The sequence below is a fragment of the Felis catus genome, chromosome D1 (assembly GCF_018350175.1).
Source record: "Felis catus isolate Fca126 chromosome D1, F.catus_Fca126_mat1.0, whole genome shotgun sequence".
NCBI lineage: Eukaryota > Metazoa > Chordata > Mammalia > Carnivora > Felidae > Felis > Felis catus.
In genome coordinates this window covers 38811475-38882819 of record NC_058377.1, presented here as the reverse complement: position 1 = coordinate 38882819, position 71345 = coordinate 38811475, and the positions used below count along the sequence as shown (strand labels likewise).

Genomic DNA, 71345 nt, shown 5'->3' with positions numbered 1-71345 from the left:
AAATTGTTTGAGCTCATATCGTTGTTTTCCTTTCCTTAATTTACCTTTGAGGTTAATTCACCCAGGGCTTCACTCATTTATTTACAAACTTGCTCCATTATTCTTGGTTCAGTTAGATGTTTCTCTTTTTTCTGTCTCATGCTTTGCCCTCAATTCCTTTTTTTTTTTTTTTTAATCTTAACTTTACTGAGGTATAATTGACATTAAGAGTTGTGAAATACTGAAAGTGAACATTGTGGTGATTTGATGTACGTACACACATTGTAAGAGGATTCGCCCGTCGAGATGATTAATACAACAATCAGCTCACATATTTACTTTTTTTAAATGTATTTTTTGGTGAGAACGTTTAAGTTCTATTCTCATAAAATTTCAATTCTACAGCACAGTTTTATGAACTAGAGTCACCATGGTTTACATTGGATCCTCAGAACTTAGTTGTCTTATACCTGAAATTTTGTAGCTTTTTACCAGCCTCCCCCTATTTTTCTCACCCCCAGCCCCCAGGGAACTGTTATTACATTCTGTTTCTGTAAGTTTCACTCTTTTTTTTTTTTATTTTTAATTTGTTGATTCCACACATAAGTGATACCATGCAGTATTTGTCTTTCTCTATCTGGTTTATTTCACTTAGCATAATGCCTTGAGGTCTACGTTGTCCCCAAAGCCAGATTTGCATCTTGCTCAGGACTGAATGGTATACCCTTGTGTGTGTGTGTGTGTGTGTGTGTGTGTGTGTGTGTGTATCACATCACATCTTCTTTTTTTTAATAGGGAGGTTGAGAGTTATTTTTTATTAAAGATTAATGACCATATAGTATTATACTGGTTTCAGATGTACATTACAATGACTCAACAATCCTTTTTCAAAATAAGTTTACTGTCAAATCGGCTTACATACAACACCCAGTCCTCATCCCAACAAGTGCCCTCCTCAATGCCCATCACCACTTGCCCCTCTCCCCCACACCCCATCAACCCTCAGTTTGTTCTCTGTATTTAAGAGTCTCTTATGGTTTGCCTCCTTCCCTCTCTGTAACTTCTTTTCCCCCTACCCTTCCCCCATACGTTATGTTTCTCAAGATCCACATATGAGTGAAAACATATAATATCTGTGTTTCTCTGACGGACTTATTTCATTTAGCATAATACCCTCCAGTTCCATTCACATTGCTGCAAATGGCACGATTTTATTCTTTCTCATTGCCAAGTAGTATTCCATTGTGTATATAAACCACAATTTCTTTATCCATTTGTCAGTTGATGGACATTTAGGCTCTTTCCATAATTTGGCTATTGTTGAAAGTGCTGCTATAAACATTGGGGTACAAGTGCCCCTCTGCATCAGCACTCCTGTATCCCTTGGGTAAATTCCTAGCAGTGTTATTGCTGGGTCATAGGATAGTTCTATTTTTAATTTTTTGAGGAACCTCCACACTGTTTTCCAGAGTGGCTGCACCAGTTCGCTTTCCCACCAAGAGTGCAAGAGGGTTCCTGTTTCTCCACATCCTCGTCAGCATCTAGAGTCTCCTGATTTGCTTGTTTTAGCCAATGACTCAACAATTCTATGCATTACTTAGTGCTCATCATGGTAATTGTGCTCTTTAATCCCCATCACCTATTTCACCCATCTCCCTACTCACCTCCCTTCTGGAGACCACCAGTTTGTTCTCTGTATTTAGGAGTCTGGTTTTTTGTATATCTCTTTTTCCTTTGCTTGTTTATGTGTTTTGGTTCTTAAATTCCACATGTGAGTGACATCATATGGTATCTGTCTTTGACTTATTTCATTTTACCACAGTTCACTCACTAGGTCCATACACATGGTTGGAAATGGCAGGATCTCATTCTTTCTTACGGCTGAGTAATATTCCATTGTATAGATACCACTTCTTCCTTATCCATTCATTAATGGATATGCACTGGGGTGCGTCCATATCTTGCTATTGTGAATAATGCTGCAGGAAGCATGGGGTACAGACGTATCTTCGATACTGTTTTCAGTTTCCTTCAGGTATATACCAGGAAGTGGATTGCTAGATATCATATGGTAGCTCTATTGAATTTTTTGAGGATCCTCCATACTATTTTCCATAGTGGCTACATCAGTTTACATTCCTACCAACAGTGCAGTTTTTGCACTGAAATTCCAATTTGAAGTTAACGTCGCTACACCGATTTTGTTTACTTTGATGCTACGTTAGTGTTTCTTTTGTCATTCCTTTATTTTCAAATATTTTGTGCTCTTTCCTTTAGATTTAGCCTTCAAACTTTCTCGAAGAGGCTCTCTGCTCCAGTGAGGTGAGGCGCCACGCATGCACTGAGGCAGGTACATCAGGAGAAGCCTCAGAGACGCGCGGCTCCAACTGAGGAAGCCTCAGAACCGCAGGCTGAGCCAGGACTTGGTGCAGAGGGCGTGCGCCACTGGGAAACACTCTATTTCCTTCCAGCGCGAGATGCTGCCCAGAGTGGCATCCCCCACCCCGTGAACAGGCAAGCCTGGAAGAGATATCACTTCATTTGTTTAAAATTTCAAGTCCCAACTACTGCCTCACTCACATGACACAGCTTTTTTTTTTTTTTTTTTTTTTTTTTTAAATAAAGAAAGACTAGAGAAGGTATTATATTACCCCCCTGCTTCCTCGGGTATCTAAAACATACCTGAGACCCCAGGAGTCAGTTACTTATTACATTGCAGCCATGAAGCAGCCTAAGAACCCAAGTTATACAATCATGACCTTTCACCCAACCACGGAAGAATTTAAAGATTTCCCTAGATATATTGCGTACATGGAATCCAAAGGGGCACACCACGCAGGCCTGGCCAAGGTGATTCCCCCCAAGGAATGGAAAGCCAGGCAGACCTATGATGATATCAGTGACATCTTAATTGCAACTCCCCTCCAGCAGGTGGTCTCCGGGCGGGCAGGTGTGTTTACTCAATACCATAAAAAGAAGAAAGCCATGACAGTGGCGGAGTATCGCCAATTGGCAAACAGCGGAAAGTATCGGACTCCGCCACACTCGGATTTTGAGGATTTGGAGCGAAAGTATTGGAAAACCCGCCTGTACGATTCTCCGATTTATGGCGCTGACATCAGCGGCTCCTTGTTTGCGGAAAACACTCAACAGTGGAACCTTGGCCACCTGGGAACCGTCCAGGACCTGCTGGAGCAGGAGTGCGGCGTGGTCATCGAGGGCGTCAACACGCCCTACCTGTACTTTGGCATGTGGAAGACCACCTTCGCCTGGCACACGGAGGACATGGACCTTTACAGCATCAACTACCTGCACTTCGGGGAGCCCAAAACCTGGTACGCGGTGCCCCCGGAGCACGGCCGGCGCCTGGAGCGCCTGGCTACCGAGCTGTTCCCGGGCAGCGCCCGTGCCTGTGACGCCTTCCTGCGGCACAAGGTGGCTCTCATCTCGCCCACGGTCCTCAAGGACAACGGGATCCCCTTCAATCGGATCACTCAGGAGGCTGGCGAGTTCATGGTGACGTTTCCCTATGGCTACCACTCTGGCTTCAACCACGGCTTCAACTGCGCAGAAGCCATCAACTTCGCCACCCCGCGATGGATCGATTATGGCAAAGTGGCGTCTCAGTGCAGCTGCGGGGAGGCCAGGGTCACCTTCTCCATGGACGCCTTCGTGCGCATCCTGCAGCCTGAGCGCTATGAGCTGTGGAAGCGCGGGCAGGACCGGGCTGTTGTGGACCACACGGAGCCCACCTCGCCAGACAAGGGGGAGCTCAGCGCCTGGAGGGAGGCCCAAGCTCCCCGGAGAGCCCTGCTGGGCCTGAGGCACCTCCCACCCTGCCGGGCCACGCGCACCCCTCGGCCTGTGGCCGCTAGTGGTGGGACTGGCCGTCGCACCCCAATGCGCCTGGCCTCCCCACGCTCCTTGCCGGCCCAGAGTTCTTCCTCTGATGCCCAGTCTGGGCTTGTCCCCGCCTGCACTTCCCAGGAGGCTGGCCCCACCCGACCACCGACCCCGATTCCCTCTGCCCGAGATGTTCATCCTTCAATGGGCAGATGTGGTCCTGGTTGTCGTCCTTGGGAACAAGGGGCCCGGGGGCCCAGCATCCAGGCCCGGGCCAAGAGGCGTCTCTCGGTGGGAACAACGCACACAGCCCAGTACCCTGAGGCTCTGCCCCTCCCTATGAATGGACTCTTCATGGTCAATCCTGAACCACTGAGCCCCAGACACCAGTTTTATGCTGAAGCTTCTGGGTGCTGTTGTGCCCCTGATCTTCAACCCTTAGGGCCTCCATTGGATCCTGAGAATGCAATGCACCCTGGCCCTTGCCTGCTATCCCTGGACAACATCACAATCAACTTCTCTGACAATGTCCCACTGACTTGCCCCAATGTCACTGGGACTCAGAGAAGATTCCCCAAGGACTCTGATGGGGATCGCAAGGCCCCTGTGAACCTCCCTGAGGTTGTAATGATGGACCACACTTATGCCTCTATGAATCTGACCCCAGCTCCAGTTGCCAGACCTTCCTGCACCCCTGACTGTGATCCTCTGGGTTCAAGTCTGAGGCAGTTGCCCTCTTTGAGCCCTGGGATGTGTTCACCACCCATGGAAGATCTCCAGCCTTTGAGCTCATGACTATTGAAGATTTTGCCCAGTACGGCTGTATCTGACCCTCAACCCCAGGAACCACAGAAGCTCTCAGGCCCACAACAATTCTGTGCTGGGCCTGTCCCAGGGGTGCTTTATTTTCTAGAAAAGACGCATCCCCACAGATGCCAGATACTGTCTCCTGCTATGACAACCAGGACGCCCAGGGGCTCCCAACAGCTGTTGTAGTACGTTGTAGTACTTCTCAGGGAATCTCAGCTCACTCCTGAGCATGGAAAGGTCTTTGGTCTGTGCGTTGGCCTAGATGTCATGGTGCTGCTTGTTTGTGATATCGCCCTAAGGATATTTCGCCCACAGTAATTTGGGGCTACATTGGGTGATGCTGAGAATCGGAGCCCTTTCATCCCCATATTGTATCTGGGCCTCTGAATCATGATGCTGGCTTCCACTGGACATGCTTCATGCCACTGCTCATGTTGAAACTAGACCTAATTGAGTCTGTCAGCCAATTCTGCCTCAGGGATCTTTGTAACTTTATTTTCTTAAAGTTGCATCTGCAAAGCAAGGAAAGTCTAAAATCCTTAACATATATTTTCAGTATCGAGATTATTTATGAGATACCTTCTTAAAAACAAGACAACACGTCCTAAATGGAGTGTCTTATGCTAAACGCCATGTCACTAAACAGAGACTTCATTTGTGTTTAAATGGAGAAATGGAGGCTTCATCCAGTTAATCAGGAATCGTCTGATCAGTATCAGTTAGGTTATCTGCTGATAGACTCCTTCCATCCTCTAAAGGAATGTAACCCCCATAATCAACTCAATTTTTTTTTGCCTAGTATAATTTCCTTCTTCCTCTTCCTTTCTGCCTATAAAAGTCTTTCATTTTGGAGCTCCTTTCTATTGGCTAGATCGGACGCTGCCTGATTCGAATTGATTTCTTGCTCAAATAAACTTTTACAATTTTTACTCTGCCTCCAGTTTTCTTTGAACAGTCTGAAACAAGAGTGTCTAGAAGAGTTAATAGTGAAAGAACAAGCAAAACAATACCAAGTAAAATACAAACAGAAAATAGGGGTCATGGATCTTTGTATCAGACAGATTAGACTCAAGGGCAAAAGGTACACAGAAAGGCTTTTTATGAGGCCTATGGCTAAATTTCACCCAGAAAATACAGCAGTCATGAATATCCATGCAACTTTGACAAAGTATAAATTACTTTCTAGACGAAAGGTTAATTTAAAAACATAGCTTAGGGGCGCCTGGGTGGCTCAGTCGGTTGGGCGTCCGACTTCGGCTCAGGTCACGATCTCGCGGTCCGTGAGTTCGAGCCCCGCGTCGGGCTCTGGGCTGATGGCTCAGAGCCTGGAGCCTGCTTCTGATTCTGTGTCTCCCTCTCTCTCTGCCCCTCCCCCGTTCATGCTCTGTCTCTCTCTGTCTCAAAAATAAATAAAACATTAAAAAAATAAATAAATAAATAAAAACATAGCTTAAAAAAAAGTTGAGAGAATCGCATTAAAATACGAGAATTTAAGTTACCATAGTTATAATTTATAATAATAATAATAATTTATAATAATAGACACTTGGTCTTCATCCCTGCCTCTGGTATAGAGCTCCTAAAACCCTTGGAATCTCCTAAGAAATACGAGTGATAAGGTGTCTTTTGTTGTGTTAATGATACAATTTTTGGAAAGTCCCAAGTCATCTTAATGTGACTGACCAGAGGAATCAACCTTGTGAATGGATGGTTGGAACTTTCACTCCCACCCCCTTGACCTCCAAGGGAGGGGAAGAGAGACTGGAGGTTGAGTCAGTCGCCAATGGCCAATGATTTAACCATTCAGGCTTATGTAATGAAGCCTCCCTAAAAGCCTGAGCAGAGTGGGTTTGGAGAGCTCCTAAGTCCGTGAACACCTTGGGGTGCTGGGAAAGCCGTGTGCCTGGAGAGGGCCAGGAAACTCTGCACACGTTCCCTCTACCTTGCCCTGTGCATCTTTTCCATCCAGCTCTTTCTGAGTCCTATCCTTTCATAAAAAATGGAGATCTAGTAAGCAAAATGTTTTCTGATTTCTGTTAGCCATTCTAGTGAGTCAGTCAAACTGAAGAAAGGGGTTGAGGCAGCCTCTGATTTATAGCCAGTTGGTCAGAAGTATAGGCAAGTACGGGGTGGGGTGCAAGGGTTGGGGGTGGGGGAGCGTGGCAGTCTTGACCCTTTAACCTGTAGGGTCTGACACTATCTCCAGGTAGATAGTTTCAGAAATGAGCTGAATTCTCAGACATGGTAGTGTTCTGAGCATTGGTGGTGGTGCTGGTGTGGGGAAACTGGAACACATATTGTAATTGGATGTTCAGGACCCCTTACTTAGTGCAAGACAGAAAAAATGGACAAACTTAATGATGTTGAAAACTTAACATTAACAATAAAGGCAGACTTATGAACCTGGTCATAGACAATACTTGCTTTTGTGAAGTGCCAATGGATCAATCGCAAAAACTGACATATATTAGTGTGAAAAAAATCAATAAATTCCCTAAACAAAGAAAAAATCAAACAGTAATTATCATGCGATAAAACTAGAAATTAACTTAAAAAATTTTTTTAATGTTTATTTATTTTTGAAAGAGAGACAGAGCACGAGTGGGGTAGTCAGATATAATATATAAATATATATATAAATATATATAATATATAAATATTATATATAAATATATATAATAAATATTATATATACATATAAATATAAATAAATATATATAAATAAATATATATAAATAAATAAATATAAATAAATATAAATAAATATTATATATATAATAACTATATATAATATATATAAATATATATTATATATATAATAGTCACATGTTATTTATGAACACTTACACAAAAGTTTTGAATTAAAAATTAGCTAAGACAGTGTAACTATATTATAAAAATAACCCAATGACTAAATGGGATTTATTGCAGGAGGGTAATGACAGTTTAAACTAAGAAAATCTGGTAATATAACTTACCTAATTAATAGATCCAAGAAGAAAAGTTGAATGACAATTTTCATAAATGTTGATATGCATTTGACAAAATTCAACACTCAGTCTTGTTTTATTTATTTATTTATTTGTTTGTTTGTTTGTTTATTTTATTTGAGAGACAGTACACATGTGTGTGAGCAGGGAGAATGGGACAAAGGGAGAGAGAGAAACTTAAGCAGGCTCCATGCTCAGCATGGGTCTTGATCCCACAACCCTGGGATCATGACCTGAGCTGAAATCAAGAATCAGATGTTCAACCGACTGAGCCACCCAGGTGCCCCTCAGTCTTGTTCTAAGCACACCCCCATGTAAGAATCAGTGAATAACAATTCCTTAAAATGAAAACATTGTCTCTAGCTAGTTAGCTATTTTAGCCCCAAAGCCAACATTTTACTTAAGGTAGAAATATTTGAGACATTTCCACCAGTAATTAAAATAGAGTTAGAGGTATTAACCAATGCAAAATATTAGAACTGTAAGTGATGGAAGATAAGTGATAAAATTACTTTTTTTTTTTAAGTAGGTATGATTAAATACCTGGAAAACCCAAGGAGGAAGCTAGTTAAAGTTTTCTTTTTTTTTTCCCTCTTACTCTACCCTAGCAGGGCTCTGTGCAGCCCAGATTTTAATTCTTGCAAGACGAAGTCAATCAAAATTTTGTTGTTCATCTACAATGAGTAGCAAAAAGGTGAGAACTTAGAGAGCCCAACATTTGGGGATTTTCAATTAGGTGAAAAAAAATTGTTGGGTATATATTATGCAAACTGAAAGGATAGTCAGCATTGGTTAAGAATTCTTAAAGTCAAGATTTTAGAAAAGGTGAGATCTCAGGGTGACTAACTTGGGGTGAGGATAAAGATCATTTAATAAAAGGGAGGAGGTGAAGGAACCGAGTGATCAGTTTGCTGAAGGATGTTAAGGAAACTCTTGTGACCAGGGCACCTGGGTGGCTCAGTGTGTTAAGCTTCTGACCCTTTTTTATGTTTATTTTTATTTTTTTACTGTTTTATTTATTTTTGAGAGACAGAGAGAGACTGAACTGAGCAGGAGAGGAGCATAGAGAGAGGGAGACACAGAATCTGAAGCAGGCTCCAGGCTCTGAGCTGTCAGCACAGAGCCAGACACGGGACTTGAACTCATGAACTGCGAGATCATTGCCTGAGCCAAGGGCGGACACTAAACCAACTGAGCCACCCAGGCGCCCCAAACATCTAACTCTTGATTTCGGCTCCTGTCATGCATGATCTCACAGTTCTGTGAGATCGAGCCTCGAGTCAGGCTCTGCGCTGTCAGCTTGGGATTTTTTCTCTCTCTCTTTCAAAATAAATAAATACACTTAAGAAGAAAAGAAAAGAAAACTCTTGCGACCTTTGATGCTTTTCTTGTTTACTTCAGTGGTCGCCCACACACAGCCAGTACAATTGCTCCTGAACAACACGGGTTTGAACTTGGAGAGTCCACTAATACGTGGATTCGTTCCGAAAAATACAGTACAGTACTGGAAATGAGTTTGCTCTTCCTTTTAACTCTCTCAATAATATTTTCTTTACCCTAGTTTACTTTATTGTAAGAATTCGGTACATAAAACAAACAACACAAAATACGGGCTAATTGGCTGTTTATGTTATCAGTCAGGCTTCTGGTCAACAGTAGGCTATTAGTAGTTGAGTTCTGAGGGAGTCAAAAGTTATACACAGATTTCAGCTGTGTGGGGCATTATCACCCCTAACACCCGAATTGTTCAAAGGTCGGCCATATTTTAAACTTGCAGCTGTTCCCAGAACTTCCATTTTATCATTCCTCTCATTTTTGGCAGATGACCTTAATCCCTACTTCCTGATGAAGGTTCCGAAATGATCCCAGACCTCTCTCCTCTGAACTCCTGTAACACTCGGTAACACTTTATTGAGCACAAACAATATGCCAGGAGCCGTAGGCACCAAGCATCAAGGTGAGCGGTTCATTTAATGTACAAAATCACCGTATTGTCATTCTCATCACATAGATGAAGAAATAAAATTATGGAAAAGTTGGATACAATGCTTGAGGTCACCATTTAGTAAATATTAGGGTCAGTATTCAAATCGAGCTTGTCAGTTAGTGCTAATTCTGCATTTGTCTTAACTTCCCCATGGGAATAAACATCTTTTCAGGAAGGTCTAAGACTTGACTCATTTTTGTGTTCTCCATTAATCCTATCTCGATAACTTCAGCATTGTAGTCACTCAATTCATGTTGATTTGGGTCAATGATTTGGTGAAATCATCTAGCTAGTTTTCCCTCTTTCCTGACTAAAAGTTTCTCTACATCCTTGTTTCTACCTTTTTTGTGGCTTTCGATTTTAATTCTATCTTGAATTACAGTGAGGAGCCATGGGATTGGATTAGCATATAGCTGATTTAATTAAAACGCTATTATTGGAGGGCACCTGGCTGGCTGAGTCAGCAGAGCACGTGACTCTTGATCTCAGGGTCTTGAGTTCAAGCCCCTCTTTGGGTGTAGAGCTTACTTAAAAAATAAAAATAAAATAAGTAAAATGTTATTGGCTTATCAGCCCATTCCTTTTCATTTTGAGGATGGCTCCATTAAGAAAGCACTTTATGCGGCTGGGATTGTCTCATTTGAAATCAGGATTTCAGATCAGTGTAAGATAGGTTATATATTATTCTGTTCTTTTTTTCTTGTTAAATGTGTGAAGTTGGTAGAAAGGAAGAACTTTCTCTGTTACAGGTTTAAAGCTTCTGGTTTTCAGTTGTGGGACCAGCTTTATTTTTACATTGGAAATCTGATACAGTTTCCATTTCTCCTTGATTAAAAATGAATATATATAGGGGCGCCTGGGTGGCTCAGTCAGTTAAGCATCTGACTCTTGATATCGGCTCAGGTCATGATCTCGCGGTCATGGGATCAAGCCCAACTATGGGCTCAGTGCAGAACGTGCAGGCTGCTTGGGATTCTCTCTCTCCTCCTCTCTCTGCTCCTACCCCATGCATGCTCTTTCTCAAAAAAAAAAAATATATATATATATACACACACACACACACACACACACACACACATTTAGTTATTGTCTCATGGGTGGTAACTAGTTTTGCTATGTTGTCACGTTCAAAGTTTTAAAGACAGATTTTTATCAGGTAAAGTCTTCATTTTATGGGAAACTAAAGGAATAGACCAGAGTTGGACATGAATGATTTTGGAGGATAATGAAGGAGTAGATAAGAACAGTGCTGAGAGGATTCAATTTTTGATGGCACACGTAGAACCATCAATCCATGCTGCTTCATTGTGAGGTTGCATTCAAGGGGAAAAACATATTTCTGGATCTTAGAAAATGCTCATGTGAAATCAGGATCGCATATTATTGAACAGTTGCCTGTTTACTTCCCCATCCTCGTTCTTAGAAACAAACAAATAAATGTAAAAGAGATTAAGGCAAGAACTATTTACATTTGAAATAGAGTTTCAAATTCTTAAATCTTTACTTTTTATTTTAGCGATTAAAAACATTTTGGGGGCATCTGGGTGGCTCAGTCGGTTAAGAGTCCGACTTCAGCTCAGGTCATGATCTCACCTTTCATGAGTTCGAGCCTTGGGTCGGGCTCTGTGCTGAGAGCTGGGAGCCTGGAGCCTGCTTCAGATTCTGTGTCTCTCTTTCTCTGCCCTTCCTCTGTTCGCGCTCTGTCTCTCCCACCATCTCAGAATAAATAAACATTAAAAAACAATTTAAAAAACATTTTAAAAAATTTTATCAAATCTTCAGACTATTGAAGCATGTGGGTTTTTGCATCTTTCCACGTTCAGGTTTCAAACACATATTTTGACCCCAAATAGGTTTTATTTTAGTGGGATGATAACAAACTGAGGTTACTAGCAGTGGAAAAGAACATTTTAGAGTCCGATTGATCTGCTGACAATGGAATTATATTGGAGCTGATTGGATAAAAATGATCTTCTCAATTGCGTCTACCTTCAACAATTGGTTTTGATTGAAATGCCGGTCAAAAAATACCCCATTTCCTTTGTGCAAGAACCTACTGAAAGTAGGGTTTCCATTCCTGAATGAATTGGCAAGCTGGGAGGTATTCTTACAATTTTAGTTGCTTAAAGAGTTCAAGTTAGAACTGGTGGTGATGTGTGACATATATGACAGGTTTTATCATTGTAGTAATTAATACCAATGTTTATATGATTGTGGTTTCGTGTGGACCCTTCAGCTGTATATATCCAGACAGACCTTGGGATTTGGGACTTCGATGCTTATTAATTTAAAACCATAGTGTCTCAGGACATGGCATATAGAATCTAAGTTTTTTTCTTAATTTTTTTTTAATGTTTTTATTTATCTTTGAGACAGAGAGAGACAGAGCATGAGGAGGGGTGGGGCAGAGAGAGAGGGAGACACCGAATCCTAAGCAGGCTCCAGGCTCCGAGCTGGCAGCACAGAGCCCGACGGGGGTCGAACTCACAGACCGTGAGATCATGACCCGAGCGGAAGTCGGACGATTAACCAACTGAGCCACCCAGGCGCCCCTCTAAGTTTTTTACAATAATGACATTTCATCCTGTAGTGAAAAAAAATTTAACATTACGGAAATAATGTTGCCTCCATGGAATCCAAAGACAGGCACAGAACAGGCCTGGCTAAAGAAATGGAAAACCAGGGTGTCGGATACCGCTGCAATAGCCACTCCTTTCCAGCAGGGGGCGAGGGGGAGGGGAGCGTGTCTACTAAATTTGCCAAATGAACATGCCCGGCTGCGGCGGGGGGGGGGGGGGGGGGGGGGGGGGGGGGGGGGGGGGGGGAGTACCGCCAGCTGGCGGGAAAAGTTCAAGTGTCGGATCCAAGCATAAAATTCTGAGCGAAAATATTTGAAGACACCCTTATACATATGACCAAATTGTGGCATTAGAAATCAATGCTTCTTTACACGATCAAAACGCTGACACCTGGGGACCATCCAGGACCTGCTGGAGCAGGAGTGCGGCGTGGTCATCGAGGGCGTCAACACGCCCTACCTGTACTTTGGCATGTGGAAGACCACCTTCGCCTGGCACACGGAGGACATGGACCTTTACAGCATCAACTACCTGCACTTCGGGGAGCCCAAAACCTGGTACGCGGTGCCCCCGGAGCACGGCCGGCGCCTGGAGCGCCTGGCCACCGAGCTGTTCCCGGGCAGTGCCCGTGCCTGTGACGCCTTCCTGCGGCACAAGGTGGCTCTCATCTCGCCCACGGTCCTCAAGGACAACGGGATCCCCTTCAATCGGATCACTCAGGAGGCTGGCGAGTTCATGGTGACGTTTCCCTATGGCTACCACTCTGGCTTCAACCACGGCTTCAACTGCGCGGAAGCCATCAACTTCGCCACCCCGCGATGGATCGATTATGGCAAAGTGGCGTCTCAGTGCAGCTGCAGGGAGGCCAGGGTCACCTTCTCCATGGACGCCTTCGTGCGCATCCTGCAGCCTGAGCGCTATGAGCTGTGGAAGCGCGGGCAGGACCGGGCTGTTGTGGACCACACGGAGCCAACCTCGCCAGACAAGGGGGAGCTCGGCGCCTGGGGTGGGGGGGAGGTCTGCCCGGAATCTCCACCCAGTTGGCAGACATGAGTTGTCATCATCGTCCTCAGGAACAGGAGGCTCAGGAGTCGACTGCCCATGCCTGGGCCAAGACGCGCTGCATACTCTGGACCCGAGGCTAGTCCTGCCCCAGGACAATGCTGGGTATCAGACCCCTGCAACCTGCCATCGTGCTATGGCTTCCGCAGCTCAGAGTCCTTGAACGGACCTTGCTTCCTCCGGTCCCTCCCAGTCCTTCCTGGTTGCCTCAGATATGCCACCACTTGACACTGTTAACAATCGTTGGAGCTCTGGGCCAAGGTGGAGTTTGCAAAACGCTGTTATGTTTCTGGTAGAGCCCTCCCCAAATGCTGCTGAACTCTGGATCTCCGGCAGTAAATAGCATCAGTTCCTTGGTTTCATTTGCGACTCGAACTTGTGGTGGTTAAGAAGATTAGGTTTGGCATCAACCAGATTGAAATCCTAGCTCTGTCAGTCACTAGAGGTTACGGGAACCTGAGCAGGTCAATGCACCCTTTCAGAGCTTCAGAGCCCTCCTCTGGAAAATGGGACACTGCACACTAGGCAGATTGTTGTGAGGACCTTATTAGCTAAGGTGTGAAACCATCTTTTTTTTTTTCTTTTATGTAGGCTCTAAGTTGGGGCCTGAACTCATCACCCTGACATCAAGAGTCAAATGCTCTACTGACTGAGCCAGCCAGGCACCCTGCATTAAACCATCTCTCTCTCTCTCTCTCTCTTTTTTTTAAGTGTATTTATTTATTTTGAGAGACAGAGTGTGAGTGGGGGAGGGGTAGAGAAAGAGGGAGGATCTCAAGCCAGCTTTGCCCAGACGGGGCTTGAACTCAAGAAACCATGAGATCATGGCCTGAGCAGAAATCAGGAGGCAGTCGCTTAACCAATTGAGTCACCCAAGTGCCCCGCATTAAACCATCTTTTTTTTTTTTTCCAACATTTATTTATTTTGGGGACAGAGAGAGACAGAGCATGAACGGGAGAGGGGCAGAGAGAGAGGGAGACACAGAATCGGAAACAGGCTCCAGGCTCTGAGCCATCAGCCCAGAGCCCGACGCGGGGCTGGAACTCACAGACCACGAGATCGTGACCTGGCTGAAGTCGGACGCTTAACCGACTGCGCCACCCAGGCGCCCCTCATTAAACCATCTTTTAACAGTGCCTACCATGAACTACCCTATACTCAACCAACAGTAATTAACATTTTTATCTTGATTGCCTCTTTAGGGCCCACCTGGGAATATGGGCTCTGCCTAATCTTTGGAAAAGTCTGGGTCAGAAGAGGAAAGATTTTACATGAGCACTCTCAAAATAAAAATAGAAGAGAGAGTCCAAAGGAGACTTATAATTACTTTTTGGGAAGGGAGCTGAAACTCAGACTAAAGACATTAAGAGGGGAGTCTGTAAGGTGCTAAGAGTGTGTGAGTGTGTGTGTGTGGGGGGGAGTGTGTGTGTGCGTGTTGTTTCCTTCTGTTCTCCTGCAGCTGTAAGGAGTGAAGACTTGGTTTTCCTGGAGCAGCAAGGAAATAGGGAGGTAGATTTTCTCTTTCTCCAGCGAGGCTTGGGGATAGAAGAAGGAGATAGGTGTGGCCATTAAGAGGCCGGGAAGATGGGCCCTAGTCCCCAGATCCACAGTAGATAAGAAAGGTGACTTGGGGAAGCCTGCCTGGGCCTAGAGAGGTCTGGGGAACTCAGCTACAGCGAAGGCTCGTTGCTACTGCTCATCAAATGCTGGCCAGGACATTCCGAGAGGGACTTGTTTCTCTATCCGGGACAACCGGAACCGTGGAGGGAGGTTCTGGTGCCTGGAAATGCCCGTTGTAGGGAGCTGTGTGGGCTCCGCCTGCCTCCTCGCGGACCTTCTGATGGAAGATGTGCCTCAGGACAGGGGGTCATGTGACATCATGAGATTTGCTGCTGGCCAAGGAAGAACAGTCCGTCCTGTGGCTGGAGAAACCTGTAGTCATTGGGAGTTGTGTGGGACCTCTTGCAACACGTGAGACACAACTTGAAAAGATGAAAGTCACTGCAGCGAGGGCGCCAAGAAGTTAGAGCTGCTGGACGGGGGTCCTCAGCCGGGCCGCTGTCAAATAGAGGCGCTGCGGTTAAGCCCTAGTTCTGGAGAGCGCCGAGCTTTCTCTCTGGCTTCTCCCCGCTGCTGGCCTCTCCTGCCCCTGTGCATCTCTGCACCTCGTGGCCTCTCCAGCCCTCCCGTCAGTAAACCCAGCCGATGGGGCCTGCTGCACAGTAGCGGCTGTAACCACCATCGAGCCAGATTTCCCGGGGCCCGGGCCACTCCCCACAGTGTCGCTCGGCTGTGAGGCAATCTCCCGGGGCCTGACTCCAGAACGTTGGAGGCTTTCCTTTCTCACCTTCACAGAGCCAGTGACTGACTCCCCAGGGTGACTCCCGGGAGAGTCGGACTCTGCTTGTCCGCTACAAATGGCCTTCTGTCCTCAGTATGGGAAATTCTAGGAAGGCCGTCAGTCTGGATGGTGATCGTGATTCCCTGTTGATTCTCCTTCCTGCCCACCCCCCTCTAGCTTCTTACTTTGAACGGTCAGGCAAAGAAACAATCATGCTGTTGACGTGGTTTTATGTTTTCCCTCTACCCACAGACTCGGTTCCTCGATTCGTCCGCCCTGCATGCTGATGCGCAAAGTTGATTCCGGGGCATGCTATAGTTAGCAAAGCAAACCTTTCTGTGATCACTGTTTTTGCCTTTCCGGCGCTGTTTTCGCCCTTACTCAGAGACGAGAAGTGGACTTATGGGAGAATGGCATTTGAACCTGCGCTTTGCCACTTTCTAGTCGCAGCAAAAAATCGTCGATTTTCTCCGAGCCAAAATTACGGTGCAAGAGTTCTGGGCAGTGCTGTGGGGTGTCATTTTGACAGGCACGTAGGAGGTGCTCAGTTCGTCTGGATGTGCCTCTCTGCACCCTAGCTGCCTCGAGGACAAGCACGAGGCCAGGGACACGCTCTGGGATCCTCTCTTTCTACGCTGCTCCGTTCTACGACGGCCCTCATCACCACCCTCACGGGCTTACCCGTGCCTTTTCCTTTGTAATTAATGGACTTTATTTGTTGGAGTAGTTCACGGCAAAATTAAGCAGGAAGTACGGGGACTCCCACATCCCCCTCCCCGGCCTCCGCCACCAGCATCCACACCTATGTGGTACAGTTGGTAGAGTTGATGACTCCACACTGACCCATCATTATCACCCAACGTCCCTAGTGGCACGAGGGTTCATTCTTGCAGGTGTTCCTTCTGCGGGCCTGCCAAATGTATAAGGACACGTACCTACCCCTATAGTTCTGCGCAGAACGGGTTCGCCCTGACCCCTCCCAAACCCCGGGCAACCTCTGATCTTTGCACCGCCCTCATAGTTTCGCCGTTTCCAGAATATCGTACAGTTGGCCTCGTACAGCAGGTTGTGTTTTCAGATGGGCTGCTTTCACTTAGTGATATGCGTTGAAGTTTCCTCCATGCCTCGTGGCTTTAGAGCTCATTTCTTGTTATTGCTGAATAATATCCCATTGGATGAATATACCGTTGCCTATTTATCCTCTCTCCTACGGAAGGACATCTTGGCTGCTTCCAAGTTTCGGCAGTTATGAATACAACTACTATAAACCTTCAGGGGCAGGTTTGTGCGTAGATGGAAATTTTCAGCGCATTGGGGTAAATGCCAAGGAGTGTGGTTTTGCTGTATCACATGGCAAAAGGATATTTAGTTTTGTAAGAAAATGCCCAACTGTGCCTCACCCATTATTTTTACTGGTAGAAAACTTATTTTTTTTTTCCTCCCGATCTATCACATATTTGTACAAAAGGTCACATAGGCTTGTTTGCAAATTCCACTCCTGGTCGTGTTTGGCCTTGTTGTAATGTTACCAAGGCAAGGTCAAGATTTCATACAGAGTCAGGAACCAGAAGACCCAACCTTTATGCAGCCTCCTACACTGATTTGTTGAGTAATCGTTCAATAAATCCGCTCTTCCCTCTGGCCCTCCACTTCCCTGTTTGGGCAAACAGAGCCCTTAGCGCATCGCACCTGTTAGAGTTTGCACACAACGAGTTCAGACCAGGGCAAACATAACGTGTGCCAAATAAATATTAGCTATTATCATTATGACTTAAAAGCCAGAACTTGTGAGACGGTCATAAGAAACCGTACTTGACTGCTACTTGTAGAGGTTGGCGTTTGGGTCTCGGGACTCCTGTAAGAGTTATAATAAAATGTTTCAGTTAGCGATTCGGCTATCTGGCCACTCTGAATTATTCAGAACCATGACACCATTTCAGTTTCTGTGTGTGTGAGGAGTCCTTTCCAGATATTTAGAAAGAACTTCAGCATGATAGTTATATCACTGGACTGTGGCTATCTATGGACTTGAAGTTGCTTTCCCCCCCCATAAGTTTGTGTTACCTTTCGTCATTTTAAGTAGGAAACCACAGGGGCGCCTGGGTGGCTCAGTCGGTTAAGCGTCTGACTTCGGCTCAGGTCATGATCTCGCGGTCCATGAGTTCGAGCCCCACGTCGGGCTCTGTGCTGACTTCTCAGAGCCTGGAGCCTGCTTCGGATTCTGCGTCTCCTTCTCTCTCTGCCCCTCCCCCGTTCATGCTCTGTCTCTCTCTGTCTCAAAAATAAATAAACGTTAAAAAAAAATTAAAGAAAAAATTTAAGTAGGAAACCACAAACAGTTGGAAGGAATTGGTGGCAGAGATAAGCCGAAAGGACACTGATCTGAGTCGAGCAGAACCCTGGTGAGGCTCAGCCCTTCAGTCCAGCTGCCTTTCCCATCCCACACTGCACACCAGCCTGTCCCCCTGAAATTCCTCACACGCTCTTGTCCCTCAGTGCCCCTCACAGCGGGGTAATAGTGATGCCCTTCTCACGTTAGTGGTGGGTATTGCAGGGATAAGCAATTTCAGGGAGGACAGAGGGAGGCAGAACTGAGCCCTGCGGGGGGAAGTTATCACTCGAAGCGCCAGTCTGCAAAAACTTAACATTTGCGTGGTGGTCGAGTTTCTGCGTTTTCTTCTTCTTCTTCTTTTTTTAGTGTTTAAGGTGGGGGGTGGGGCAGAGAGAGAGGGAGATGCAGAATCTGAAGCAGGCTTCAGGCTCTGAGCTCTCAGCACAGAGCCTAATGCAGGGCTTGGACTCACAAACCACAAGTTCATGACCTGAGCTGAAGTCGGAGGCTTAACCGGCTAAGCCACCCAGGCGCCCTGGGTTTCTGGATTTTCATACCTCACCTGTGGTATCCTGGCATCCTGTGTCCTAACTGTTCAGCCCTCAGCCCCCACCCTAACAAGCTCTATATCCAGGCCTGTAGACCTCAGACAACATCTTTTCTCTGTCCCATCTCCCAGAGCCTCTTCTCAAAAGATTCACATCCTGTCTGTGCATTTCGGGGCTCATTCACTCATTCATTCAGCATGTTTACTGGGCACTTACTATGTACCAGGCACCGTTCTTGGAATCAGGGAAACAACAGTGAAAAGGGAAAACTTTCAACTCTCCTGGAGCTCAGATTCTCATCATCAAGAGTGACATATAGTAACATGTCAAGTAGTCACAAGGGCTATGAGGAAAAATAAGCAGAGTAAAGGGTTACAGGGTGACAGGGCTGTTATATTTGATAGGGTGGCCTTTTTAGGGATGTGGGAAGAGACTTTGAGAAGACTGCTTGGGGATGTGCCATGAGGACATGGGAAAGGGGGGATTGTTATGGTCAGAGGGACAACAGGTGCAAATGTCCTGAGGTGGGAGCATCCTTAATGCACTTGCAGATTAGCGAAGTGGGTGGAAGGCAGAAGCATGAGAGGGGGTGCCTAGGCAGGGATCTGGACTGGGGGAGAGGCACAAAATACAGTAACTCAGTTAATGAACACTGCTCTGTACAGCCACTGAGTGGTTGGTGTTTTAGGTAAGCTGAGGAAAGAGGAATTTGGGGACCAGAGAGCCTTTGAAATCACACATAGTTCACAGCCAACCCTGGAAGCGGCTCTGTCTTTCCTACCAAATGCAAATGCCGAGAGCAGTTCTATATATTTTGGTTCCCTGCTGCATCCGCTAACATGGCGTGTTTTGGACACACAGTAGGTACTTTAGACTTGTACTGAATCAGCTGAGACTCCAGCAGACACAGCAGGTCCCTGGCATTCACCAAGTTAACAGCCATTTCAGCTATTTATGAGCAACTCAGATTAACTGTGTGTAGTCGACATTCTATGAGGCCAAATAATGCAGAGGGCTATGAACCTAGTGTGAAGGAAGGAGACCTCTTGCTCCTGGGAAGTCTGCAGTAGGAATTCTCTAGCAAAACAGCTACCAGGCGAATGATCAGGTGTGAGTTGAACAGGCAGTAGATTTAGAGTGAGACTGCAGGGGCACCTGGGTGGCTCAGTCGGTTACACATCTGACATCGGCTCATGTCACGATCTCACGGTTCATGAGTTCAAGCCCCACGTCGGGCTCTGTGCTGACAGCTCGGAGCCTCGAGCCTGCTTCAGATTCTGTGTCTCCCTCTCTCTCTCTCTGCCCCTACCCCACTCATACTCTGTCTCAAAAGTAATTAAATATTAAAAAAAAATGAGAATGACACTATGCACAGGTAAATCCCAGGTCCAGATAATAATATTCAGGAAAGTGTCATTAGGAATTGACAAAGATGTCAGGATCCCCTGTGAATGTCAGAGGTCTAATGAGTTTCTCCTTGCTGAGAAAGTCCTGGGAACCAACTGGCCTAACCTTACTCCTCTTGTGATTATATCACCTGGACTGTCCTTCCCCATGACCCTCTAGGACCCTAAGTACTTTATCTTACCTCTGGTTTAGCTTGTGGATTACACCAGGTTAATACGATTGATTATTATCTCTCTTGGTTTTCTGTGTGTGGTGACAACTCAATGCATATTGTTGGTTGAATGAATAAATGACTTGAAACCATCAACAGAGTTGAAAAAAGGATTAGCATCATAAGAAACAGCTAAAATAAGTCAACAGTCTCTATTATAGCATTATCGCTTTTGCATTAATTGTTTTAAAATAAGATATCCAGAGACGCCTGTGTGGCTCAGTCAGTTAAGCATCTGACTTCCCCTCAGGTCATGATCTCATGGTTTGTGGGTTTGAACCCTGTGTCTGGCTCTGTGCTGACCGCTCAGAGCCTGGAGCCTGTTTCAGATTCTGTGTCTCCCTCTCTCTCTGTCCCTCCCCTGCTCGTGCTCTGTTTCTCTCTCTCTCTCTCAAAAATAAACATTAAAAGATTTTTTTAAATAAATAAATAAATAAATAAATAAATAAATAAATAAATAAATAAATAAAATAAGATATCCAGCTCTAAGCTGGGGGGTTGAAATAACTTGCAGGGGGTGCCTCCGTGGCCCAGTCAGTTAAACATCTGACTTCGGCTCAGGTCATGATCTCACAGTTCATGAGTTCAAGCCCCACGTCAGGCTCTTCGCTGACAGCTTGGAGCCTGGAGCCTGTTGTAGATTCTGTGTCTCCCTCTCTCTCTGCCCTTCCTCTCTCTCTCTCTCTCTCTCTCTCTCTCTCTCTCTCTCTCTCAAAAATAAATAAATATTAATTTTAAAAAAAATAAAGAAAGAAATGACTTGTAGAACCAGAGGAACACTCTGTTTCTCACATTCCAAATGCGATTCATTCATTCACTCAACGAACATCATTAGGCACCCTCACAGCCCAGCACTGTACTAAGTGCTTGGAATATGACATAACATGGAGTTTATGATCTGCTTGGAGACACAGATAAGCTGTTAGGCAATTTCACCATGCCACAGCTTTTCAGCAACCATAACAATACCCAGGCTCTCCCCAAGCCACTGGTTTTAGAGCCCCTAGAGAAATGTATCGTTTTGGGGGAGCACTCAGCTTAAGTTCAAGGCCCAAGCCCCATGGGGCTCTCAGAGCTGTTATTGGCTATAACTGGGCTCATGGCAGCCTTCTTGCTTGCTTTATTCTCTATGGTGGCTGAGAAATGGATACGTGCCACCTTTTTCGGGGAGAATGCTGACTGGTCCAGACATCTCTATTCCTTCCTCGCCAGTTCCGCAGGGGGAGGGGGGCTGGCTTTGAGTTCCCCCAATGGCTGTTTCACTCTGGAAAGTGAGTGTACCGTACTGTCAGATCCCTCCCTTGACCTCTGCCCATGGCATTGACGTTCCATGGCTCCTTTGGGGAGCATTTGAATTCCATTTCCTGTGTTCCGTTCTGTCTTCCCGCTATCTGCCCCCCACCCAGCTATGGACTGAATGTGTTCCCTCGAAATTCATACCCTGAAACCCTAATCCTCAATATGATGATGTTTGCAGGTGGGGCCTTGGGAATTGGATTGGTCATGAGGATTAATGCCCTTCTAAGTAGAGATCTGAGACCAACGATTTCTCTCTTCACCATCGGAGGTTACAGCAGGGTCTGTAAACCAGGCAGTGGCCCTCACTAAGAACATGACTGTGTTTGTGCCCTGATCTCAGACTTCCAGCCTCTAGAACCATGAGAAATAAACGTTCAGACAGCCAGTGTATAGTATTTTGTTAGAGCAGCCTTAATGGACATAGACACCCTCCACCCTGCTTGTCTAGAGTTCCCACCGGTTACTCCAGGAGAAAGGTGAAAGAAAGAGCTAAAGAGACGGGGAAACACAGCTGCCGTATCGAGTGTGTGCGGCGTGCCAAGAACGCTGACTTGCAATTTATACACAGCATTCATTTTGCCTTCCCAGAGGTTGGTCTGGAGAGTCAAGCAGATGGAGATTTGAAGCCCCGCTCTGCCATTTGGTAGCGTGACCGTGGGCAGGTGACTCCCATCGCAGAGGCCCAGCTCCCTGGAAAGACGGTTGTAGCAGCGTGGTTACCCTCACACATTCTGTGTTCAAACCCCAGCACCCCGCTCACAGACCGTGACCTTGGTGAGCTGCCTCGTCTCAGCTTCAGCTTCCTCTTCCCTACAAGGGAAACGATAATAACAGTACCCACAACAACAAGGTGGTTGTAAAGCTCAAGTAAGTTAATATAAGTGAAACACCAAGTAGTAACCAGCTCAAAGTGAAGAACAGGCCATTCGTTCGCAGCTGCTTGTTGACTATTTTTTTTTTTTAATTTTTTTTTTTCAACGTTTATTTATTTTTGGGACAGAGAGAGACAGAGCATGAACGGGGGAGGGGCAGAGAGAGAGGGAGACACAGCATCGGAAACAGGCTCCAGGCTCTGAGCCATCAGCCCAGAGCCCGACGCGGGGCTCGAACTCACGGACCGCGAGATCGTGACCTGGCCGAAGTCGGACGCTTAACCGACTGCGCCACCCAGGCGCCCCGACTATTTTTTTAAAAAAGCGTAATTTCAGCACAGTGTTTGGCAAAAAGCACACAACAGAGTCTTGCCATGACTGATGTTTTTATTATTATTATTTTGTGTTGCTTTGATAACATTATTGTTACCTGTATTCGGTTTTTGGTTATTAACTATTATTTCAGACGTCAAGGTGACAGACCTCCAGTCTTCCTTGCTAAAATGCTTAAAAAAAAAGAATGACAAAGGAAAAGGACTGTAGCTGTCTGTCACTCAAAGCGTGGTCTGGATCGGCAGTAAGGACATGGCCTTCGAGCTTGCTAGAAATGCAAAAGCTCAGCCTCCAGCCCAGACCTATGGCTCAGGAAGCCCTGCTCCAGGACACCGGCTCTCAACGCATTGGAAGCACATTTGTAACATACTGATGTCTGGATGCCCTGCCCCCACGCTCCCCACCTCATTTTAATGGCAGGAGTACAAAATCCAGAAAGTTCCCTGGGTGACGCCCACGTGCAGCCAAGTTGAGGACCACCCATCTAGCATGTGGCCCATGGGGAGTTAGGCCGCAGGGGTGGATGGGAGCTTAGTTTTTTCAGCAAGTGCCAGTGAGAGTTCTGGTTTGTTTTCTTGCTCTTCGGGCCCAGTGGAAATAGGAAGGGACACAGAGAGGACACATTCCTCTCTCCCCGCCCCCGCCCCCGCCCCGGCCATTCCCGCCTTCATTCCAGGGAACAGGACACGTGACAAGGATCTGTGCAGGCTTCTTGGCCAACATTTCTGCTTCTCTTTATTGTGGATCACGGTGTCCAGGCTGTGTTGGCTCCCACTGTCTCTTTCACTCAGGTCACTGTGCACACGGGGCTTGGCTTTCCAGCTGTGGGAGTTTGTATTTCTTTGAAGTGGGGTCCTTCTCTTTCCATCCATTCCTGTCCACTGCTCATGTCACTCAGAGGCTGCTTGGTTGGAGAAAACCTGGCCAGAGACTTCCTGACCTTTCCTGTGAGACCTTTGACCCCTGGTGGAAAATGCACATCCCCACCGGGCTCAGGCGAGTTATCTAAGTGAGTGTTACCGTCGAGATGTTGGTTTATGCCCCACAGTAAGACCAAGGACTCTCCCTGGGGCCAGCCTGCTGTCTCGTTTTGTGGGAATGAGGGTCACAAGGAGGCTGTCGTCTTCTGCATTTTCCAGAGAAGTTGGCAACTTACAATTTTAGGAAGAAAACCTTCAGATTTTAAAACCCTATCAAACACTTCTGGAGACCAAATTAAACATTTCTGGAGGGGCGCCTGGGTGGCGCAGTTGGTAAAGCGTCTGACTTCAGCCAGGTCACGATCTCGCGGTCCGTGAGTTCGAGCCCCGCGTCAGGCTCTGGGCTGATGGCTCAGAGCCTGGAGCCTGTTTCCGATTCTGTGTCTCCCTCTCTCTCTGGCCCTCCCCCGTTCATGCTCTGTCTCTCTCTGTCCCAAAAATAAATAAATAAAAAACGTTGAAAAAAAACATTTCTGTAGGCCACAGTTGGCCCATTGTTCTCTGAGACATGCCCCCTGTTGTAAACAGCCAGTTTGGGTTCCCAAGATGCTACAGTCATGGAGACCAACTTATATGATCTCATTCTACCTTTGGAGCCAGTAAAAAAGGGAAGATACTCGGAGTCCTCTAAGTCACGTGACCAAAGGTTTATAGTCCAGGCGGCTTGATAGTTCAGTAGACCCCTTACAAGCCTTCCATAAGCAGGCTAAGTGTGGCCATTTCTGACTCACACCCTCACATGTCCTCCTATGGTTGCAGGGCACCTCCCTGCCTGACCTGGGGCCAGATGGCGTAGGAGTTGTGCCAAGACAAAGGCCTCAAATGTCCAGGGACTATAATAGCAGAACTTGCTGGAAGAGCAGGGGGCACACACAGTGTCGGGCAAGGTGAAGAGGACAGGCCTGTGGGAGACCCAGGAACCGAGTCCATAGTCTAAATGTCATTGGAAATGTAGTCAGAGCTCTTGGGGGGAGGAGGCAGGGGCATAAAGCATCAAGAGGGGGCATCTTCACGAGGAGACAAGCATAATACTGTCTGGTAAAAATGACGTCATCTAATCACCACTGGTGGCCAAAATCAGGAACTAGCTAACAAGTCAAGGGAGAAAGTTCAATGAATATGGCCAATGTCATGGTTTCTTCTGAGCCTTTCCATTTTCTTCAGTAAAGCCTTTTTGGACAAATCAGAGGGTGGTTTCATACCATGAACCTCTTGGGTTTTAGCATGAATATGCAATGACTTAATTGCCTTCGTGGCATGTAAAATAGTGGTGCATCTTACAATCAGCGGTATCTTAGGGGCACCTGGGTGGCTCAGCAGGTTAAGTGTCCGACTTTAGCTCAGGTCGTGATCAGGGTTCACGAGTTCCAGGCCTGCATCGGGCTCTCCGCTCTCAGGGCAGAGCCCACTTTAAATCCTCTGCACCTCCTGCCCCTCTCTCACTCTCAAGCACGTGCACTCTCTCTCTTTCTTGAAAACAAATGAACATTGAGAAAAAAAATCAATGGTGTCTTAGAGGTGATGAAACTCGTCCGCCGAACCTCTTGGCACCTTGATCTTGGACTTCCGAGCCTGCAGAACTGTGAAAAGTAAATGTTTGGTGTTTCTACCACCTTTTGGTGGTATTTTGTTATAGCGCCTGGACAGATCACTGCAAATACTAAATAGTATTAATAGGGGTTAGGCAACACAACCAAGCCAAGCAGTTTATCTGTATCTATAGAAAGCGGGTTTAGGTCTTCTGTCTCCATCAAAGCCTCCCCATCATGTTTGTATTATAAGGAAGAATGACTAAGTGCCTGGTGTTCTATGAACAACTCAAGAATCCTCTTGAGAGTTTTTCTAAAATTTATACTTAATTAAATTTAGTGGTTTCTAAACTTCAACTCAATTTAATATTATTTGCTTTAAAAAAGGTGTGCCCCTGGGGCACCTGGGTGGCTCAGTCAGTTAAGCGTCCGACTTCAGCTCAGGTCACGATCTTGCGGTCCGTGAGTTCGAGCCCCATGTCGGGCTCTGGGCTGATGGCTCAGCACCTGGAGCCTGCTTCGATTCTGTGTCTTCCTCTCTCTCTGCCCCTCCCCCGTTCATGCTCTGTCTCTCTCTGTCTCAAAAATAAATAAACGTTAAAAAAAATTAAAAAAAAATAAAATAAAACAGACAAGCATAGAATGAAAAAATGTTACTTATCCTGTCACGAAGAGATAATTACTGAACTCTCCTCAGTCTTTTATGATTTGCATATGTTCACACAGTGTGGTCATGCCAGGTGTATGATTGTTTATTCTAGGTTTCTAATTTTTCTTGCTCTAATAAACATGTTAATAGCACTGCAGTTTCTTTTTTTCCTGCAAAGTTCTTTTTTTTTTTTTTTAACTCTAGTGTCATTAGCCTACAGTTAGTTTCAGGTAGACAATCTAGTGATTTAACACTTCCATACAACACCGGATGCTCATCAGAAGTGCCCTCCTTAATCCCCATCACTCATTTCACCCATCGCCCGCCCACCTCCCCTTCAGTAACCATCACTGTGTCCTCTATAGTTAAGTCTGTTTCTTGCTTGTCCCCCTCTCTCTTTTTTCCTTCCTGTCTTCATTTGTTTTGTTTCTTAAAGTACACATATGAGTGAAATCATATAGTATTTGTCTTTCTCTGACTGATGAATTTCACTTAGCATAATTCTCTCTAACTCCATCCATGTCACTGCAAATGGCAAGATTTCACTCTTTTTTGTAGTGACTTTTTTGTATTGACTGAATAATATTCCATTATAAGTATTCATCTATCTATTTATCTGCCTATCACATCTTCTTTATCCGCTCAGTTGATAGGCCGCTTCCATAACTTGGCTCTTGTAAATAATGCTGCAATAAACATAGGGGTGCATGTATCCCTTCAAATTAGTGTTTTTGTATTTTTTCGGGTAAATACCCAGTAGTGTGATTACTGGATTATACGTTGGTTCTATTTTTAATTTTTTTCTTTTAATTTTTTGAGGAGCCTTCGTACTGTTTTCCACGGGGGTTGCACCAGTTTGCATTCTCATCAACAGTGCATGCACAAGGGTTCCTTTTTCTTTGCATCTTTGCCAACGTTTGTTGTTTCTTGTGTTTTGATTTTAGCCATTCTGACAGGTAGGAAGTAACATCTCTTTGTGGTTTTGATTTGCATTTCCCTGACAATGAATGATGTTGAGCATCTTTTCATGTATCTATTGGCCATCTGGATGTCTTCTTTGGAGAAATGTCTTTTCATGTCTTCTGCCCATTTAAAAAGCTTTGTTTTTAATGTTTCTTTATTTTTGAGAGACAGACAGACAGACAGACAGACGCTGAGCGGGGGAAGGGCTGAGAGAGAGGGAGACACAGAATCCGAAGCAGGCTCCAGGCTCTGAGCTGTCAGCACAGAGCCCGAGGTGGGGCTTGAACCCACAAATCGTGAGATCATGACCTGAGCCGAAGTCAGAGGCTTAACCGACTGAGCCACCCAGGTGCCCCTTTTGCCCAATTTTTAATTGGATTATTTGGTTTCTTTTGGTGTTGAGTTGTAGAAGTTCTTTATATATTTTGGATACTAACCCTTTATTGGTTGTGTCATTTGGTTATGTCCTTGTCATTCAGTAGGTTTGTTAGTGTTTTCTTTTGCTATGCAGAAGCTTTTTATTTTGATGTAGTCCCAATAGTTGATTTTTGCTTTTGTTTCTCAGGGGACATGTCTAGAAAGATGGCATTATGGCCAGTGTCAGAGAAGTTACTGCCTGTGCTCCCTTCTAGGATTTTTATAGTTTCCTGTCTCACATGTAGGTCCTCAATCCATTTTAAGTTTATTTTTGTGTATGGTGAAAGAAAGTGGTGCAGTTTCAGTCTTTTCTATGTTGCTGTCCAGTTTTCTCAACACCATTTGTGGAAGAGATGTTTTCCAATTGCCTATTCTGCCTCCTTGTTTGAAGATTAGTCAGCCATGTAATTGTGGCCTTATCTGAGCTTTTTCTCTGGTCCATTGATCTATGTGTCTATTTTTTTTTTAATTTTTTTAACGTTTATTTATTTTTGAGACAGAGAGAGACAGAGCATGAACGGTGGAGGGTCAGAGAGAGGGAGACACAGAATCCGAAACAGACTCCAGGCTCTGAGCTGTCAGCACAGAGCCCGACGCGGGGCTCGAACTCACGGACTGCGAGATCATGACCTGAGCCGAAGTCGGCTGCTTAACCGACTGAGCCACCCAGGCGCCCCTATGTGTCTATTTTTGTGCCAGTATCATACTTGTTTGATAACCGGAGCTTTGTAATATAACTTCACATCTGGAATCGTGTTATCTCTAGGTTTGTTTTTCATTCTCAAGATTGCTTTGGCTCTTCAGTGCCTTCTGTGGTTCCATACAAATTTTAGGATTGTTTGTTCTAATTCTGTGAAAATTGCCATTGGTATTTTGCTAGGAATTGCATCAAATCTGTGATTGCTTTGGGGAGTATGGATATTTGAACGATATTGGTTCTTCCAATCCATGAGCATGGAATGTTTTTTTTCCATTTCTTTGTGTCATCTTCAATTTCTTCCATCAATGTTTCATAGTTTTCAGAATATAGGTCTTTCACCTCCTTCGTTAATTTTATTTCTAGATACTCTATTCTTTTTGATGCAACTGTAAATGGGATTATTTTCTTAATTTCTCTTCGTGCTGCTTCATTATTAGCGAGTAGAAACACAATAAATTTTTTACATTGATTTTGAATTTTTTTTTTCAATGTTTTTTATTTATTTTTGGGACAGAGAGAGACAGAGCATGAACGGGGGAGGGGCAGAGAGAGAGGGAGACACAGAATCGGAAACAGGCTCCAGGCTCCGAGCCATCAGCCCAGAGCCTGACGCGGGGCTCGATCCCACGGACCGCGAGATCGTGACCTGGCTGAAGTCGGACGCTTAACCGACTGCACCACCCAGGCGCCCCTAAATTTTTTACATTGATTTTGTATCCTGTGACCTTATCGAATTCATTTATCAATTCTAGTAGTCTTTGGGTGGAGTCTTTAGGGTTTGCTATATAAAGTATCACGTCATCTGCAAATAGTCTGAGTTTTACTTCTTCCTTACCCATTTGGATGCCTTTTATTTCTTCTTCTTGACTGATTCCTGTTGGAAAGTTCTTTGTTTGTTTGTTTTACTTTCTTAATACAAAGGCAATATACATTTGTTCTAGATAAGTCGAAATATATAAATTATTCAAACTGAAGAAAATGTAAAGTATCAAAGTTTAATACAGAATGTTCCGCATTCTCACATTGACAATGGAATCAATATTAAAAGGGAACACGTAATCGGCGAGAAACAAAAAGCCAGAGAAGCTGCTTCTGGTCCCCTCTCTAAATATACAACACCCACTTCTGTCTGCATGCCTGTCTGGGCCTTTTGGGGCCCAGAAGTTAAGCTAAATTACAGCTGGTACAAAGAGGTCTGGGAGTCACTCATGAGATGAGCCTCCAAGGTTCACTAAAGCATTACCAGAAACGTGATGATATTTTAAAAATTTTATCTGTTGAATCTTCTCTTGGGGAGAGTGATTGGAAGACAATACTTTGATTAGCTACTTGGGGAGGGGTGTAAAGTCTCCAAAGGGCCCTCTTGAGTAGCCAGATGGTCACTATCCTTCTTTTTTTTTTTTTTTAATTTTTTTTTCAACGTTTTTATTTATTTTTGGGACAGAGAGAGACAGAGCATGAACGGGGGAGGGGCAGAGAGAGAGGGAGACACAGAATCGGAAACAGGCTCCAGGCTCCGAGCCATCAGCCCAGAGCCCGACGCGGGGCTCGAACTCACGGACCACGAGATCGTGACCTGGCTGAAGTCGGACGCTTAACCGACTGCGCCACCCAGGCGCCCCGGTCACTATCCTTCTAAAAGTGGTAGGTTAGCTGCACAGTTTTGGTTTGCTCCCTGGCGGATGGAGGTTTGGGGCAAGAGCCAGATTGCTGAGCCCCATTGTCAGAGATCCTACTTCTCTGCTGTGTCTCAGAGCACCCAGACTTTCTGATAAATAATCAGATAAAGAATATTGATCCAGAGGGTCACCATATTATTAGCTCATCCAAGGTACCTGTCTCAGCAGCTCTCAGTTATATATTTTTCTGAGATCTTGCTGAGATACAGGGACGGATACCAGATGTCTCCTCCAACCTCAAGCCAGGTGTTGAGAGCGGCTTCTTTCTTTCTTGGCAAACGGGTCAGTCATGTCATTAGCTGCCATTGTCAACATAGAAACATAGACAGTTGTTTAAAACTGAGCAATATTGGGACGCCTGGGTGGCTCAGTCGGTTAAGCGGCCGACTTCGGCTCAGGTCATGATCTCGTGGTCTGTGAGTTTGAGCCCGCGTCGGGCTCTGTGCTGACAGCTCAGAGCCTGGAGCCTGTTTCGGATTCTGTGTCTCCCTCTCTCTGACCCTTCCCTGTTCATGCTCTGTCTCTCCCTGTCTCAAAAATAAATAAAACGTTAAAAAAATTAAAAAAAAAACTGAGTGATACTGATTGGCTCTGATGAAGTTAGAGGCGTTATATTTATATTTTATGTCTATATAATCTATTAAATACCTATGTAGTACTTTTTATGTGCCAAGGATATCTCCAAGCTCTTTTTTTTTGTATCCTGAATTTCACCACATCTAAAACAATGCTGATTATAAGATGCACCAATATTTTACATACCACTGAGACAATTAAACTATCCCACACTACGAATTGTAAAATGCATCTCAACTCTGGAGATGTTACACGTGAAAAGTGTGTGTCTTAGACTCAATGAAACACGGCGTATTAACGCATTTAGCATTTAACACTAGGAGGTTGGGGCTATCATTATCCTCATTTATACACGAGAAAATTGAGGCACAGAGAGGTTCAACAATTTGCCCAAGATCACAAAGCCAGTAAGAGGATCCAGCATTTGAACTCAGACAGTCTAACTCCAGAAAATAGCTCATAACCACAACACTCTTCTCCCTATAGGTAGGGAGAGCCAAAAAAAGTTTCAGAAACATTTATCTTCATTTTTATTTCTTTATTTTTTAAGGAGGTTTATCAGAAAAATTATTTGAAATATTTCTCCACACGAGGGATTCCAAATTATTCCTGCCTGAAGTAATCCTCTAACATCTGGACAAATATCCAGAGGCAGCTGAACGATCCAGAAGCGCCCAGCGGCTCCGTGGGCCAGGTGCATTTTTTTAGTGCAGGCTAACGGGCAGGGCGTGTGTGCACACACGGATGCTGCTTCTATGAGAACAGAAGTTGTCTAGTTATTACTTTTAGACATCATCCAAAGTTTAGCTTTGCTAGAAATAAGACAGCTCTGCCCCAAGTTTAGGTGAACATGACTCAGCCTCCCGTTGGCATGGGTGTCCACAGCCCGGTTGACTCAGATGCCTTCTGCCACTCACCGGAGTAGCGAGCCAGGCACGCTTTCTTAGAGTTAGTCATTATTAGGAAAATAAACCGGGCATTCTAACCCTCATGATTTGTCAATTTTGTACAAGTGCTAGATGATCCACAGACAGGAGTGCCAAAAAGTTGGCTGGAAATGAGTTATTCTGGTGTGCGAGCCATTGTTTCAACGTGCCTCATCATCGAGTATGGTTTTCCACTGTACTCATCGTCTTTCCAGAGCTTCTCCTCCCGATTAGCCTTCTCTGCCCTTAGAGCATGTAATGCTTCCCCTAAAGAACACGTCTCCCACTGTATTATAATTACTTGTCTGTCTTCCCTGCCTATTTCAAGTTCTGTGGTGCAAAGGTCTGTGTCAGTCTTGCATTGGGATGAAGTCCATGTTATAGAAAGTTCCCAGCATTGCCTTCCCTGGTCTGAGGCAGAGCAGGTGTCTGGGATCCATTACCTTCTGCTTTCCATCCTGACTACCCGTGTAGCACTTCAAGGTGGTAGGTGTTTTAAAAACAGTTGAAAATGAATGAATGAACTAGAGCAATGAGAATCCAAATAAAGTTTCATGAAAGAAGGGTTTTTTTTTCCTTTCATTCATTCATTCACTGATTGTATTAAATCATCACCCTACAACAGGCACTAGGTGTGTTTCTTTTCTCTCTAATATTTTATTTTACTTTTGAGAGAGAGTATGTGCACGTGTGCACACACAAGCAGGAGAGGGGCAGAGAGAGAGGGAGACAGAGGATCCAAAGCAGGCCCTGTGCTGCCGGCAGAGAGCCCAACAACGCCAGGCTTGAACTCGCCAACCATGAAGTCATGACCTGAGCCAAAGTCAGACGCTTAACTGAGCCACCCAGGGATCCCGCACTATGTGTGTTTCTAAGGGGGGAGATAGCAATTACATACAGGGGAAATACTGGGCTTACCAGGCATGATCAGATGCGGCCCTTAACCTCATGTAGGGCAGCAGCAGGGTGAGTGGGGAGAGCAAGCTTGTTCATATTTGTGGAATGTTTAGCCAGATCACAGTGGATGGGGTGGGGAGCGTTGGTAAATGAAAGGTGTGAAGGAACTGGAATGCGTGAGGTGTGAGTGGTGAGAATTCCAGGTCAACAGTAGTTTATGATGCAAAGGCTCAGGGACAAAAGGCTCCTCGTTGTCATTCGAGGAACTGCAAAGAACACCCGCATAGCGCTTAGGGGTCACTGCGAGACTAGAGCTGAGGGAGCACAGGGGCCAGATCTCAGTGGTCTTCGGGTCCAGCAGGGAAAGGAGTCAGGCTGCATCCTCAGGCAAGTGGAGAGCAACTAAACAGCTGTCTGAGTTGAGTGACATCATCAGATTTATTTTAGGAAGTCACTCCAGATGGAGAATGGATCAGAGGGGATGAAGGGATCAAAGTTGGGTGTGCAACTAGGCTAACTTGGTCTAAGGTGGTGATGTGGGGGTGAATTGTCATCAGAGCATGGAGATGGGGGCAGGGGTGTGGAGAAGTGTCTAGTCTGGCTCCTATTTTCAAATTGGGAAAAAAAAAACAACCAGATGGCAGAAGTGTAGGTAGCATGCCATTTTATTCCACATCAGCCATCAATTTTCCTCTTCAAGTTTTTGCTGAAGACTATCAACTGAAGCCCCACTGATGTGGGGATGGGTGCAGAAGTCTAAGAGGATCTGATGTGAAGTCTCCTACCCTGGGAGAAGAGAGTCAATGGAAAGAAGGACCAGAGGCGATCCAAACGGGGAGACAGCAGTGACCAGCGGATGCACCGTGCGTCACACGTAGAGCTGCTCCTGACAATGGCCATGCCCTGGAATGAGCAGTCAGCAAAAACCTCAGTTAGATCAAGCCACTTCCACCCTATAGTATGTTCCAGAATATTGGGGTCAGGATATGTGTCATTTACAAAAGTAAGTACAATATTATAATTTTATCTTTGGAGGGCAAGCGAGCAAATTGGGAGCAGCCAGTTTCTCAAAGTTCCATATTCCGTTTTTAATTATTCCTTTACTAACACGCTTCTTTGATTAATGAGCAGGCTCCCTGCCGCAGGGAGCCCGTTCTTGCTTACCCTTGGGCCCAACCTAGGTTGGCGTGTACGCACTCAGTGCGACGAATGAAGCAATGAATCAAAGAAACCCATCAACCAACGATGTCGGTTGGTGTCCTTTCTAGGCTTTGGTTTTGTTTCTAAGCCTTGCATCGAGTAAACCACAGCAGGGCTGCACTGTCTGCCTAGGTTAGGAACTTGCTATGACAGGATTTCTCAGTTTGAGTCTCGGGGCTTCTGGTCCGCTAAAATGACATCAAAGTTTTACAGGTGCGCGCGCGGTTGGGCCTTCCGCTTTGCCTTGGATTTCAGAGGGGAGTCTGCCCGTTCGCCCCCAAGGAGCCACAGTTCCGTGCGCATCTCACGCCGCGTCTCTGCATCGCCGGAGGCTCCCGGAGCGCGCCGGCTCCGGAGGCTTCTCGGCGCCCCGCCCAGGGGACCGTCCCTTCCCAGCCCCTCGGATCGGGCCGACCCGACGCTGCTCTCCCACCCGTGGGGCGCGTCCCCGCGGCCCGCAGAGGCGAGGCGAGGCGGTGCGGCGGCAGGCCGGGGGGCGAGCCGGGGACGCTGCCGCCCCCCGGAGCCCCGGAGCCCCGGCCCCCCGGGCCTCCGCGGCCATCTTCCGCGCGGGCGGGAGGGCGGGCGGGTGCGTGGGAGGGAGGGAGGCGCGGCCTCGGGACTCGGGCCCGCCCCCGCCGCCCCGCCGCCCAGCCCGGCCCCGCCGAGCGCTCGCCCCGCCGCGCCCGGGTCCCGACTTCCCCTCCGGCCCGGCCCGCAGAGCCCGCGCGCCCCCCGGCCGGCCGCCGCTCGGCCCCGCCGCGCTCGCAGAGGCCGCCATGCGGCCCGCGCGCTGGCTCGCGCTGGGCAGCCTCCTCGCCCTGGCCGCGCTGCTGGAAGGCCGGCTGGTGGGCGAGGAGGAAGCCGGCTTCGGCGAATGTGACCGCTTCTTCTACGCCGGGACCCCGCCAGCGGGGCTGGCGGCCGAGGCCCACGTGAAGATCTGTCAGCGCTCCGCGGGCGCGGAGCGCTTCGCCACCCTGTACAGCAGCCGGGACCGCATCCCCGTGTACTCGGCGTTCCGCGCGGCGCGCCCCGCGGCTGGCGGCGCGGAGCCCCGCTGGCTGGTGGAGCCGCAGGTGAGCGAGCTGTGCCCGAGCCCGGGCGCGGGGCTGGCCCCCGAGGGCGCTTTGCAGCCGCGGCGAGGGCGAGCGCGCGGGCGGGGGCGCGGGCGGGGATGGGCGGCCCCGCGTCTTCGCGGCTAGGTCAGGAACCCCGGGTTTCCGAGCCTCCTCGCCGCACCCCACCCCCACCCCTAAGCCACGGCAAGAGCCTGGCCACCCGCGAGCCTCCGGAGAAGCCGCGCCGCCGCCCTCGTCCACCCCGAGGCCCCCAGTGGGAAGTGGTTCTCCCCTACAGTTCGGGGTAGACATCTGCAGTGTCTCATTCATTTCCTGACCAGTGAGGAGCGGGAGACTGACCATTTCGGATCAGCCGAAAGCCTCGGCTGGGAGCTCCCAGGCCTTGGCGCAGGTCGTTGCCACAGTTCTTTGGGCCTGGGTAGGTGGGTGGGCATTTTCATGCCCATTTTGCAGAAGAGGAGATCTAGGCCCAGGGAGTGAAGAGACTTGTGGAAGTCTGCCCAGCCGGGAAGATGGGGCAGGTGTTCACTGCCCTTTCTACTATGGAAAAGCTTCTCTTTTGCAGAGGCCACCTGGGCCTAAAAACCCTTTGTGCACACGACATCGAGTACATTCGGTCTGAAGTTGGGTTGAGTTAGGACCATAAAGGCACATATTTGTAGAAATGCAATGGGAGAGTTACAAATCGTAGGGAAACTGTCCAACTATTGGGAAGGGCAGACAAGTTTTACCTGACTCTTCCTAGCTACGTTATCAGACCACGTGGAAATCATGTCATGAGTGTTCCGTACTGTCGGGTGAGGGTGACCGAACACTGTAAAAGGTTCCCAGAGGCCCTGCTGAACTGCCTTAATACATCCTGCCCCACGTCTGCCTAGCCACCCCCCTCCCTGCACACCCAGCCAGGCTCCCCTTCGGTCAGTTCTCACCGTCCTCCCACCTTGTCTCCTGCACCTGCTCCAGCTACCAAGACCACCCCCCCTGCCCCCCGCTGGGAGCAGAGCTACCCACTCAACCCACTCATTCCTGATAGTCACAGCTGGCCAAAACCACATGGGCGAACAGATTGGCTTTCAGGTGCTTCATTCAGAGCCCTGGGTTGTAATCCCTGCAATGTCATTCAGATATTTCTAGCTCTGAGAGCTTGGCCGGGTCTCATGCACTCTTGCACCTGTCTTCTTACCTTCCTCTCCGTGTCCATTCCATAGCCTATGATGTCAGGGCCTATGAGATCAGGCATTGGAAAAAACCTTTCTCAGTTGTACACACCTAAGATATATATTGATCTAAACTTAGTTTGCCCTCAGCTGCACCGCCTCGAGCTCTCTGCATATCCCCCAGATCATTATGTGTCACGATTGTGCCCCTGTCAAGAAACAGATGATCTAGTCCTTTCTCCTTGAGGGTCTCGTGGACAGCTTAAGGAGACCATACACATGGCGAGGAGGACACAGGGAGGCACGCTAAACAAATTTCAGTTCAATTCAGAGCACATTTAGTCATCAGTCACCTGCTGGGTGCCAGGCTCTCAGGGTACCAGGAGAACAGAGGATGCCCCTTGAGCTGTAAGGTTTCCTAGTGTGCAGGTGAAGAATCAGCTGATGAGAGCTGGGCTGCGTGGGTTCGAGAATCAGCTCCTCTCAGCTAGCTGTAAACTTGGCCAGGTTATTTTAGAGCTAATGACAGGGTGGTGTTGAGGATTAAATGAGTTACTATATAAAGTTCCCTAAGAGATGCCTGGCATATAAGTACCAGCTGTTTTTAGGACATAAGCGAAACCCATGAAGGTAAACAAAATCCTACTAGATTTCACCTGTCTCCAGGGTGATAGGGGAAAGCCTTAGGGTCAGCGTGACATTGGTGCTATGCCTGGAAGGATGAGGCAGAGTTCAGAAGAGAGACAGAAAGGAGGAGGAACATCAAGAGTGAGAGTGGCAGCGCCAGGGGTTAGTGCGTGGGGAGGGGTTGGGATTACTACACTAGTAGAAGTACGCAGGTGCCAGTCTGCTCAAGTGTTCAGAGTAAAGGGGAATAATGGAAGGGAGAGGTCGGGTGTGAAGGAGTGATTAAGGAAGGTGTAGTGAGGCAGAGCCATTTATGCAGTTACAGAAGGAGTCACAAAGGAGCAGGTTTCGTGGGCAGAACTGAGTCATCCAGGCGGTGGAGCCCCCAGGGCAGGAAATGAGGAAGGGGATGGGAGAGGAGGGGGGAAATTGTTCCAAATGGCATCTCGAAGCGTTGAGATTAACAGTGGTTTGGAAACAGTACAGGAGGCTGGAGGTCCCAGCCGGGGAGCTCAGAACGGTGACAGTGGCTGATGTTTTCCTCTGCAAGACGGGCTTGGGTCCCCTTCCCACCCGGCCTCGGTGAAGTGGGCCACGAGCCAGAGGGTATGAGGAAGCAGGGAAGGAAGGAGGGAGGGAGGAGGAGCTGCAGGCGGCTCGGGACACACTGCGGCAGACCTGACTGCTGCCTGCTCCCGGAGGCCTGCCTCCCCGCCCGAGTCCCGGCTGCAGAACCATGCTCAGGGCTCTCTGTGGGCCTCTGGCTGCTTCAGAGCACTTGGTAATGCTGAGTTGCCCTGTGCCCACATCACCTTTTTATGAGGTCAGCTTTACCAAGAGCAGACTGGCGAGGGAGAGGCAGGAGGCCAAAGGAGCGCGGTGCTTGCCTTGGGTAATGAGTCAGTCAGGGCGGCCCTGGCCCCGCGGCTCCCAAAGCCCAATTCAGCACCTTTCCTAGCTGTCCTGCAGTTTCCCTTGGGAAAAACAAGCTCCTAACTTGAAGATCATAGAAACTTGGGCACTCTTGTGCTTAAAACCTTCAAGGTGTTGGCTGCCCTACACCTACAGGACAAAGTTCATTCTGCAGGATGCAGTTTTACAAGGCCGTCCGTGCCCTGGCTCCTATCTCCGGCTCCAGCCTTGTTCTCACTCCTCCCCACCCTCACATTCTATGTTCTAGTATTATCCGGCCGCCTGGCCTGCCTCTCATAAAACTGTACTGTCTGTACTTCTGCTTCTGTACTGTTTGTCACTTCTCATTCCTTTTTTTTTTAATTTTTAAATTTATTCATTTTTGAGAGAGAGCATACGTGAGCATGAGCAGGGGAGGGGCAGAGAGAGAGAGAGAGAGAGAGAGAATCCCAAGCAGGCTCTGCCCTGAGCCTGACATGAGGCTCCAACTCATGAACCATGAGATCATGACCTGAGCTGAAATAGAGAGTCAGACGCTTCAGGGGAGCCTGGGTGGCTCAGTTGGTTAAGCACCGACTACAGCTCAGTTTGTGCGTTCACAGCTCACAGTTTGTGCGTTCGAGCCCCGCGATGGGCTCTGTGCTGACAGTTCAGAGCCTGGAGCCTGCTTCGGATTCTGTGTCTCCCTCTCTCTCTGCCCCGACCCCACTCACGCTCTGTCTCTCTCTCTCTCAAAAATAAATAAACGTTAAAAAAAAAAAAAAAAGGCGCTTAAATGACTGAGGCACCCAGGGACCCCATGCTCCTATCCTGTGCCCAGAATCCTTTCTTTACTACCCCCATCTTGCCCCTCACTTCTTCCTCTCCTCCGTCCTTTAAGACTTCTCAGGTGTCATCTCTTCCAGAAAGAATTGTCCACCTGATTTTGGTCCATTGCTCGGTGCTCCAATAATTTATGTCTTTTTTGTACTTCCCACATTGTTTTAGAATTGCCTACTTATGTGTCTGTCTCAGTGGCCCTTGAGAAGTGAATGCTGCACCCTTATTCATCATGCTTATGTTCCTAAGTGCCTGGGACATGGACAGTCTTAATAAGTGTTGAATAAAATAATTCACTGTTAGGTTCAATCAGGCAGCAGTCAGGGAGATGCTCTGCTTGAGCCTTCTTGGGGGGACATGAACGGCTTCAGAGGCTTGCCCCATAGCTGGCCAGCAGCCGCTAATACAAACATGTCCATAAGGAGAGCTGGAACCCTCTTCTAAGTCCACCCCATTAGTCCTTGCTCTGGCCTTTGGAACGCAAATGACTTGGATCTCTTGTCTAGACAACAGCTCCTTGGTGTCGGATATAGGATCCCCATATCCGCCCACACTGGAAGAATTTAAATGGGATCTTCTGAGGCACAGAAGGAGAACTTTAAAAGGAAGCCGAGAAAACAGAGAGTTGTTGTAGGTTTTATGTGGAATGTGGTTTAAATTGAGAATGGGGGAAAAGGCAAAAAAGAGATGAGAAAATCCCATTAGCGTGATGAGGATGGTTTGGAAGGCTTCCAGTCAAGACCCCAGAGACTTGAGAACTGGTTTCTGGTATGGTACCAGGAGCCTCACACCTTTTAGTCTCTCAATTCCTTGCCATTTAATGGAAGACATTTTGGATAAGGTATCGGTGATGCCTTTCAAGCACATTGTCAATTCATGCTGGAGACCGACATTTAAGATCCTACCAGTTTTTAAACATGAATACTGAATGGATCTGGCTTTATATTCAGCTTACACTTTTTTAATCGTACAAAAATACTCTGATGTCATTGTCTTCGTTGGAGAGATGAAGAGAGGTTAATTGATGTGCCCAATGTCATACAGTTTGGATTTGAACTCATGACCCTTTGCTCTTAGTTCAATGCTCTTTCGGTACGTCGTGGAGATTCTTTGACCTCACAGTGAATCCACTGCGTTAATGGTCATGGGGCTTTCCTCCTCCTCTTTCATATGGGGATCTTCATTTCTACTCTATTTCTCTTTCCCAATGGTCGTAGGACCAGTGGGAGCACATATTTGGCCACATAAATGTTGCTTAGATGTCGGTGGCTCTGGAGTGAAGGGTATGTTCTGGTGAACTACACAAGCGTTTTCCTAAAGGGTCCGATAAGGTCATATTTCAAATCTTAGTAAATGTGAACAGTCATCACAACTTAGAATCTTGATTAAGTTCTGGATCTTTCATTTCTAACAGCAAACCGGACAATTCCGATACCTACTTTCTAGTTAAGAGACTTGAATTCAGACCCCTGCTCTGCCACTTATAAGCTATGGGACCTTAAATTCTTCTAGTCCTATTTTTCTGATCTGTACGTTAAAGGCAATGATAGTGTTTTTCATAGAGTGGTTGTGACAAATGCACAAGGTAACACACACAGACATGTAGCACCGTACTCAGAGTACGGTAAGGTCTTAGTAAATATTAGTGTGTATACTTTATTAAGTTCTTACTCTAATGGGTGTTATTAATTGAAAAACTTCATTTGTGTAAGCTCTGTGCCCAACCTGAGGCTTGAACTCACAACCCTGAGATCGAATCACATGCTCTGCCAACTGAGCCCGCCCCCTTTTTTTATTACTGTTTTTGAGAGAGGGAGAGTGCAAGCAGGGGAGGGGCAAAAGGAGGGGGGAGAGAGAGAGAAAGAGAAAGAAAGAGAGAGGAAGGAAGGGTGGAAGGATGGCTATCCCAAGCAGGCTCCGTGCCCAGTGCGGAGCCTGTTGTGGGGCTCAATCTCACGACTGTGAGATCATGACCTGAGCTGAAATTAAGTGTCAGATGCTTCACCGACAGCCACACAGGTGCCCCTATTACATTTTTAAGATTATTTTCTTAAGTAAGCTCTACACCCAGTGTGGGGCTTGAACCCACGCCTCTGAGTAACCCTGTCCTGAGTAACCAAGAGGTAACCAAGAGGTGTGTTGTCACAAAACAAACAGTGAGCAATCGCATTGCAATCTATTGTGCTGAGCCCGGGTGAGAAGTCTGGGAAGCATCTACTCAGAGGGATGCTTCCCAAGTCAGTCACTCAGTCACTCGCGATGTCTTCCTTACCGGGGCACAGATAGCAAAAGCCAGAGTCACACAGGCTACCTTGCCTTGCATTTTTTTCCTTTTCTGGGTTTTTCTTCATCTTTGAATTCAGCGTTCCCGTCTGATTTGTGGTCATCCTCAGGGGCAAGTTAAGGTACTTGCCCTACGTTGGCGGAACATTTCAGGGATATTTTGTCCTCAAACAGCCCAGTGGACACCGTTCGTCAAGTGTTCACACTTAAATCTGGATAGGTCAGAAAGCAGCTATCATTTACTGATCCCTTACCGTGTACAAGCCGCTAGATGCAGAGCCTGGATTAGAGTTTATGGCTGTCGGATTCCCAAGCTCTTACTACCCTTTCCACTCTGTTGTACCGTCTCCCAAATCCAGTGTTTATATTTTCTCTCCAGATTCCGAATGGACTGACTGGGGCTGTTCCTTTACTGAATTCATCTAGCTCTCCGGATGCTTTGTGGCTTTGCTTCTAATGGACCATTCTGAAAATCCCTGTGTCAGCCTGTCAGTAGCTCAATTATTAGCTCCTGGTGATTCAATGGATCGTTCCTTGACTAAGGATTGTATTCTTTGGGTTTCAAACGTCTCTTCCTTTTAACCGTCAGTGAAACTTTTAAAGTACAAGTGAGAATATGAGAAAAGAAATCCTCCCATTTGCCAGTGGTTTTGCTTCCCGTGATCTGGCCGTGCTCTTGGAATCACTGTTAGTTCAAGAATGGTTTCCCCTTCAAGGTGTAGATCGTGTCTCCTGGGTGGCCACGTACCCTTTTGATTCTGTGGAACTTGACATCTGATGGCAGCAATGATCTGTTGCCTGCTGACATATCTGGCCACTGAAAGGAAGGAAAAGTAAAAAAGAAACGACTCATGGGGCGAACCAAAAATAGAAGCACCATTAGTATTCCAGCCATGCTTCTATTGACCCAGTGCCGGACAGAAGTGTGGCTCAATCAAAAGAGGTCAGGCTGAGGACATTCTATACTTTCAGTCAAAAGGAAAAATATGGTACATTTCATTTTGGAGAGTAAACAGATGGCTGACATAGTATTTGAAAATATAAGTTAAATTGCATGTTCCAGTTGACTTGTACCTTAATTTTAGGGATGATTGGTCTTGAGTTTTGATTGATTTGCAGTTGGCAGGAACACCTAATGCTTTAACAAAGCCCTGGGCCCTTTGTCACTTAATTCACTAAATTGACAAATATTTATTCGAGCATCTGCTATGTGTGAGGCACTCTTCTAGGCCCTGGGCATAGAGCAGTGAATCAAACAGACAAAAATACCTTCTCTCGTGGAGCTTAATATCTACTGGAGAGCACAGGTGATTATAAAATAAATAAATAAAAGACAGGGCATGTTAAATAGTGAAAGGGCGAAGAAAAATAAAGCAAGGCGGGAGGATTTGACCTATCCGGGAAAAGGTGAACTTTTTAAAGGGCTTTCAGGGGAGACATCACTGCGGAGGTGACTTTGTATACACACCTGAAGGAAGTGACAAAGCCAGTCATGCGGGTATCTGGGGAAAGGATGTTCCAGGCAGAGAACGGTGAGTACAAAGGCCCTGAGGCAAGAGTGTTCCTCACGTTTGAGAAAGAGGCCAATGTGTCGAGAGAAGGAGAAATGAGGAGAGTAGCAGGAGATGAGGTCAGAGAGGTGGTGTGGGAGGTAGCAGATCACTTCGGGCCTTCTGGGCTATTTGTAAGAAACCTGCCTTTGGTTTCTTAGTGAGATGGGATGAGATGGGATACCATGGTGCCCACTTTGAGCGGAGGGTTTATTTATTTATTTATTTATTTATTTATTTTAATTTTTTTTTCAACGTTTTTTATTTATTTTTGGGGACAGAGAGAGACAGAGCATGGACGGGGGAGGGGCAGAGAGAGAGGGAGACACAGAATCGGAAACAGGCTCCAGGCTCCGAGCCATCAGCCCAGAGCCCGACGCGGGGCTCGAACTCACGGACCGCGAGATCGTGACCTGGCTGAAGTCGGACGCTTAACCGACTGCGCCACCCAGGCGCCCCTGAGCGGAGGGTTTTTGACGTGCTCTGACTTACATTTTAATAGGGTCCTTTTGGCTGCTGCATTGAGAACAGACCGTAAGGGTTCAAAGGCAGAGCAGAGAGACTAGCTAGGTGGTTTCAATAATCGGGGCAAGAGATGGTGGTGGCTTGGACCACCGGGGCTGGCATTCTTTCTAGCTCAGAGTATATTTTAAAGGAAGAGCCGAGAGCAAGAGAAAGGGAGGAGTCACAGATAACCCCCAGGACTTTGGCCAGAACAACGGGAAGAATGGAGGTGCCTGTGAATAAGGTGAGGATACTGAGGAGCTGGTGTGTTAGATGTGCTAAGGGTGAGATGCCTTTGGGTGTTGAGGAGAGCTAGAACTCTGAGTACTTTCTCACACAGGGCACTTTTCTAGGTGTGTTTTCACACGTAATCTCACTTAATCTGAGGATCCAAAGTAGGTGCTGCGCTAACAGCACAGAGCCCGATGCGGGGCTCAAACTCACGAACTGCGAGCTCACGACCTGAGCTTAACTGAGCTTAACGCTTAACTGACTGAGCCACCCAGGCGCCTCCCCCCCGCCCCGCCCCCATCAGGATTTTTTACAACAGAGCATGTTCCCAGCCCCACTGCCACGTGCCAATGAACATCAGCGCCCGCAGCCTCCAGGAGCACCCTCGTGCCTGTAGCCACGGCAGGTCCCAGGATCTGTAAGTGCCTCATTGGGCTGAGGGCGCTGTTGCCTCCTTTTGCAGTCTTGTTCCGTTCTAATCCGTCCTGGGCATTCCTATGGCCGTTATGCAAGCAGACATTCTCTATAAGGTGATTCCCCAGTGGATCACCTAAAAACTCCTTCAAGCCACAAGGATCGTCCCGAGTCTCGGTGAGCATGGCCAAGATAAGGGCGGGGTTTTGGGTCTTGTCAGGGCATGGAGCTGTTGGCTGCTGGAGGTGGGCTGGGTGCCACGCATGAGCCTGACAGCCCAGCTCCTCACCAGGTGCCAGTTGCCTGAGGGAAAAGGTGCCAGCAAACTACACCCTCCAGAGCCCCACCTCTGGAACAGAGAGAGAGAACCCACTCATCCATCCGTCGGTCCTAGCGAGTGCGAGAATCCCTCCGGTGCACCCAACCTGGCTCCCCAGAGAAGGAAAGCCAGGCTGAGCCCAGCACATTCTGAAACTGCATAGCCCAGTAATGTATTACACCCTGCTTTGGGACCAGGAGAGGGACTTTGCTCCAACTCAGCACACCCCACCTCTTTAAAAGTACAGAAATTCCTTTTTTGCCTTTAGGACTGTTAGTAAACTGGAGTCCTTCCCCTGTGCAAGTTCTCACCTTTGCCCTTACGTCCTAGGTAACCTGGTTTTAACGCAGCTTGGCCAACGAGCCTTCCCGCTGTGTCTGGGCAATGGCAGCATTGGTTTCCGGAAGTCCCCTTGTCATAACATTCATAACTGAGGGAAGAAGCCAACCCATATCACATCAGCTTTTTGAGTGGATTGGCCAGGATGCATGATAGAACCGAGCCATGTAAGGAAATGGCCACTGTTGAGGTTTCTGAAAGACTGGGCATCCACTGTAGTCTCCAGATGCACGGAAGCCGGGGAAGGGAAAGCCAGGTTTGTGAACCATAGTACGCCTTTACTTGTTCTGGAGCATCTCCACTGGATCTGGAGCCGTGGCACCCATGACGACAGAGGCCTCCTTCATGGCCAAGCGCACCGTTTGGTGTGGTTGGTGACCTTGCTCTTGCACCTCAGCCGGACAGACCTCGCTCCTGTGACCCCTGCCTTCTGCACTTTGGAGGCCCAAGTCTGCTCACCTTCCTCTAGGGCTCTGCAAAGCAGCTTCCCCATTGGTTAACCCTTTCTACCCACATCTCTGAATTTACTGCCCTCAGAAGCCAGAGAAGTACTCTCAGATCATTAATCCCATCGTGCCTCCAACAGCCTCAGCGGAAACTCTCCAAGGCTCCGCATTTCTCCTCAGATAAAGATAAAGCCTTATCGTGGTCTCCGGAGTCCGGCATGCGTGGCTCCCGTTCCCCGCCCGGCCTTATCTGGTGTCACACACATTGCCAGGCCTTTACTTCTAGCCACTTTGGCTTACTTCTGTGGGGTGTGGTGCTGCTGTTTTTTCACGCCCATCATAGGGCCTCCGTACCCGCTGTTTTGGTTTTGTTTTTTGTCTTCCGGGATATTCCCAAACAGGTCAGCTGCCCAGAATACTCTCTAGTAGTACCCAACATACCTTTCTTTGCTAGCGTGTCACAGTTGCACAGTTATTTGTGGAACTAACTGAGCGCCACCCAGCTAGACTCTAAGGTCTGTGAGGGCAGGGTACAGGGCTATTGTTGCTGTCAAATCCTCGCCCTCTAATGCAGGGACCGGCAAACCGTTGCTATAAATGGCCAAATAGTAAATACTTCAGGCTTTGTTCGCCGTGTAGTCTCTGATGCACCGATTCAGCTGGGCTGTTACAGCACAAAGACAGCCACAGACAATACATACATGAACGAGCACGGCTGTGTTCCAAGGGAACTTTATTTACGAAAACTGGTGGTGGGCTGGATTTGGCTCACAGGCTGTAGTTTGCCAGCCCCACGGTCTAGCCCAATGCCAGCACTTGGGCGGTAATTAAGGAGTGTCGCTGAATGCTGAGCGCTTTGCGAATATGGATTGAACAGCAACAGTGAAATTCGAACGCTGGGCGGGCCGTCCTATTCCTATTATAGCCCGGCAGCCCAAGATACATCTCAGCTGTGTGTGGTGATGGCCCCTATTTGTCATGTTAAGGGTTTTTTAGGATTATAAACATAACATACGCTTATGGTAAAAATATTTTTCGAACATTCTAGAAGTATATAAGGAAAAGGGTCTCATTTCACGCAGATAACGAACTAATCTTTACAATTTGCGTGTGTGTGTGCTAACATTCCAGAGATTTCTGTTACACATAGAGACGCATGGAGGCACTCCTACTCTTTATTCTAGTCAACAAGGTTCAGGGCCCTTTTGGACTCTAGCACGCCCCTCAAACAACCATCATACCCATGGAGTAGGAGAGTGGAGGGGCTCTGGATGAGTGAATTTGCACATACACAAAAATAATTTATTGCACTTAGAAATAGAAGGCCTGGGGCCTCCACATGCAAAGTCTATTTCTTTCAAGTCGGCATCCAGGTAACTCACGGACAGCCTGAAATAATCTTACCTTCTTCTCCCTTCCTGTGCTCCTGAGCAGCGGTGATCCTCCTCTTAAAGGAGACTTGCTGGCCTGCCCAAAGTCACAAGGCAAGGAGGTGACAGAGCTGACAGCTCTCCTCATGTCTAACCTGGTGTTCTGTCACTCAGCCATGCTGCCGTGTAGTCTCACATCGAGAGGAACTCGAAGAAGAGCGATGTTCATAAAACCCAGGAGGAAAGGTCCAACACATGGAAATGATCTTGCCCGAGAGCAGATTTACTAGCCTTAAATCATATTTATTACACAGCGTTGAGAAGCACATGCTGTCTCTTTTGTGCTTAAAACACAAGGATAAGATTTAATAGTTTGAGGAGGGTTTAGGTTGGATGCAAATAAGCCATTTCCTGGCAGCGAGAGTTATGACACCGTGGGGAAGGGTCCGAGGGCTGTGAAGTCCTCTTCTCTAGTGATCTTTAAAGTGAAGGGTGGATTTTGCCAGTTGGCTTTGGAGAAAGGCTATTTTTTATAGCTGTAATCTCTTTTTTTTTTCTCTAAAATTTATTTTTTGGGGGACGGGGGTGAAGGGCAGAGAGAGAGGGAGACAGAGGATCTGAAGCAGGTTCTGTGCTGACAGCAGAGTCCAATGTGGGGCTCGAACTCATGAACCTCAAGCCCATGACCTGGGCTAAAGATGGACGCCCAACTGAGCCCCTCTTATAGCTGTAATCTTGCGTGGAGATAGGCTTTGAGCCTTTCCCGGTTTTCTGAGGAGGGTGACTCTGAAATTGGTTGACAGTGGTGATATCTCAGCCTCAGTTCCATGCCTGAGTGGCTCACTGACCAGGCCCATTACTGTTGCTTTTGCTGCTCTCAGTATTAGGTACCATTCTGCTCCCCTGTTCTTGCCACAGGCCAGTGCTTGAGTTTTTCCTCTCTTCTTGTACGTAATAAATGTGGTCACAGCCAGTCAGACAGAGACAAGAGTTTATCACACGTTTGTTCTCTGGCAGTGAGTTGGGGTTTAAGAGGTAGGCATGGAATTACAGGGGTTTTCAGTGATTGAAACAAGCCCACGCCGTTTCTTATCTGCTCATTCACTTACTCATTCCTGATCAGTGGGTCTAGAATTTTAGCACTGCAGAGTATGAGTAGTCAGGTACCCAGTTCCTGGTTGACTCTTTGATTAGTGTTGTCATTTTCTTTTTTTTTTTTTAATTTTTTTAACGTTTATTTATTTTTGAGACAGAGACAGAGCATGAACGGGGGAGGGGCAGAGAGAGAGGGAGACACAGAATCGGAAACAGGCTCCAGGCTCTGAGCCATCAGCCCAGAGCCCGACGCAGGGCTCGAACCCATGGACCGCGAGATCGTGACCTGAGCTGAAGTCGGACACTTAACCGACTGAGCCACCCAGGCGCCCCGGTGTCGTCATTCTCTTCCACGCCAAAACCATTTATTCAATTACCAGTACTAAGCCACGAACTAGGAATCTAAGACGTGGTCATGGAACAAGCCCCAGCCCCTTTCCGCAGGTAACTTGTTACTTAAGGTAGGAAGGCAGATCGTGACCCCAGCTTAATTCTCTCCTAGTAGACTGTTAGCCCTGAAAGGGCAAAGACTGAGCGAGCATACAGAGTGGTTCAGAAAATGGGTCTTAGAGGGAGACAAAATTGGGCTGTGTCCCAGCTCTGTCATTTATCAGCTGTGTGACCTTGGAAATGTTACTGAATCTCAGGGAGTTCAAGTTCAGTCCCTATCTGTGGCACGGGGCTAATTGTCCCAATTCCATGGGGGAGTGACGAAGATTCGGTGTGACAGTGTGTACAAAGGCCACTCTGCATTGTGTCCAAGCCCTCACTACATATACGTTAAGCATGTTGAATGAACAAGTCACCTTTGCTTCCCAGACCATGCCTGCCTTGGAGACAACTGGGATGAGGCTGACCATACTCCTAGGTTTGACTCAGTATTATTTCTGAAATGGTTTCCTGGCCTGTGATGGGAAAGTGAGAGGTCAGACTCCTAAGGTGGCCAAATGGAAGAGGAAGATAGGTCGGGCCAAGCAGCAGATGCAATAAAACCAACAAAACTGGGGCTTTGTCAGTGTCGTACCCACCTTCGGTAAAAAGAAGGGTCCAAAGGTCAATTCTAAAGTCCTTTGTAATCCTGGATTTCTCTAATAAAATGCGAGCTGGCCAAAAACAAAAACCAAAAATCCATATTCCTGCTCCAATGCTACCTTTCTTGTGACTGGTCTCAGCCTTTTCTGTGGCTCCTATGCTGTCCTCCATGTTACTTAGCCCATTGATGCATTCTTTCTTGAAGAATTTAGCAGAAGTTCCTTCTCTCTGGTCTGTGGGGTGCCCCCTCTGGTCTGTTCCGAGACTTCTGGAACCAGGACAGCCTTGTCTCTTTCCTTTGTTCCTGAGATTTAATCCAGGTGTCTGGGAAGTTCCATGTCTGTAAGGTTCTTGCCCCAATTCCCACAGGGGGCTTGCTGGGTTCTCCTGATGCTTCAGGCTAGTCGGTGCATGAATCATAAACTTACCCAAGCTTATTCAGGTGAAGGGTAGGGCTGTTGTAACAGATGACTGGTAGATTCACAGACATAGCAACGGAGGTACACACAGGCCTCAAAGGAACCAGAGCTCAGAAACTTCTAGAAAGCAAATGGTCCCACAGACTTTAGGGTCTTTATCCTACTCTCCTCTTTTAACTAGTTTTCCTGCTTTCCCATGGGTCAGCCTGACTACCAACTCTAAACTGCATGTAGCAACCTTCATACTCTAATTGTTGTCTGTCTCTGAGTTTCTTGGATTATGGTGGATTAAAAACCTAAGAGAGCCATCTGATTGGTTGCTGGCCAGATTGGCCATCCCTTGGTTGTGACTGGCAAGGGGGTGAGGAGGAGGAGGTCATGTGGTAAGAAATGCTGTCTTTAGAGATAGTGTCTGAAATACTCAGTTAATTTAGAAACAGAAGTTGACTGTGGCATGTTGACGAGGGCTGATACACCTGGTGGTTGCGGGAGCCTGGTTTGGGCGGCCATATTAGATTACTCGAGGGACCTTCACTACTCAACAGAACTGGTTCTGTGTACCAACTGTGTGTGTAATTCATGCCACAGAGGCCCTGAGGTGGAATTGATCCTCCCAGGACTGGGTGAGCTGTGATCTTGGGAAAGCACTCACAGAGGCTGTCTCAATCCAGGGTCCTGGCAGGAAACAGATGGAACTCTCAAAGTAGTTTAACCGACAGAATTGAATGAAGAAACGATTTACAGAGAACTAAGGGAGTCAACGAGATGGGGTAAAGCGCCTGGGGCCTAGCCGTTGCAGGGACCTGTGACCATCCCAAGCCCGTGGGGTCAGGCGGGAGCCTGGTGAGAGCCATGACTGCCCAGAAACTCAGCCAGAGCCACAGCTGCAGCAGCCAGATGCAGGGGGAGCCAAGGAATACATCCTCTGGTCTCTCTCTTCCCACCCTTCTGTTGGCTGCTCCAGGCAGAAGCCAGAGGGCATGAGAGCTCAGATGATGTGAGCCAGCCTCCTGGGGCACAGAGCAGGGCAGAGAGGAGTGGAGAAAGGATCAGGGAGGCCAAAAGACACCCCCGGCATGGGGGCTGTGAGGCTGGGGCTGGGCCTGAGCGCCCAGGAGGAGTTCAAGCAGCAGAGAGGAGTGGTGAGGCACCCCCACCACTGAAGTCATGGGTGCCCATACAGGGGGAAGCAGGGAAACACTCATGTTACATCCATATAACTGACGTTGTTGGGAACGGATTGGCCTGTTTTGGCTGAATGAAAGGGAAGATCTGAGAGAAGAGATTGGAGGGGGTGGGGAGGCCTTCTGAATATACCTGTTTGCCATTTAACCAGGCAATATAGGATACTGTTGAAGATGTTAGAATAGTGAGATCTGCTCAAAAGAGTATAAGTAGCAAAAAAGGACTTCTTATTCTGTGGATGGATAAGGTAGGAAATCCATGTTTACACGGTTTGATGATCAGAATATTCACTGCTCCAACAGGTGGAGGATTTAAATGGCCCTATAATACTTTATTCTCTCCCTTGGTATTGTCATCATAGCTCTTGCAATTTGTGAATAATACTCTCACAAATCGCAAGGATCATGTGGATCTTTTTTTATTTTAATTTTTTTTAATGTTTCATTTATTTTTGAGAACAAGAGAGACAGAGCACGAGCGGGGGAGGGGCAGAGAGAGAGGGAGACACAGAAACCCAAGCAGGCTCCAGGCTCTGAGCGGTCAGCACAGAGCCTGACACGGGGCTCGAACTCACAGACCGCGAGATCATGACCTGAGCCGAAGTCAGACACTTAACCGATTGAGCCACCCAGGCGCCCCTCATGTGAATCTTTAAGCCCAGCTAGGCACTACCCAACGGTGACTTAAACATTTGTTTTTTGGTGTGGGATTCATGGACCCCCTGCATCAGCATCACCTGGGGTGGTGGTTAAAAATGCACTTCTGAACCCCACTCCAGTCCTGCTGAATATACCTCTGGTGTGAAACACAAGAATCTGCATTTTTAACAGGGACCAAGGTGCTTCTAACACAAACTAAATTCTGAAAACTACTGATTTAAGGAGACAGCACTCATTTCTTGTAGTGGCTATCTGGGCAGGAGTGAATGCCACCAGGGACCCATATGATGAATGAGAATCTGATAAAGATCTAGCCCAGCAGGTTCTCAATTTAGAATCATCTGGAGAACTTTAAAAACATCCTAGATGCCCAGCCCTCTCGCTACTCCAGAATTCTCATTTAATTGGTCTGGGGCGAGGCCTGGACATATTTTATGTAAAACTTCCAGGTGATTCTGACAGGCAGCCAGACCCAAGAACCTCTAATCTTGTCTGAACTCGGAAGGTGGAAAAAGTTAGAAACGGAAGAAATGTCTCAACTTAACAGACTTTTTGGAATTCCGTACCCCACGGTCAAGTGCTAAGAATAATTGCTCTGGAAAAGAAAGCAGAGAACAGAGTGGAAAACAGGCTGCAGTGAGTAATGAGGAAGGAAACCAAAGAAGACCAGGGATGATGTAACCTGAGAAGGTACTGCAGTTCTGGAAAGGTCTTAAAGGACTCGGGCACTTTTGTAGACTCCCAGCAGGAGTTTGAAAGTTGGAGTTAGGCATGAGAAGGAGGAGCCAGAGGAGTCCCACGGGAGCTTGTCTGTCCCTGAGGCCACCCATGGGCCTCCCCTCAGGCGTCCTTTGCTGGCCCGGCTGTGTATTGCCAGTTTAGGGTTGGTGCATTTTTTAATCCCCCCCCCCTTTTTTTTTTCATTTTTTTAAATTTTCAAGAAAAGGTTGAAATGGAAGTGGAACATCCTTTGATTCTTTCTTTTCCATCGTCTTCTGACTCGGGGGGAGAGAACCCTTCACGCAGCTTACCTTTGTACCTCCACACCCTGGACACGGGCTGAACACCTACTGTGTGCACAGCACCAGGAGAGCTGGAAGGCCTGCTCCTCCCCAGGCAGGAAGGTGTGTGAGCGGCCCTGGGGGCCCAGAGGAAGGGTGATTCACAGGGAGGAAGGCGGAGGGCACCCCAAGGCCTGCCTGAGTGCAAAAGGGCTGGTCAGGAAATGAAAAGCCCTGTGTTTCTCTTTCAAAAGAAAAAAAAAAAAAAAGAAAAAAGAAAAAAATCCTAGTAGGTCTTCTAAAGCTGTTTCTGTTCCCAAGGGGATAGAGAATATTTTGGATGCCAAATAGGGAGGATTTTTTTTTCTTCTTAAATGGGTGGGCCGGAACTGTTTATTCCCTTCCTGAGAGCCAAAAGGTCTTACGGTTTGTCCTTCCTCAAACGCCCCTCGTTTGCTATGGAGGCTTCACCAGCCTCCTGCTACTTTTCTGAAAGGCAGCTCTTTCCTCGAGCTGCATATTTTCCATGGCAAGTACATTGTCTCAGACTTCACCCAAGGCCTCAGATCTAGTTCATTCTGATGCGCGTGACTGTGCAGAGGCCCTGTTTGCGCATCCAGCTCCAGGTCTGATAAGATCATCCGATGTCCCCGCTGTCAGCTGCACTCATGTTCCTTGTAAGGAGGGGCCCTCTTACCCACTTCGTGGTGGGCAGCAGGATGATAGCATCTTTCTAATGTCCCTGTGTGTGTGTGTGTATGTGTGTGTGTATCATAGTTCAGCGCAGAAGCAAAATCGGAATACCAGCTGTTCTGCTCATTCAATTACTTAACTCTTGTTGAAAATAAAACACCTCCCAAAAGAACAGCCTGTTTGTCCCCACAGAGTAGGTAGGCGCTCACAGGGGGTCTCTCCTAATCACAGGATCTTATCTGAATCAGCCCAGCCGAGAGCTTATCTAGCCTCAGGCTAAGATTCTCCAGGGGGAGGAAACACCACCCCTTTCGGAATCATCACAAAGTTCCAGAACCATTTTGATGATCCTTCTAGATGACCACCTTTTCCATGCGGCGGATCGTGGAGCGGAACCAGAGGACGAGCTGACCTCTCTGGAGCCTCTCTTTCTCATCTGCAAATTGCAAGAGATGATGTGCATCAGAAGATTGTTGTAGAGGTCAAATGAGGTCACTCTTGCAACAACTGCCAGTCACTGCCCGATGGCAAAGGGCCGCTGTGCTGGCTGCAGGAGCACAGAGGTGATCGGGCACTGTCTCGGACCCTTCAGTATAGTGGGATGGACAGATGGAGAAACATAGTTTCAGTGCCTGCCAGCTGTCCCCCCACTTTGTCTCTGCTTGCCTAAATCGACCATCCACTTGTGTCCCGTCCCCCTCAGCCACACCTGGCTGCCACTCCCCAGCTTCCCCGGTCCACGTCCCCTGAGCCCGTCTTGCTCGTCACCTGCGCTCGCACCCACTCAAGTCTCTCCATCAGCAGTGCCAGTGGCTGCCACCTGCCGCCCTCTGTCCCTGCCCACCTGGACTCTGAGGTGTTTCAATTCTGTTTGCAGTGCCAAGGCCGCCCCACTTCAATCCCACCAGTTCTTTCTCTGCACCTGTTCCTGACCTGTGGGTCACGGCTGTGCACAAAAGCAGTATAAAAACTGTAACTCTGGCCTAAGCACAGCTGGTCTGTCCCCATCCTGGTTGGCTTCCATGGAGCCTTCCCTTCTTTCCAGCGTCTTTCCTGCCCTCTCTCATGAATTCCCTGGCACGGTGACCACCACAGGCTGGCAGACCTTCCCTGCCCTCCTGACGCTCTGCCTCCATGTCCCCACTTACTGCAGAGAACTGACCCATACCAATTCCCCATGTCCCCTCCCCTTCCCGCCATGTTCTCAGGAGAGGTCCCTTCACCCCCGGCTGACTCTTCTCCATGTGCTCCCAGTATCATTCCCTTTGCTGTCCCATCCCCCTGTGGCATTGGTGTCCTCACCACCAGAATACTAATAAGCAACACCCACCAAGAACCTAAAATACGCAGAGTCTCCATTATGCTTTATGCAGACGAAGTACAAGAGATGGTCCTGGGGGCACCTGGGCTACTCAGTTGATTGAGCATCCGACTCAGGTCATGATATAACGGTTCATGGGATCGAGCCCCGCATCAGGCTCTGTGCTGATGGCGTGGAGTCTGCTTGGGATTCTCTCTCTCCCTCTCCCTCGGTCCCTCCCCTGGTTTCTCTCTCCCTCTCTCTCAAAATAAATAAACTTGAAGAGAGATGATCCCAGTATTCATGCTCCTTACAGTCTGTAAAAATATATGAAACAAATGCCCAAGAGCCTGTTCTCCTGCATATGCAGACACCGCCCCCTCTCCAATCCCAGTATCTTCTTCTGTTGGATCCATTGTGTGTGTGCTCTTTAAAAGTAATCTTGGTGACTAGTGATGAGCTTCTCCCACATTCCCATTCTCCCCACCTGGGCATCCTAGCCCTCTTGCAAAGCCTCCTTGCCACTCTGCTTCTGGGACATTCCGGGACCCTGTGCATACTGTCAGGGCTGCAGCCACTCTCTTGGCCCATGGCACAGCCCCCTGACTGGTCTTGGAGGTCTTGACCGGGACCCTCACTGACCTCCTGGTCTTCTGGCCCTGTGGGACCCTGTGTCTCGTCAAAACCCTTGTGCAGGCTTGCTGCTGGGAAGGGGTTTAAGGGAACTCCCCCGTACCTGCCAGGCCTCTGAACTGTTGCAGAGAAGGTGCTTGTGAACTTGGTATGATTGCAACCTTGGAGGAGTTGAGAAGAGAGAGCAAGAGGAAGGGAGAAGGAGGGGGGCAGAGTACGGCTGCCGAGCCTCCATGTTTGTGTTCTCCTCCTGCGGATCGTTGTCACTGTCGACAAATAGCTCTTCTTCCCCACTCAGTGACAGACTCCCCTGTGGCAAATCTGTACCAGGTGACTCATGTCCCTGATGTTTGCATGGACCTCGCAGCCCAGAAACCCTCAGGGACCGGGGCTCTGCTCAGTGACACTGTGCCCCTGAGATAGATGCCTTTGAGCCCCTAAGTGCTCCCTTGCACAGAGACCTGAGCAGCCCCACCCTCCCAATGCCCCTTTCCCTCGGTGGTGTGTGGGGGCCGGAAGACCATCTTTGCTTATTTCCGTGACCTGCTCCTCAGCAAAGGGCCTGCTCGTCCCCTGCCTTTTCCTGAAGCTTCTCAAACAAGTCGTCTGCAGCCTGCTCTCACTCTGTCCAGTCACCTCCACCACCTGTCTTGCTTCCCCAGTCCTCTGTGGACATCGCCCTTTGAAGTCTCACTAAGGATTCTGGAATCATCGAAGGCCTTGATTTTCGTCCCCATCCTTCCATTTCCCCTCTGGGAGGTGCCACACTGTTGATCTTCTGTAGCCAAAGCTTTCTCCTTCCTTGACTCTTGATGTGACACTAGATGACTGATTCTCCTGCGGCTCCATCTGAGTTTCCCAGTTGTCTCTTGTCCTCTGCCTGTCCTCCAGCATGGCCGCCCTGCGGCTCTCCTGTTCCCCAGAGGCATGGACGGCTGCTGGCGCGGAGCTGGGGTTTTGGAGTCTGAGAAGCTGGGTGTAAGCCTTGGCCCTGCCACTTACATATTGGATGACCTTGTACCTGCTGCTTAACTTTTCGTGTTCCTGCGAGTAAAACGAAGATGATGATAACACCTCGCTGGGAGGGTTATGTGAGGAGTCAACGCAGCAGCTCAGTGCTTTCCAAAGGGTAGTCATTGGCAAACCTGCTTTACAATTTTGGCCACATCCGAGGTAATGGGGATCCTATCAGGATTAAAAAAGATGCTTCCTACTGGGCCCCTGGGTGGCTCAGTGGGTTGAGCGTCCCACTTCGGCTCAGGTCATGATCTCACAGTTCTTGAGTTCGAGTCCCACGTCAGGCTCTGTGCTGACAGCTCAGAGCCTGGAGCCTGCTTTGCATTCTGTCTCTCTCTCTCTCTCTCTCTCTCTCTCTCTCTCTCTCTCTCTCTGCTCTTTCCCTGCTCACACGCTGTCTCTCTTTCAAAAATAAATAAAGATTTTTAAAAAAATTTAAAAGATGCTTTGTATGGAGCTTTCCACGGTGCCTGGTATGCAGTGAGCATTCACTAGGTGGTAGTGATAATTATCCTGTGATGAGTTATCTGTATATCAGACCATTTATAATCTGCTTCCTGCCACCGGTTCCAATCCATCCTTTCACTTTTCCTTAGTCAGAATCCGATTTTCGCCGGCTGCTGCTCTCTGCCCCGACGCCTTGGTGTAGAAGTCTTGTTAAGCCTTGCTGACCTTTCTGCGTCTCTGAATTTATCCAAGTCTTGCACATCCTCCTAATACCACCTCAGCTTCTGCCTTCTTCAGGAAGAAGTCATCGTTGACTGCATTCATTGTGCCCTTCCTTCCTTTCAAATTGGTCTGCTCTTTTTCTTCATGGCATGTATTTGGCATTTAACATAAACCACACTGCACTGTTGTTTTTTCTCTTGGTTTCCTATTTCACTTTGCACCTATGTCTTGTTTTCCTAAGTAGGTGGTGAATTTCTTAATGTGAAGGCCTGTTTCGAGGCAAATAAGGCAGTGATTAAGGACACCAGCCATGAGGCTGGACTTTCTGCATTCACATGGTAATGCCACCACTCACGGTGTGGCCTTGAGCAAGCTTCTTAATCTTGATGTGCCTCAGTTTCTTCATCTGTCAAAAGGTGATCATGGTACCTAGTTTTTTTGTAAGTTTAAATGAGTGAGTACTTAGCATAGCCACTCACTGATGTAATACACGTAAAGTGCTTTGAATTGTGCCGTGTAGGGCTCATTAAGTGTTGATGGCCGTGGTGGTGGTTTTTGTTACCAGTCCTAACGCTTCCTTCTATAGTACTGGTCCCACATAATATACGCTTAATAAATATTACTGAATGGATGAGTATTTCCCCTCCGGTGCTCCTCTGCAATTTTCTATCAGTCTATTTTTCTTACATGCATGTTGGCAAGAAAACTGAAACTCTCCTGTCATTTAATTCCAACACATACACAAAAAAATCCCATGGGTTTTAAGAGCTTTTACTGTCTGGCATAAAGGCCAACTCATTGAGAGAAACAATTTTTTTTTTCCTTGTACTAAATTTGAAAAAGTAATTTATTATAAGATTATTTATGGGGCAGGATGCTGGTGGAGGGGGAGAGTTCATTTTTCTAAAACCTCTTAACATGTGATTAGGAAAAAAATTTTCCACTAAACACAGGAACTGTATCAAATGACGTGGGTGGCCCAGGGGGACCAGGTCAGCCGGGAGGTGGATTACAGAGAGAGCTTTGTACCTGCTCCTCCATCCACAGGTTCCACTGGGAAACCAAAGAGTAAGATGAAGTGGTGCGTGCAAAAGGACAAGTGTCACCCAGAAATGTAATCTGAAATCACCTCTTACATCATAGGCGTATTTTTGTCTTGAGCGAGCAGTGTTGTCAGTAATTTATAATCATGGCAATAACCAGATCATTAAACTATGCAGAGAGTGTGGAAAAATACATCTGCCCTTTGCATGACAGTGCGTCAAAGAATATATTAGACTTTCTCAATCAAATACTCTTACTATTTCTAGTACGGTTTTCCATACCTGAGTTAGGTGTTTTAATTCCATACACACTGACATTCCTTCACAAAGTGGAGCCTCCCAAGACATACTTGATTGTTCTGCAGAGTTAAGCAAGCATGGAGATGCTGGGAAGCTGTTTTGCTGCCTTTACTCGATAGAGTTTCAGATGATGCTGTAACAGATGACATTAAAATACTCGTCACCTTGGGATCAGAAGAGTTTTGTCATAGGTTAAAAAAATGGTTTTAAGACAAGACATAGGAATCATAATGGGGATTTCTGTCAGTGGAGGTCAGCTAGCAGACTATCATAAGACCCTGGGATTTAATGTTTTATAAATGGTATGGTAAAGTGACTTCATAATGTCATACCCAAGGGGGGGGGGGCGCATGCGCAAGCGCAGGCATGTGCGGGTGCGTGGGTGTGCGTGTGAGAAGGTGTTATCATAGAGCAGTTCTACCCAGGTGGAGTGTACGCAGGACAGAAAACAGGAAACAGTCTAGTTAGAAGCCACTTTCAAACACCAGTGTCAAGGGATATTAGGATGAAGCGTGTGCGCACCAGAGGACCAAGCGCTCCCGAACCCCAGGGCGAGGAGGGCTCTTGCTGTAGGGACTCTAGAGCCTTGGCGGAAGGGTTCGAGCGCACCGTCGCCCCTGTGAACAGCACGCATCTCAGTCCTTGCTCTCTTCTTTCAGATTGACGATCCCGCCAGCAACCTGGAGGAGGGGACTGATGAGACTGATGCCATCGCCTCCGTGAACAACCTGGGGAGCGGGCAGGCCCTGAGTGCAGATTACGTGGATTCTGATTACCAAAGAGGACAGCTGTTCCCGTTCTCCCTTGGCAGTGATTTCCACGTGGCCACGTTCGCTCTCACAAATGCAGCTCCGATGACCCCGTCCTTCCGGGAGCGGTGGTACATGAATCTCAACAGCCTAATGGACCGCGCCCTGGGCCCTCAGTGTGGCGGTGGGGAAGACCTGTATATCCTCACAGGCGCTGTGCCCTCAGACCAGAGAGTTCATGGCAAAGTGACCGTCCCTGCGTTTGTTTGGCTGGCAGCCTGTTGTGCCGTCCCTGGCAGCGGCTGGGCCATGGGCTTTGTCAAGCACACCCGGGACGGTGACGTCATAGAGGACGTGATGGTGAAAGAATTGGAGAAACTGCTTCCGTTTAACCCTCAGCTGTTCCGGGACAACTGCGGCGAAACCGAGCAAGACACGGAGAGAATGAAAAAAATCCTGGAAGTGGTTAACCAGGTCCAGGACGAAGAGCGAGCGGTGCAATGGGAAGAGGGCGCTAGTGCCCGCTCTAGCGCAAAGAGCGAGAGATCTGCTCTGCTGCCCCCAGAGGCCTCTGAGGAGAGGAGTAGCTTTTGGGGCAAGTTTATGGGCCTGCTCGTGACCCCCGTCATCAAGCTTTTCCAGTTACTTTATTATCTTGCAGTGGGGATCCTGAAGAACATTATGTACCTCCTGTGGTTTGTTACCAAGCAAGTGATTAATGGCATAGAAAGTTGCCTTTACCGCCTGGGTTCGGCCACCATCTCCTACTTCTTGGCCATTGGGGAAGAGCTGGCCAGCATTCCCTGGAAGGTACTCAAAGTCATGGTCAAAATCATCAGGGCCGTGCTGCGGATCCTTTGCTGCCTGCTCAAGGCCGTTTGCCGCGTTCTGGGCATTCCCGTCCGAGTCCTTGTGGATGTGGCCGCTTTCCCTGTGCACACCATAGGCGCGGTTCCGATTGTGTGCAGGGACATTGCAGTGGGCCTCGGTGGCACTATCTCTTTGCTCTTTGACGCCGCTTTTGGTACTATGGGTGGCCTGTTCCAGGTTTTTTTTAGTATCTGCAAGAGGATTGGCTATAAGGTTACTTTTGACAATTCTGGGGAGTTCTAGAACTCAAAAAAAAAAACCAGTCATGTCCAGTTACGGTGAATTTGACTTTTTTTTTTTTTTTTAAAGTAGAGAAAGCTGGACTATTTTGTCTTTGCAATGGGTTTCTGTTCACTGTCAATTACCACTCTATTTTGAGCGTTGGTAGGGGTATTTGCATGTTTTTGCAAAGGAAGATGGTATAATTTAGACTTGACCTAAGGGAAAGGTTGAGGCTGGGATTATGTGTAGGACATCTGTGTGGTGTGGGCAGACTTCCAAAGCATTAGAATCTTTATTCACTCTGCTATGGGTGGACCACCTGAGATTCTCTGGTGTTCATTTGTGATAACTAAGAATTACAGAGGAGGGAAGAATTAGAAGGCAACTTGAATCCAAAGAGTTTTGAAGCAGAGGAGAAAGGAATCTTGTTTCCCTTCTTCTCTGAGACTTGAGGGCAAACCGCTAGAGATGCTGTGGATTGATTTCGTTTTCATTTGCTTCTCTTTCTCTCCAACTCGGCTGACCTCGGGAATGTGCAGACATGGTCCCCTGCTGAAATCACTTTCTTAGGGATAAAGAATTTGCTCTATCCCTTAGCTTGCCATGGCTTCCAAGGACCCGTAAGGTTGTTTGGTGTTTGTTTTTTTTTTTTCTTCCAAAGATGAATTTTGCTGCATTTTTCTTTTAGGTAACGATAAGCATGTTATGTTAAATGTGGCATAACAGAGTTTGAATGTAAGGGCGAAATTTTTTCGCCCTTTGAACAGTGTAGTACAGTCCTCTCAGGTGTGAAGAAGAGAATGCAAGGGTCGGAGCCCTGCTCTGAGTAGGTGCCGCAGGTCTGAGAACATCCTTAGCCAAGCTTGGATTAACTTGATGTAGATTAAATTTCTGGCTGACAAGAATGGGCCCAAAGACTGACATGTTAAGCTAATATGAAAATCTGTATTCCTTAATATTCTAGATCAGGCTTTGTTATATATCAGGCAAGTACTCCATTACCATAAAGCACTCAGACCTCTGTCCTTAAATGATTGTTTTGGTTGAAGTGTATATAAAAGAGCCACAAAAGAAAAACTATTCTAGCTATAATTCCATATCCGTATATATCTAAGTTTATATACATATAAACTTGAATAAGAATCACTATGTCTTAGGAAATAATTTTTTAGTGTGTTTGAGGCTAGAAAAGTCTCCCATTAATGCAAGTTTGGTTTGAGAGCTAATCCCTATTTTTTTTTTTTTTATCAAGCACTTGTCATTTTAAATCATGCCCTGAAAGAGAAAGCAGTATCTTCCAAACTTTGCTCTGCCTTCCACAGCTGAGCTGGAATCATCTGGATTTTTCTGAACGTTCTAAAGAGTTGCCGTGAGGTAGAAAGGGGCCAAGTGCAAAATGCTGATCTTGGGAGTGCAGGGTACCATTCATCTGAAAGTTAGTTGCAAACACCTGGGATCCAGAAAGGCAACAAGGAGAGAATAATGGGCTAGCTATCTGCAGCTGGTCAGTAGACAAGAAATGTGAGTGTAGTGACTTACACTTTGCCGAAAAATAATTGAATTGCACCCAGTAGAAGCGTAGCTCTCCTGACCCGTTGGCGGTACAATGTTGGGGATTACGAACACCGGACTAGTCCATGATAGGGGGATGTGCGCTAGATTTATCCAAGAATCTTGAGCAGTAGTTTACCAACACTTCTGTTCGTGAATGTGAACATCTGTAGTTGGGCTCCCCTTCATTTCAGCGGCGTGGAGGTGCACGCCTTGGTAGTAAGGGGTGAGGGTTTGCCTTGGTACTAAGGGGTCAAGAATCCTGCTGGCAGAAGGGAAGGGAATCTACGAAGTAACAAGAGAGATGGTCTGGCCAAACCCCGAAGTGATGAAGAAACCCAGGCACAGGGCGGGGCCAGGTTTGCCTTTAGTTTCTTTGCTAACTGATGAGAGACCAGGAGCCAAGGTCTTTTGTACCTGTCCTGCCACACCTGGGATGTCAGATAATGTGTGCATGTGTGTTACTACTCAGCTGCCTCCTTGGACCATTGGCAGGGCTTTCTCCGTCATCCATCAAACAGAGTCTGGGCCCTGACTCATCAACGGGATTCAGCCTATGTGATGAAATGATTAGCCGTCCATGCACAGCCTCATGCTTACTGCCTCCCGCAGAATCTGTATTCCCTCACAGTATATATTTGCATACCGACGAGGCCCAAACGGGGGCATCTGTGGCAGCTTGAGCCTCTTGGCACCGTGCGAGGAACAGGGCATCCAAACTGCTTCTTGAGAGCCATTTGGAAATGGCTTCTTTCTCATCTGTGGTTGTTTAGTGTCTTATTTATTTATTCTTGTGTGGCCTTTTGTGAAATCTGGGAATGAATAATAAAGCAAAATACATCCTTAAGGTTAGGTGGCCGAGACCCTCCACTCTGGATCGCGAGGGTTGGCTGTGCCTCTCGTTTACCGGAGCTGGCTCTAGCAGGTGGTTGGACTGCTGACCTTGCCAACCAAGCTACTTTGGGCTTTGAGATGAGAATTTGAGGTGTGAATCCGGATCGATGAACCCTGTCTCTGGCCTGAAGACTTTTCTGTGGCTGTGTTATATTCTCAGGCCCACGAGAGGTCAGCCAACTCTTCCTCATTATGGAGCTAATTTTCTAGTCTGTGGATCAGCCACGCCTTTGGACACTCCTGTTTTCCATTGTGCCTTTTGAATGTTGGCTTCTCACTCACCATCAGCACTTCCACCTCAATGCAGACTAGCGAGTTGGGAGAAGGAACTAGAATGAAGCACTCGTCATTCAGTCAGCCGTTCATCTGTCAAACATGCATTTTTGAACATCGAGGTTGCAGAGTTGCAGAGATCAGCGATACACGGATCCCATCTTGGAGGAGTTCAGGAATCTAGTGGAGAATACACGGTACAATGGATAACCTGTAACATATCATCGCTGGTGCTGCAGTGAACGTGCCCCCTGGAGCACAGGAAGAAAGCCCACAAAACCATGGAAATTAGGGAAGCCTTTCTGGAGGGTGTGACAAAAGCCAATTGGACATTTTCAAGCTATGTACAATGCTGTGCACCTTGCAATGCTCAATAAAGTAATTACTGACAACTCATTAGCTGTTCTGTCGATCTGTGTCATTCTATCTATCTTATTAACCATAAAATAACTAAAGGAGGAGAGTCGTAATGGTTGAGATGAGCTTTGGGGATTATCTGTGATTTTTATTTTTTCCTGTTTTCTTCTTTAGCCAAACCAACCCAAGCAGTTTCTGCTCTCATCTAGCTTTGTTAAAAAAAATTTTTCAATCATACAAGAGGGTTAGATCAGTGAAAGAGGGCTTACAACTACTGTTCAATGTTCTTTTCTCCGAAAAGCTGTCTGGGATACCAGGTATTTGCGATCTGTCCTTCAGAAATAAGCACCAAGGGCTTACGCCTTCACTGATTCTGGATCACATAGAAAATTACAAAAAACACTTGTTTATTCATTAGGAATCCCCACAGCATGAAAAATAACAAGCAGTCTCTGAGCAGAACCAGTCTTCTCTGTGGCCTTAGGTGGGGCATCTCATCTGGGATGGAGGTGATTCTTGGCTGTCTTCCCATTTGGGCAGGATCTGATACGTGAGTCTGTGTCTCATTCAGCATGTCACCCGAGCTCACCACGTAATACATGTGTTTTCAAAATGTTACACCAGGAACAAAACAGTGTGGACTGCTTGACTTGCATGGGTTCTCAGAATTTCTCCTCATCTCTTTCTGTAGGTATTTCCCCCAGATCGTGGCTTGATTTCTAATAATTATGCTCCAAGCCAATTGTTGTTAAGCCTGAATTTCAACAAAGAAAGCCCTCATGACCACTTGTCTTTGTTGGCTGTGCTCAGTGTATAGGAGTCTACTGTGAGACACTCTTGGGAGGTGGTGGGTCAAGGTCACTCCTAGGGACAGCATGGCCTAACGGTGGCACCCAGGCTCTGGAGTCAAAATGACTTCAGCTCGAATCCTGGCTTCAACATTAACAACTATGTGATATTGGATAAGTTACCGCCTAAATCCACGGCTTCCTCATCTGTGAGATGGGGCTAATTAGTAGTTCTAAATTCAGAGGGTTGTTAGGAGAACTCATTGAGTTAATGAAGGTACAACCTTCATTACATGGCTGCCATGTGGTAAGTGCTCAGGAAATGTTAATTCTTGTTGATACAGCTACTGTTGATAATATCCTTGCATCTTGGATGAAATTGCCTGGAAGTTGCCTTAGAGTCCAGGATAGTTCTAGATCAGAGCTGGAAAGTCTGGGGTTAAAGTGCAGTCTGGGAGTTGAGGCCATGAATGAAGGTGAAGGAATCCAAAGCCTCATCCAAAGCCTGTCAACGTGTCTGAGGAAATAGGTGAGGGTTGGACCTAAAGTTTAGACGAAGGAGGCTCTGAGACGTGGAACTGGCCTATTTCCAGCACTATTCAGGAAGGGAGGTATGGAGCGTTTCTGATCTCTGGAATAGAGTTTTCCCTCCAGGCCCCTGCCTTGCTGAGTCCGCAGGCTGATAACAGATTCAGCTCCCCAGGAACCCTGAAATTGGAAGAGCGGTAACTAGACAGAGTGTGTATATTTTAGCGACCGGGAGGAATGATGGCTCTTACTATAAATAGTCATTCTGCTTTATTCCTCAGCCTCTTGTGAGTTAAAAAGACGTCATGAATTAATGCCCAAAGGCTAATCTTTTTTTTTTTTATGTTTATTTTTGAGAGAGAGGGAGAGTGAGTGCGCACACACACACAAGTGGGGGAGGGGAAGAGAGAGGGGGACAGAGGATCTCAAGTGGGCTCAGAGCTCAATGCTGGGCTCAAACTCACAAACCCTGAGATCATGACCTGACCGGATGCTCAACTGACTGAGCCACCCGGAGGCCCCACTAATTGATCTTTAATACCTATATCCAAAGAAGATGCTGACAATGTGTTTGGACTTGGGAGGCTTGAGTCTGATAGAAAACTGCATGCTATCTCTGAAGATTGCACACTAACTTTCAAAATAAGAGATTATTTTTATAAGGAAGAATCCATACTACGTAGATGAACCGAAAGATAATTTTGATTAATTGGGAAATTATAAGAGGTCTACTTATTCTGTGTGTTCTGAGTTGGCCCACTTAATGGATCACTCTTGGTTCAAATGTTAAAAAGTGTCACGTTGGGGGCACCTGGGTGGCTCAGTTGGTTAAGTGTCTGACTTCTGCTCAGGTCACGATCTCACAGTTTGTGAGTTCGAGCCCCACATCGGGTTCTGTGCTGACAGCTCAGAGCCTGGAGCCTGCTTTGGATTCTGTGTCTCCCTCTCTCTCTGCCCTCCCCCACCCCCCACCTTGTGCTCTCTCTCTCTCTCTCAAAAATAAATAAAACATTAAAAAAAAAAAAGAGTCATGTTGGCAGATGTTCAGAGCTCGTGGACTTGGCTCCTGAACTACCCTTTTCATTGGTGATTCCCATCCCTACTCTTGACCACCTAACTGGACATCTTTCCATCCCTCCCTGCCTCCTGCTCCAAATGATGCATGTATTAAGTGCTTTCTAGGTTTCTGAGATTTGACTCTTCAGGATCACTCTTGCTTCTTTTTATCTTGATATAGTTATACCTCCTGAAAGATGACTTTTCCAACCCAGAGCCCCTTCCCTATGGAGACCTGCTCAGACAGCCCCAGCCAGGACGAGTCCTGTTTTGTGAGCACCTTAAAAACACCAGAAGGCTCCTGGGTCATAGGGGGGAGAAGTTTACAAGAGTACGAAGGGGACTTTGGCTCACGCATCCATCCAGAGTTAAACTTACATGACTTTAAAAGTATAGAAAAAGTGTAATTCATGCTTAATGAAAAGAGCTTTGAGAATAAATTCAGTAACTTGGTGGTGGGACAAGGTGATGCCTTGAAACAGCACTCATAAGGACTCTCATACATGTCTATAAGCCCTTCCTAAATACATGCATAATTTTGTACATTTTTTGCCCATCTGGAAAAGTTTATTGGCTTTGTTTTCATCTGAAAATGGTAGATTCACCTATTAGAACCCTAGAGTTTACAGAAGTGCTTTCACCTACAGGAATTCATCCGATCTTCCCCAACACCATGTATTGGCAGGTACACCCACGGTTATCTAGACTTTGATGGTAGGAGTCTAGGGCTGCTGTCCTTTTAGGGAGTATTTGATTCTTTTTTGGGTAGGGAAAGGGCACACTCGCTAAGATGGACCAACACACCATAAAAAAACGATCATTTATTTTTTTTTTAATTTTTTTTTCAACGTTTTTATTTATTTTTGGGACAGAGAGAGACAGAGCGTGAACGGGGGAGGGGCAGAGAGAGAGAGGGAGACACAGAATCGGAAACAGGCTCCAGGCTCCGAGCCATCAACCCAGAGCCCGACGTGGGGCTCGAACTCCCGGACCGCGAGATCGTGACCTGGCTGAAGTCGGACGCTTAACCGACTGCGCCACCCAGGCGCCCCGATCATTTATTTATTTATTTTACTTTATGGGTGTACAGAGAAGTCCCATGCAGTACTCTGTTGAACAATGCTGCTTTTATCTGGAACAGCACTATCTAGAACCATCCTAAAGAGTCAGTGTTACAGGAAAGGCCACGTCCTAACAGGAGCTCTCAGGATCTCTAGCATCTTCAGAAGGCAGAAAGGAGCTCGAGATCAAATCTGCCATGAGTTGTGTGCTAACACGCTTCTCTAAAGAGCTATGGCGTTGGTTCTTTGGTGTTGTTTTGTTTTGTTTTGTTTGTTTGTTAGTTAGCCTGCGCCCTGGATTCCACAGGCCTGGGTTCAAGTCTTTGTTCTCCTATGACATTTTTGGCAAAGTCCCCAAATAAAAGTATCAACCTCATAGGGTTTCTGTAAAGATCAAATGAGATAATAAGCTTTGTAAACTATAAAGTATCGTATAAATATGAAGATTTATAGGAGCCTCCAAAGTTGGTCCTATTTCGTCAAAAATTGGTGCATGGTTCATTTTTTATTTATTTGTTTTTGAAGATTTTTCAAATTTGTGCAAGTATGTTATGTATGTATTTAGTGAGAGGGCACATGAGTGAGCAAGGGGCAGAGAGAGAGGGAGAGAGAATCCCACGCAGGCTGCGCACGGTCAGGGATCGAGCTCACCCAATGTGGGCCTTGAACTCAGGAACCATGAGGTCATGGCCTGAGCCAAAGTCGGGTACCTAACCAGCTGAGCCACCCAGGTAACCCTGGTTCATGTTTGTTTGTTTTTTTTTAAATGTGAGTAGATACAAATGAAAATTAAAGCAGTTCTCCAGAAAGTATAAATGGTTTAGCCAAAGACTGGGTTTGGCTCTGGATTTAAGGTCCTCAGAATTCTGCCTCTCATCTACCCTTAAGTCTATTTTCTCAAAACTCGATAAATCCCGTCTTCAATAGACTGGTCTGCACACTCCTCAGGCACATCCCTCATGTACAAGTCGGCTGAGTCCCTGGGATATTAGGTGTCGAAAAGAAGACACCGTATGAGTCATATAACAATAGAGCTGAGCAAGAAACACGTCAGAATGAAAAGCCACGGGGGATCCTCTGAGAACCGACGGTAGCCGCCCAGACAAGCCTGCAAACTGAAGGCCAGCCCTGGCCTGCTGCGGAGTCCTCTGTTTCAAAGAACACCAGACAGCCAACTTCCAGGACTATGTGTCTCGAGGATCTCTTAAGTGTGTATTTCCCTAAGATGCTTGTTGACTGGGCCCATCCAGGTGTATCCTGTTCACTGTGTCTGGAAGTAAACGCTCAGGGAAATGGAAGTTCCAGAAGTGAGGAATGAGCAGGCTGGTCAAAGGGGAGGGTGCTCGTTGGGACACAGGAGACCTGAACTTACTTCCTTTGAGTTACTGTTCTTTTTCTGGATGTCCTCGTGGGTGCCTTTGCAAAACAAGAAGGGCTGGATGGGAAGGACCCTCCTTAGGGCCTTGCCAAATTGCATGCAATACATCTCTGCTTTGCAACAGGTAATTTTCTATCACCGAATCACAGATGTTTCTGATCAAGTTTTATGAATTTCTCTTCTATTTGAGGGTCACCAAAAGTCAGGGAAATTCTCTGAGGTATTTCCGGGAGGGATGGTGAAACTGTCTCACTATCATTGTCGTCTCATTATCGTTGTCTGCGTTTCTTCTTCCCAGACTCGCGAAATTAATTAGCGGGGTTACTCTTAGGTGGTAGCCAACCTGAGAGCGTTTCAGAAACGTCACGAAGCTCCGGGATGGCAACGAACTCCCCAGCGGCCCCGCAAACTTACCCCTTGGCTCTTTTCCCTTGGGCTGTCTCTGTCGCCTGTGAAAATACAAAGAGTCTGAGAACAGCTAGCACGCTGCGTCCCTGCTAGCGAGTTAGAATAAATGATCTCCTGCCATCCTTCCCCCCAGCTGGAGAAACGGCCACACAAGGGAATTGTTTAGGTAGGCGAGGGGCATGATGGAAGGCACTGTGCCGAGGGCCAGGAGGCCCCGCCTTGGAGCAGCCGCTCATGGGGCCAGCACCTTGCCCCCGTGAGCCCTTTCCTGTGAGGGCTGGGGACAAAGCGAGGTGCCCTCTAAGATCTTGGAAATAATGCCAGCAAATTGCTCGCTAGGTGTCAAATAGAAGATCAGCCCCTCGTAGATCAGAGTAGAAATATACACGTGGAAGAGGTAACCAGGCTGCAGGGCCCGTGGCGCTCATAACCGGTGGTGCGCTGGCTGACGCTGAACAACTAGCTCTCTGGGGCAGGGGGGACAAACCTGATTTGTAACGTTGGCCCATTTCTCTGGTATAAATCCTCGCACCGTGGCTAATTTCAAGCTGCCGGTGTGACGTCACTGAAAGCAGAATGGAGAAGAGATGCGTCTAATCAGGGCTCCTGGTTCAAGTCACCGGGGCCACTCTACCACACCACAACTTTCTAATCCAGTCGAGTGCACTAGAACAGATAGAGAAAAGGTGTTTCCAGCAGAGAGGGAGTTGATCAGCCATTGTATGGCAGAGAAAGAAAGGTCACTGCGACAGACACTGACGACAAGGGACGAAGGCTTGGCAACTTGAATTTTGAGTATTTCCAAACCCAGATCCATCACCTGCCCCGTAAAATGAATGCATCAGGTTGTTTTAGCTCAATGCCATTAAACCTCAACTTACCTAACGCCTCTTTTCAATCCCATTGCAACCATACAAACTTCTGGTCATGACCCGGCTTCCCAGGTTGACTTGCCTCTGTGACGAGAGGAGGGACGCAAGATAAACATCTAAGATACTCCCTCACGGACAGACCCACAGCTCAAGTTAAGCCTCATACATAAGGTGACTTAGAATTTATAAAGCCCTTTCACAGTCACCAGCAGACTACGTTTGACCACAGGTATTTTGGGTTTTGACTTCTTTTAACAAACAGAAGCTCTGGTAAGTGTGCCAGCATTTTTACAAGGCCATCATCAGCTAGAGCTGAATAGACGGTCTGTCGTGAGCCCCATCATTTCCTTGTCAACTCTCTGACCCGACCCACGTTGCTCAGTTAAGTCACTTGCTTAGCTCCCATAGCCACTTGGGTTTGCCAGTCCCTAACAGGACCTCATTTCAGTCATATCCATCCTGTGAGCGCTGATTACCCCAATTTTATAGATTTTTAAGCTAAGATTCAGAGATTCAACTGACTTTCCCATCATTGCACAATTAGGTGAGACCCAGAACTTAGAGTTCAAGGCTGTTCAGGGTCACTATATAAGGTTGTACAGATTGTGCACTGCACAACTCCAGGAATGCCTTTCACACCATAGTCTGTGTGAATGGAGCCCTCTAGAGTTACAGAGTCCACACTATATGTAGAAGCCATGAGACCATTTTCCCCCTTCCATTTCACCATAGTTCTAATACGGTCACACACTTAGTCATTTCCTTCAAATTTTTATTATAGAACAATTACTCAGATGAGGAAGTGAAACAGAGAATGATGAGGTTGAAACAGGCACCAGTAAGTCTGAACACAGTAAGTCTTACGCAGATAGATATTGTCCAACTTACAGAAACAAGGTAGGTCTGCAATGAAGAATTGCTCTATAATGGCCACAATCATTTTATTTTACTTTACTTTATTTTATTTTATTTTATTTTATTTTATTTTTTATTTTATTTTTTGAGACAGGGAGAGTGAGCAGGGGAGGGACAGAAGGGGAGAGAGAGACAGACAGAATATATTTTTAAAAATTTTTATTTAATTTATTTTTTAAATTTACCTCCAAGTTAGTTAGCATATAGTGCAACAATGATTGCAGGAGTAGATTCCTTAAAGCCCCTTACCCATTAGGCCCATCCCCTCTCCTACACCCCCTCCAGTAACCCTCTGTTTGTTCTCCATATTTAAGAGTCTCTTATGTTTTTGTCCCCCTCTTTGTTTTTATATTATTTTTGCTTCCCTTCCCTTATGTTCATCTGCTTTGTATCTTAAAGTCCTCATATGAGTGAAGTCGTATGATATTTGTCTTTCTCTGACTGACTAATTTTGCTTAGCATAATACCCTCCAGTTCCATCCACGTAGTTGCAAATGGCAAGATTCTATTCTTTTTGATTGCCCAGTAATACTCCATTGTGTGTGTGTGTGTGTGTGTGTGTGTGTGTGTGTGTATATATATATATATATATATATATATATATACATACCACATCTTTATCCATTCATCCATCGATGGACATTTGGGCTCTTTCCATACTTTGGCTATTGTTGATAGTGCTGCTATAAACACGGGGGTTGCATGTGCCCCTTTGAAACAGCACACCTGTACCCCTTGGATAAATGCCTAGTAGTGCAATTGCTGGGTCATAGAGTAGTTCTATTTTTACCTTTTTGAGGCACCTCCATACTGTTTTCCAGGGTGGCTGTACCAGTTTGCATTCCCACCAGCAGTGCAAAAGAGATCCAAGAAAGAGAGAAACTTCAGCAGGCTCCATGCTCAGCAAGAGCCCGATGTGGGGCTCAATCCCATGACCCTGAGTTCATGACCTGCACCAAAACCAAGAGTCGGACTCTTAACCAACTGAGCCACCCAGGTGCCCCAAATGGCCACAATCATTTTAAGGGTGATTTTGTTGTCTTGAAATTTTCCTTGCTCTATACGTAACCCAGTACCTTTCTAGATTTCAGTTTCCACATGACTAAATGGGAGGTTTGCACTCAAGTTTTCAGTGAGACGGTAGTGCTTAATCCTAGGTAAATATTTAGAATCACCAGGGAGATTTTATTTACTTTTAATTGATTCTTAGGTCCCATCCCTAAAGATCTGAACTAAAATGTCACCAAAAGACATACACATAATGTCAAAGAAGGCGGGGGGTGGGGGAGATAAAGCACATGAAAAGATGCTCAACATCATCAGTCATTAGGGAAATGCAAATTAAATGTACTGCACACCTACACCCATAGAATGGAGAGGGCAGGGAGCCACAGGAACTCTCATGTGCTGCTGGTGGAAATGTAAAAGAGAACAACCACTTTGGAAAGGCGTCTGGATGCTTCTTCAAGTGCTAGATATATACCTGCCACGTGATTCAGTCCTTCCACTCCGTGCTGTTTATCTAGGGAAAAAGAAAGCATACATCCAGACAAAGACCTGCTCATGTGTGTTCAGAGTAGCTTTATTTGCAATAGTCCCAAACTGGGAAGAACTCAAATGTCTGGTGTCAGGTGAATTGATCAACAGGTGGTGGTATATCCCACAATGGAATACTACTCAGCGATAAAAAGGAATTGACACATAACCACGTGGTAAATCTCAAAATAACTCTGAGTTAATGAAGCCAGATAAAAGAAAAGGAATGTACCATATGATTCCATTTATATAAAATTCTAGAAAACATAAGTATAAATATAAATCTATAGCAACAGAAAGCAGATCGACTTCTGCCTTGTGGGGATGGGGAGGTAGGGAAGAATCACAAAGGGTGTGAAGAAACTTTAGGAGGTGATGTTCATGTTCATCATCTTGATTCTAGTGATGGATCAGGATATATACTTAAGTCAAAACTCATCAAATTGTTTAAATGTGTGCAGTTTATTGTATTCCAATTACACAGTTTATATAATACAACATATTTCAGTACAGCTATTAAAAAAATCTGGTGCCTGGATCTCAGGCTCAAAGATTCTGATTGAATTGGTCTGGGCATCAGTATTTGTGTAACGTTTCATCTAGGGGTACCTGGGTGGCTCAGTGGTTAAGTGTCAGACTTTGGCTCAGGTCATGATCTCGCAGTTTGTGGGTTAGAGCCCCATGTTGGGCTCTGTGCCGACAGCTCAGAACCTGGAGCCTGCTTTGGATTCTGTGTCTCCCTCTCTCTCTGCCCCTTTCTCTGCTTACACTCTGTCTCTCTCTCTATATAAAAAATAAATAACATTAAAAACTTTTTAATTTCACCTATGGTTCTGTTGTACAGCCAGGGTTGATTCTACAATTTTAGATCATTTCAGCTGCCCTGGGCCCTGGGTATTTTGGGAGAGCCCTTCCCCACTTTGTGCACTAGAGCAGAAGGGATGGTCTCCTGAAAGCTGTTGTTCATGCAAAAGAGAATGCACAGTGCTCAAATCTGTTGCCTCAGTGCCCGGGGTCGAGCCTGGCTGCTTGGAAGCTGGAGCTACTCTGGCCTTTCACAGAATAGAAACACCCCTCCACCTCCAATATCTATCCATTTATTCCAGCCTGATGTCTTCCTGTGACATTTTTTTTTTTTTCCAAATATGCTCTTGGTGAGCCTGTTGATACTTAGGGTAGATGTTAGAAAGGTTTGTATGTGTAGAAACAATGCGACTCGCCCCAGCCAGGTACCTCCTAGCAACCCCTGCCGGTACAACCTTGGGCATAAGAAGCTGGTACCAGATGCTTACGAATCAGAGCTAAGGCAGCTGGACTGAGGGTCCAGAATGCCAAGAAGGGGAGGAGAAGTGCTCCCTGTCCTGATGCTCCCCGCGAGGGCAGCAAAACTTGACCACTGGCCTAGACCAGGGAACATGGCAATCGGGAGCTGGAATTAGGGGAATGACCCTTTTTACCAAGGCCCTTTCTACTCATCCCTGAGACGCAGGGAGAAAGACAAAGTGAGTATATTGGGCTTTCGATACAAATTGCTTCAAGTCCCATTCTACTTTTTATTAGTCTGGGCAGGGCACCTAACCTGTCTTTTGCCTTCAGTTCCTTGCCTATAAAATAGAGATAACAAGATCTTTCTCATTCGCTTTGACAGGGTTATTGCGGAGATCAAATGAGAAAGTGT

General features: G+C 46.9%; 2 protein-coding genes and 1 long non-coding RNA gene across 3 annotated transcripts; 2 read left to right on the top strand and 1 right to left on the bottom strand.

The window, feature by feature from the left end:
• The first annotated feature begins 1969 nt into the window (after positions 1 to 1969).
• Positions 1970 to 4794, top strand: LOC105259981 (lysine-specific demethylase 4D-like). Its single transcript, XM_023239324.2, has 2 exons — positions 1970 to 1974; positions 2619 to 4794. The coding sequence occupies exons 1-2, from the start codon at positions 1970 to 1972 to the stop codon at positions 4615 to 4617; spliced, it is 2004 nt and encodes a 667-aa protein (XP_023095092.2). The 3' UTR covers positions 4618 to 4794.
• A 28993-nt stretch (positions 4795 to 33787) lies between these two features.
• On the top strand, positions 33788 to 61164 carry ENDOD1 (endonuclease domain containing 1). The gene is made up of 2 exons (XM_023239323.2): positions 33788 to 34189; positions 56869 to 61164. Exons 1-2 carry the CDS (start codon positions 33890 to 33892, stop codon positions 58069 to 58071), a joined length of 1503 nt encoding a protein of 500 aa, XP_023095091.1. The 5' UTR covers positions 33788 to 33889; the 3' UTR covers positions 58072 to 61164.
• LOC109491912 lies at positions 51365 to 56872 on the bottom strand. The gene is made up of 3 exons (XR_002145507.3): positions 56732 to 56872; positions 56192 to 56342; positions 51365 to 51683 (listed from the first exon to the last, which is right to left on the bottom strand). It is a non-coding gene; the product is annotated as an uncharacterized LOC109491912 (long non-coding RNA).
• Positions 61165 to 71345: the final 10181 nt, after the last annotated feature.

Coding starts and splice junctions, on each gene's coding strand:
- ENDOD1 (XM_023239323.2), top strand. CDS start 33,890: ATGCGGCCCGCGCGCTGGCTCGCGCTGGGCAGCCTCCTCGCCCTGGCC. Junction 34,190..56,868: donor GCTGGCTGGTGGAGCCGCAG/GTGAGCGAGCTG, acceptor CTCTTCTTTCAG/ATTGACGATCCCGCCAGCAA.